Source organism: Drosophila obscura, unplaced genomic scaffold, assembly GCF_018151105.1.
Source record: "Drosophila obscura isolate BZ-5 IFL unplaced genomic scaffold, ASM1815110v1 contig_73, whole genome shotgun sequence".
Lineage (NCBI taxonomy): Eukaryota > Metazoa > Arthropoda > Insecta > Diptera > Drosophilidae > Drosophila > Drosophila obscura.
In genome coordinates, this window is record NW_024542865.1 from 1,242,080 (window position 1) to 1,313,366 (window position 71,287).

Here is a 71,287-nt window from a genome sequence, read left to right on the forward strand (position 1 = left end):
AGCAATGCAAAATGATACCAGGAAGCTTCCAGGAGATAGACTTAGCAGCAATCAATACTCCTCGATTCCCATGGAAACTCCTCTCCCATTATACAACCCATCCTATCCCCCAGGCACTTTTCTTGCTGGCTAATTGCATGGCTAATGTGCCGAAAGTCATGCCAATCGACCAACTGATCTTTGACCTCTGATGATCAGCCCCCGCCGCCACGCCCCAGACTCAATCTGGAATCTGGAATCTGGAATCTCGATCTCGAATTACCCAAAGGGCCCAAAGGGAAGGGCGTTGTCTCTGGCGTTGCTTAGGCTAATTGGGCAGAGAGCAACGAAGGCAGCAGAAATTCGATCTGAAGGCGAAAGAATTTCCTTTTAAGCGCAAGCATTTCTCAAAGATTCTCAGAGTAGAGAGAGAGAGAGAAAGAGGGAAAGAGCAGACCGGAGCGGAGCGGAGCGGAGGATCAGCGACAACAATTCATCTCAATATGCCAAAGTCGCTTTCAACGATTGCATTGTTTGGACATCATAGAGAAAAGGGTCGGCCGCAGTCGCCGCCCGGTAGATGAGATGAGAAGAGAAGAGCAGAGCAGAGCAGAGACTGAAGGGCAGACTGTGAGACGCCGGGCACCCAATTTCAGGAAGAAGTTGAAGCTGCAGCTTAAAAACAGAACAAGAGGCAGAGAGGAGAACGACAGAGCGACAGAGAGAGAGAGACAAGGAGAAAAAGATGAAAATGAAAATAAAAATAATGAAAAGAACAAAAGGGGAAGGGAAGGATTATCCCGGCAATGATCAACATGGCAAAAGAATGAAGACATCTCTGCTCCGCTCTCAAACAGTAGGCCAATTCACACACTGATTGAATGGTGGAACGGTAGACTAGAAGTAGATGGTAGCCGAGAGGGGGCGGGGTGGGAAAGAGAGGGAGGGTAGGGGGTGAAGGTAGGCTCAGAGTTGCAGCAACTTGTAGCAAATGGATCGTTCGCTCTCTCTCTCTCTCTCTCTCAAGAAAATTGAAAGGTTAAACAGAAGAGAGAACAAAGGGGGCAAACCAATGGGATGGTGCATGTGTGGAGGAGTCCGAATCCGAATCCGAGTCTGAGTCTGAGTCTGAGGAGGATGCTGATGAGGATCGAGGATCGAGGACTAACAGACAGACAGACCGAAAGACAGGTAATGTCGGTCCCTGATGAAAGAAAGTAAAAATCAATTTCAAGTCGAGCAAAACAATTACTTTCTCATATATATATATCTCGCTCCTACACTGAGAGAAATGTGTGGCTATGAAGGGGAAATATATTCAAGCTTTGCATCGTTTAATCCCAGACTTCATTCGTTTGCCGCGTTATGCAGCAGCACATCTCGGTCGGAGTAAGCTTTACACTGGATTATATGCTGATGAAGAATAGAAAGAAGTTCTCTCAGTGTAGCTTTCTGTGTAGGCTGCTGGCAAACACACACATTTGAAATTTGGAAGACAGACAGAGGCAGTGGCAGTGCCAGTGGCAGAGGCCTTCAGTCTGCAAACACACAAAACTACTCATACGAATGCGCAGTAGAGTGTCAATCAAAAAAGGTTGCACAACAACCAATGCCACGAAATGTTGAAGAGCGTTGTCGTTGTTGTCGTTGCAGATAAACTGCTGTAAATCTGGTAGAAACCGTTCGGTTCTCGGCCACTGCATTCCTGGAAACCAACAAATAATATTCTTTTCTCTGAGAGAACCCAACAGAACCGAACCGAAGCACATCTTTGCCTTCCAACGAATCTCCCCTCCCACAAGAAACAGAGATTTGATTTAACCTGGCCCAATGTGGAGGCCCACAGACTTAGCCCTGCGTCTCTCCATCTCTCTCTCTCTCTCTCTCTCTCTGTCCGATAGGGCAATCTGTTCACTCTCCATTGTTGGATTTTGTTGATGTTTTGTCAGCATTGGGCCATAAGCCCAGCGAGATACGGTGGAAAATGTTGATTGACAATGCTCATTATGCCCATGCAGCAGCAGCAGCAGCAGGGGCCAGGTGTATGCAAACCCCCATGGATGTATCAAAAATACTACACAAATATTACAACTCCAAGCTATGCTTCTGTAGCGCATCTTCCGCTTTGGCCCGCACTTTTCGGGAGCATCTTTGCTTGCTGTTGAATTTGTTGAAAGTTAATCCAAATCCAAATGTCGCGTTCGAAAAGTTTTCGTGTTCGGCCAGGCAGTCAATCGAAAATGTTCAATTGAATATTTATTTCTGGGGGGCATTTAGTTGGCCGCTGGTTTCGTGTTTTCATTTGTTTGTGAATGTTTGCCAACTGCTATGTGGACACGATCCGGAGCAGCCTGCTATCGCGCCGCGCCGCGCCGCCCCGCCCCCAGTGATGCCCTAACTTCTTTTATCTCACGTTTAAGCAACCTCTCTTTAATGCCACAAATTGTTTGTGCCAGTCGAGTGTGTGCCACAGAGCACATTGCATAAGGCAGGACGTTGCAGGACGTTGCAGGACACACCCGCAGCGCAATGTGAGGCATAACCTTTTCACGTAACACTTTAACGTAACGCAAAGCAGCAAGTAAAATCCGTTACGAGTTGCATATATTTCTTATTTTTCTTTTGTAAATCTTTTTACACTCTTTCGTAACGTAGCCCCAGCCGCCTGCCCACTGAAAAATTCACGAAAATTGCGCATACGCCGTGTGTGTCCACAGTGTTCCCTCTGTCTCCATCTCCATCTCTCTCTCTCTTTCGATATCCATCCATCTATGTGTGCCGCTCAATACGTTCAACTGTAAATAACAGGGGGAAAATTTCAATTCGAAATTCCAATTTCCAACAATAACACAAAATCCGTATCCACATACTCGTATCTACATACGGTACGGGAGTATCTTTTTTTTGTTGCACGCGTATCTTTGTATCTGTTCGCCGTTGTGTTTGGCTGTGGCATTGTGTAGGCATTTCCGGTGCGCGGCTCTAAAGGAAATTTTTATGACGTCAACACACAAAAAGCGATCCGCTCCACCGAAAAAAACAAAAATCAAAAATCTTAAAAAAAAGATGAAAAAAAATAGTAATAATAATAAAAAAAATAAAAACGATTGAAGTTGAAAGTTTAAAGTTTTCTTTTCTTCTTTTTTGGGATGCATGAAAACCAATAAAAAAAAAAGGGAAATATGAAATCGTATAAAAGTCCGTAACAATGTTGTTGCCCTGCCCCCTGCCCACTGCTGCGGGTATTCCAATTTCGTGCAGATGTTTGCTTTACCTTGGACTAAATACAGCTAAATACTTTAGCATCATCGGGGAAAAATGCATGCAAATAAATCAGATCAGTTTTCCATATAAATACAGTTGCTCCAGGCTGCTCTTTCTATCTTCCATCTTCTACGAGTATCTTCTGAGATCTGCTCGTCATAGAGCGTTGGACCTTTGCATGGGCTATCGACAGCTGTGGACCCCAAAGAGCATTTTATTTTATTTATTTTCTCGCTTTTTGTTGTCTGGAGTTTTTATTAGTTTTTAGTTATTTTATTATTTTTTTTTGGCAATGGGCCTACAAATTGGCTGGCTTGTCTTGGCCATACATATGTACATATATGTATATTCGTGGTATCCCATATATGCATAATTAATTTTGTTTTTATTTTTGTTCTTCCACCAGGCACGTCTCTGCCCCGCTGCTCATGAGTTTTTCTATGCAAACAACAAGAAGAAAAAATTAATAATAATACAAAAGAAGCTGGGAAACGATACCAGGGGTATCTGTCGTTGTTTCTGTCTCTGTCTCTGTTTCTGTTTCTGTTTCTCATTTTTCTGTACAAAACGGTTTCCTCTTCTTGCACCCTTTTCCGCTCCACCACACTGCCTCCCCAGTGCTGCCGTGTCTGCTTCTGCTTCTGCTGCTGCTGCTGCTGCTGCCTCTCTTCGTGTTCTTCTTTTTGCTTTGGTTTTTTGTTTAATAATGAGACGACATTTCGAACGCATAAAATCGTCATAATAATTTTTGATATATGAAGCAGCACAGGGCGATACAGGCGCGCTAATATCAAACGAATTCTTTTCAAGATAAAGAAGCAGCCAGCCAGCCAGCAGCCAGCCAGCCAGCAAACCAACACGAAAGGTGGCCCAAGCCGCAGATGAAGATACCCTTTCAGAATGTGGGCAGCCCGATATCCTACAAATGGGGGATTCTTCGAGAAGAATACGGATTCATATTGATTCGCTCTGCATTGCCAAGATCTACACGAAATATTAAATACCCTGCTCTGTGAGGGTAACACAAAAATAAAAACCGAAGCGAAACCGAAGAGTCAAAGAGTCGTTCGGCAACGACTCTACCTCCACCCGTCCCGCACTCCCCCTTTGGAAACTTGATTTTGTTTTTGTGGAGTTGTGTGTGGAGCGACAGTAGCAGCTCCATGTGTGACGCAGAGTGGTGGGGGGGATGGGCGAGAGTGTGCAGCCATTGGGTACTGGCTAAACAAGACAGCAGCAGCAGCAGCAGCAGCAAGAATTTTGAGAGTAGAACTGTGACAATTACTAAGATCTAAAATGTCTGCTTTGACTTGTTAATTTGTGTTTGCAACAGAACATAATTCATTGGTAGAACACAGTAGTTCATAGTTCATGCTTCATAGTTTTCTTATGGACTTTATTATTTGGAGTTTTCAGCTGCTGATTCGTTTAGCTGGTGCTTGAGAGGAGGGGCTGGCTGGCAGCATGATGCTAACGGCTGGGGCTGACCAATTCTTATAAGAAAAGCCCCCCGAAAAGAGGCAAGAGGCAAAAGACATAAATAAATAAGAGAGCCACAGCGAAGAAGAGTCTGAAAAATCGACAACAACAGCAGCAGCAGAGCAGCAGCAGCAGAGCAGCAGCAGCAGCAGTAGCGGTAGGTAGCCAAAGCTCAAGGTACATTTAAAACGGAGAGAGAGCAGGTAAGGCAACGACGAAAGCCAGAGAGAGAGAGAGCGATCAGCGAAGAGAGAGCGGCTTAGATTGGAGATAAGCACAATTGCTCTCTTTTTGATGGGTGTGGAATGCAATTCGAGTGCAGGCGGAAAGAGGGGGGGGGGGGGGATGTTTGGTCTTTGGCTGTTGGAATGCCTCACCTTGTGTTCGATATACCTTGCAGATGCTGCAGTGTGTGTGTGTGCAGAGTGAGAGAGGGAGAGAGAGAGGTGGAAAAAAGAAAGAAAAAGAAGCAGCATTAATCGTAACAATGTTATTAGTCGTACAACAGGGGATTAGGCTACCGATTCGTGCATCCCCGAAGAGGATGGGGACCACGATGACTCCCCCCACTACCCCCACTACCCCCACACAGCCCACCACTCTCCGACAGCATAGCACACTCTTTTGTTACCGCTTCTCTTTTTTGTTGTTGTTGTTGTTGTTGGGTTTGTGGGGAGGAATGATGGTTGGATGGCTGCTTGGTTGGTTGGGGGGCCGAAGCGATGCGATTCTGCTTCTGCTTCTGCCTTTGGCTTCTGCTTTCTGCGTTCCTCTGCTTCCCTTCATTTTTATTATTTCTCTCTCATTTTTTGTATTTCTTTCTTTTTCTTTATTTTGGGTGCGCGTTTTATGGACAATCTTATGGCGGTGATTAAATCATGGTGTTGCACAGCGAATGCGTCGTCTGTGGGATGCCTCTCTGCCACTGCCACTGCCTATGCCTTGTGGGCGGGGTCTTGGAGGGGGTGGAGAGAGAGAGAGAGATAATAATTGCATGGGACGGGAGGCAGGGGCAGCCCCATAGCCCCTCTATACATACATACATATATCATGTTTTTGCTTGTAAAAATTCGTGTTGTAAAAATTGATTCCAAGTATCCATTAAGTAGGGTATAAAATCACCGTTTTTGAACCCATAGATATAGATACCCATCCATACATATCTACATACCTTATCCATGTATCCATGAAGTTGATTACTTAATAACGAAAAAAGATTTCCTTGTACTCAGGGAACTTCCTTGCTTGTGCAGCTTCTCCCTGTTCCACCTCCTCCACACCTAGTTTGCCTACTCTTCCATCCGCCCTCACCTTCCCACCCGCTTCTGCTGCTCCTTCATTCACTTTTAGTGTCCGCTTCTAGAATGTTTCGTTTGTTGGCCGACTAATTGCATTAATTAAATGCCAAAGAAATCCGCCAGCAAGAGAATTCCGCCACAGAACGCGCAGAGTGCAGAGTGGAGGAAAATCCACAGAAGAGAAGAGAGACAGGGATGCCTTGGATTCTTCTGCAAGTTCTTGCACATTTTTTACGGTCATTTGCAACATTGTTGCACAACTTTCCAGAGGAGTGTCAAACCCTGTCAACACGTAACTCCCCCCAGAAACCCCAGAAACCCCGCCCAATAAATCGAAGCGAAGCAGCCCTCGGGCAATGATCAGGGAAGGTGTGGACAGGAAAATGGGAAGCTGATAGATCGATCGATCGATTGCGCAGAGAAATGAGAAATGAGAAATGAGCAAAGCGGAAAGGAAGGTAGACCTCAAAGTAATTGGCAAATAATTGCACATCGGAGAGAGGACCTCTTCCTGCCCCTAAATCCTGGCCCGAAGGCAGGCCCGAGCGTTGCTCCTTTTTTCCACGAGATATTTGCACATCGGGTTACACCAAAGGGAGGAGGAGTAGCAGTTCAAGTAGAAGAAGAAGAAGAAGAAGAAGGAGGTAGATGCTAGATGGTAGATGGCAGATAGGATCCTGCCAGATAGGACTATGCACTATGGCACTATGCTCCTTCTCCTTTGCTGCTCCTTGCCTTCTCTGGTGGCATTCAGAGTGTGCAAAGAGGCGCAATTAACGCGAAACAAAGAGTGGAAAAGGAGAGTGGAAAACAGAGTGAGAGCGGGCTAGGGCTAGGGGTAGGGGTAGGGGTAGGGCATGACGGAGGGTTGACCGAGTTTTTAATTGAATGCATCACAGCGGAAAAGGTGAAAATACTTTGTGTCTGTACCCCTCTCTCTCTGCTGCTCTGCCACCAACTAAAAGACAAGAAAATTGTGGCAGAGCCAACGAGTTCGTGCACTACATGTATGTAGGTGAATAAGGAATACCCTTCCCAGCAGAGAAGGCTCAAAAATTAAATTCAAATTAAATGAATTCAACGTATTATTATGTATTATTTAATCAGCCATCCAGACATCAGCTTTAAGGTAACACTTGCTCTGAATATAACTCAATCTTCAGCTCCGCCGAGGCTGGTTCTGCGTTCTGCTTCGACATCAACTTCTGGTGCACCACGATGGCAATTGGCATGGCAATGACGGCCAGACATATTAAGATTAATCGAGTGACATCCAACATTGTGGAAATGGAGGTATTTTACGTTCAAGTACAAATTCGAGCATATGTATTTAGACACAAGTTTCAGGCCAGAAAACAATGTGACTGATTGATCAAGGGGGCAGAGGGGAGCACAATGTGCAATGAAACATTTGAAGCATTCTTTAGAGGACTTCGCTGCTTACTAAATGCATTTAATGTTTAGGAATTCATCGAAACTAAACAGCGATAATCAAAAGCAACAAATATACTCACACAAATGGCAATTGTTTCATGCATAAAGGCATAAAAACAAAATTTAACGTAAAATGTTCTGTTCTGTTAGTTAATTTTTGATTTTCGAGGAACCTTTTTATAGAGAAGTTACAACTTTTGTATAGAAACAATGCCACATACTCTGGCTACCATTTTAAAAAATGAAATGCAATTTGGTGCACGCGTTGCGGAGAAATGAAATAAAATAGGCGTTCAAACACACACTTTTGGACCAAATCTAAGATTTTCTTTGATTAGTTTTTAGTTCTTGAGGAGCCTATTTATAGAAAAGTAAAAACTTTTGTAAAGATGCCACATACTCTGGCTACCAGCATGCAATTTGGTGCACGTGTAGCCCGCTTCTACAAATTTATAGCATAGAATATTTAACTTACTTGTAGTCAGAATGATCAACGGAATATACATACATACATACATACATAAATATGTAGGTATATGGAATAGTGGAATTTTAAAGATGAAGCTTCTAGTTTTATATTTATTTTTTATGGATATTATAGAGCTAAATATGAATATCTAAATACTTGCAGGTAATAATAATTTAAAAATACATTAAAAATAAAATAAATCAAATATATATTTTATATTGGATATTAAATCTGTGTGATGGGCCATAAGCCAAGGGGGTTCCTTGTTATTCAGTTAGCTGTTAACATGATCATTTGACGCCCAAGTTTACGTAATATTAAAATAAAAACTAAATTAAAAATACGTGCACATATAATTTTGAATTATGGTACATATTTTTACCTCTATACTACAATAGGAATAAGTGGCAATACTTTGCGTATAAAAAGGTAAACTGTAAACTCAACAAATTTGTGTTATTTTGTTTGGAATGAAGTGGGTGTCCGGCCGGACATTCAAGGGTTTCTTTTAATGCCCCCCTGTCCCTACCCCCCCTGTAGAACAGCGCAGTGCAGTGCACACTCGTATGTTGAAGTTTGACCAGAAAAGTGCTACACTTTAAACGAGAGAGAAACAGAAACCCTAGCCAGCTGCCTAGCCCATCCGCAGCCACATCCACATCCACCTCCACATCTCCATCTCCATCCCCCAGTCGCATCATCGTTGAGGGGGTGGGGCTCTTGTGGCCTGTTTGCCTCGCTTGCTTGCCAATTTCCACTTTTCCGGTTTTAAGCTCACACCAACACACACACACTGCTCCCCACTCCGCCCGTTTGGCTCTTCTTTGGCTCATTTTCCCCATTCGCCTATGCATTTTTCATTCATCCGTGTGTGGAGGTGTGTGCGTGTGTGTGCGTGCGAGTTTCTTTAAGGAAACTTTAACTGAGAGTTTATGGCAGCTGGAAGTCTTGAGACTCATCCCCCTGCTTGCAGCAGGGAGCAGTGGAGTCCTTGAATCAATGGTATTTACATATGTATATAAATACGTGCCTCCAGGAAGCAGCTCGGCTTAGCAGCGGAAAACGCTACTGAGAAAAATCAATCAATTTCCCCCAAATATTTTATTTGCAAGCATTTTGCCATTTGTGGATACACCCGCATGGATTCTGTTGATGATCGAATCGCTGATTGAATCGCAAGCCGTGAAAGTGAATGGCACATCAAATGGCGGAGCAGCTGATAAGATTGAGGGCGCTGAAGGAATTTATATACGACCATGATGGATGGATGGATGGACTACAACCTGTTGAGCAGCAGCAGCAGCCACCACCTCACTTCCCCACCCCCACCCAGCACTTGCTGATGAGCTGCAAATCAGCGGCAAATTTATGATCTCCACCCAACCGCATCGTAATCATAAAAAAATTGTTTGCGCATCTCAAATAAACTTGAGAGCGAAGCAAAAGACCAGAAAAAAAAAAAACTGGCCCATGAGAATCTGCAGCGAAGCGTGCAACAATTAAGATTTCCTTCTCCAAAAAGAAAGACAGAGAGAGGGAGGGAGAGGGAGGGAGAATGAATGATTTTCATTAATAAAAGTGGAAGACCCACAGAGGGAAAAACCCACAGAAATAAATCAGTTTTCGAGTAGATTGTCTCATATCTCTCGCTGCTTGATCGACAGTCTCCAACGTCAAACTCCAAACTCCATCTGCCATCTCTCAATCTGCATATAACCATCTCTTTCACATTCTGTACCCCTGCCTGCCCAGCCAACTCCAACTCCAAGACGAGATACTGAGATACAGACTGCGACGACGACGACGACGACGACCGTTCATCATATACCCTTCAGTCCATTTAACACGTTTCTGACACTAATCCTGCCTTGATGAAACTAATTTTTTTTCTTTCTTCATCTTTTTTTTTTTTTGGTGTTTGGTTTTTGTTTTTGTTGCCCCCGTACTCGTACGAGTATTTTCCAACCGTCGCGACGACCGCTGACCGCTGGCCACTGGCCACTGGCCGTGGGTTCTGGCTCAGAGCCGAGCAGCCAGCCAGTTGATTTATTTCAGCGTGCGCTGCTGGTGATCTCTCCGATGCTTAGACAAAGTATATAGCTATATAAACTATATACTAAACCCCCCCTTGGGTGCACTCAAAGAAAAGAAAAAAAACGGGGTGTGAATATGCAGATGCAGAAAATAAAATGTTTTGCCTGGGAAATATATGAAGGAATATTCAAGTAATAATAATATAATTTAATAAATGCAACATAGATTTATAAAGGATTTTAGGACATTATAAAGTGCTTGGAAATATTCCCAGAAGTAGCCTCCAATTTCTATAATTTTATTGCGATTTTCCTTGATTTTTCGATGAATATTTTTTACTTAGAAAAAAAGGCCTTAAAAGGCAGCTAACTTCTGTTTGGTTATCTTTTTGGTTATAATTTCTGACAGTGCAGAATATGACTGACTGACTGACTGACCAACTGACAGTCGATGTGTTTTCATTCCCGCAGCTTCTGCTTGAGCTCACACAGTCCACAGTCCCACAATCCTCCACTGAGAACTTGACTGCGACTCAGACTCGCAGATCAGAGAGATGAGACCTGAAGCTGTAGCCTGTGTAGCCTGTGTAGCCTGTTGGCTGTTGCCTCTTGCCTGTTGGCTGTAGCTGGAGACGGACTCAGAGACTCAGAGATGGCTTGCTGTGATATGTATGACTATATCTCTGGCATGATCTTGCCACAAATTAGTTTGGTTAGCTGCCGTTGCCGGTTTGCCTCCATTCGGATGCCGATGCCTGCTCTAAATGTGGCACCGATGGGCACCGCCTTTTGCCACAGCCACTGCCAATGCCCCCTGCCCCTACCCCTGTCCCTTGGCCGTGTGTCAATCACTGAAATGTTTGTGGACCCGAACTCAAAGTCGAAGCGTGGTTAAAGCGACTTCAAGTCCGGTTCGGCTTGTTGCAGTTCGGTTTGCTGTTGCTGTTTGGCTCTTTGGCTCTTTGGCTCTGTGGCTCTCTCTCTGGGACAGTGCAATGTCATGCTTCATTTCCTGACTTGTCAATTTGTCTGCTTGTGTACCCCAGAGACCCCTCGATGGTTCTTCGATGCTCGAAGATGATCGAAGAAATGGGTAGACAAAAAAAAAAATCATACAAAATTTATCGCTTAAATGCCAGCAAACGATCAAAACAGCAGGTGTATGTGTGTGTGTGTGTGTGTGTGTGTACGTTGCAGAAGGGGGTGCCAGAGTGTGGATGGGGGGTGGGGCATTGGGGGTTGCCTAGGATACACAGGAACAAACACAGGGAGCTCTGAGGCCGATTAAGGGTCTTACAACATCATTTGCACATCCCAAACAACAGCCGAAAAACAAATACACACACAGGCACACAGTCACCCACACACACACACACAGACAGAAAACAAACCCTCCCCCATTAAGCCAATGAGTGGGAAACTTTGATTCCGATTTTGATTCCGTTACGGATACGGATACGGCTACGGCTACACCATTCTTGATTCCAAATGCCGGATGCCAAGTGGATTGAGAATAACTTAATTGAAAACACCAACCCACCCGCCCCTGTGCTCTGCTCTGCTCTGCTGAGTGCATGACATCCCCTCCACCACCCCCCCAGAAGGCAAATCACCCAAAAACTCCTTTTCTCAAGCTCTCTCTCTCTCACTCTCTCTCACTCTCCTTCTCTCTCGCCTTCTGTGGAGGGGTAACGTGAACGTAAATCTCATTATCGATAACGTGATAATCGCCTGATAATCAGCCATGTTATCATCATCATCTACTGCCCGCTCTCTCTCTCTCTCTCTCTTGAGAGACTGAGACTGAGTGCCCGAAAAATTGTAGTTGGATCAGCAGCATCAGGGGAAACATTTTCCAGTGAAATCCTAGAGCCCATCATAAACTCATAATCACCTTGGGCAATAAAAAGGGTTCAGTGCCAGAATCAGTTCAGGCTTCAGTTCAGGCTTTAGCATTCAGCTTCGGAGGTTAGGTCAGGTTCTGTATTGCTGCAGGTCAGATTATTGCATGGCAATGGGCTGCTGGGTCCTGTCGGTTGAATCTCCCTTTGGTTATTGCTCAAAGGGTAACATTTACAGCCTCGCTCTTCGGCTTCAGACTCGATTGAGCTGCACTTAACTTAGCAGTGGGTTACATTTTAATTTATACTTTAGTTTACTTTAGTTGACTTTAGTTTAGTTGCAGCTTCAATCAGCTGCCTCTGCTGAGTGCCCTGAGTACTTGGCTTGGACGGTTCTTCAACTTTAACCTCGCTGCACACACTCTGTGCTCTGCAGCGTGTAACTTGTCGTGGGATTCATCTGCGGCTCAGCTTCCTGATCGCGATGCTCATCTATAGCTTCTCAGGTCAGACGCCCCTGTGGCCTTAGCCACAGACAGGGCATGGGTCGGGGCGGGCTACGGGCTACGGGCTTCGGGCCGGGTCAGGATGAGTGGTGCGTTTGGTCAAGATTAAATTCTGGCTCGCTGGCTCACCGGCTCTCTTGCCCGCTCGCCCGCTCGCATTTGTATTGTTTCCTCGCCGCTATGGGACAACAATGAAGGCGATTAAAGGCGTTTTATCCTGCTAACCGCAGCGCTGTCCGCGTCCGCGTTCACGTCCGTGGCCGTGGCCGTGTCCGTGTCCTTGTCCCAAGTACCAGGTCCTGGCAACGGCATGAGGTTAATCCTTTAGCCATGTCGCACGCGAGGGTGAGGGTGAGGGCGAGGGCGGCGGACACTCCTGCTGCTCTGGCTGGAGGCAGGTACTGGTACTCAAGTCGAGGCATTACCCAAAACTTGTGCAGCTTACGCGAAAGTCCTTTGCCTGCTCTAGTCCTCGTTCTTGGCCCTGGCCCAGGTCTTGGTCTCGGTCTTGGTCTTGGTCCTCCTGTGGTCGGTCGTCCTTTGCCGCCTGTGCGTCGTGTGCGCGGTGCGGTGCGGTGCGGCACGGCCACTTTGCGGTTTCGAGCGCTTAACCGCATCATAAAACCATCAAAAAGTATAAAAGTAAACCATTATCATCATCAAGCCACGCACAACGGTGGTCTCTCTCGGTGCCAGTGCCAGTGCGAGTGCCTCTCAACCATCCCGCTGGGATGGCTCTCCTCTCGGTTCCTCCCCTGCCCACCACCAGCTGCATTGATCCTTTTTGCGGGCCTAAACAGAGGCTCGGCTCGTTTTAATGAAAGAAAGAAATGAAACGAAACTAAACCCAAAACCCAAACCCAAACCCAAACCCGAAGCGATCCCTGTCGCCGCCTGATCTGCTCTCGATCTGAATTCCCTGCCATGGCATGGCACTTGCCATCCTCTCATCCAATCCAATCCAATCCAATCCAATACAAGCCAATCCATTTCGTCCAGCCAGCCACCTTTGCTGCCCCTTTTTGCTTTCAGTTATTCCAATAATTCTTCTGGCACGGCTTTTGGGCTTCTGTTTTTGGTTTTCGGGCTTCTGTTTGGTCTCAGCTCTCCATCTCCATCTCCATCTCCTTCTCCTTCCAGCTCTCCTCTCTTGATCTCTTGACATTTATATTGATTTAAACTGGTTTCATATTCGGGATTAGAATGCTTGATGCATTGTTCGTGATTAATATGCTCCACTCGAACTTTGTGGCCTTTCACACTGATATTTCTTCATTTCATTCAGTTCGCTGCAGGATAGACTAGTTTAAGGGGAAAACTATATCATTTTGGGGGTGCAGCAACCAACCAAAAATGTTTAAAAATCTATCAAATAATTGTACAAATTATGCAGCCAGCAATTCCTTCAGTTGTTATGGTGGGGAGGTCTGGATTAAAGTATCCATTGGGAAAGTGTTCATAAAATTCCTAGCAGCTGATTATGTGGCAGGGATTGTGGTTATAGTTGTTCCGTGGCGTGTGCAACATTTTCTTCTTCATCGGAAGCGCCCTCTATTTTTGTTTTGTTCCTTGAGTGGATTGGATGGATGTCGTAAAGAACATGTGCACGGATTATTTGCTTTGGCAATATCATTATGAATATACATATATACAGTTATATATGTATGTACATATATGCATTGTAGTATAAACCCTACCAATCTCTCTTTGAACCCTCCCGAACCTACCTCCTTCCCTCCCTCCATCCCCTGTCTTGCGTTACGCGTTGAGGACTTTGATGGAGCCGTTCGCCTGGTTGCCTGGTTACGACTGCTGGCAGCTTAATCAGGCTATTTATGCCACGCCCACAGCTCGCGGAGAGGGGGCTCGCACCACCCACACTCACATACACACAAACACCCACCCCCCTGGCATGCGCCACCTAAACCCCTCCCAAGCAGCCAGCCAGCAGCAGCAGCAGCAGCAATGTTGAAGACAAAAAAAAAGACAACGGCTCACAGGGGCTAATGAAATTTACTGGCCCACGGATAGAAGAGTCGAGTGAGAGTGGAGTGGGTAGTGGGTAGTGGGTAGGGGTAGTGGGGAGTCAGAGCCTTGTGCCCCATGCGGCAGCATGCCACGCGCCTACGACAGCGCGGCCTAATGAATGTGCCACTGCCAGTTGCAAGGCAATAAAAAATCAGCCAAACGAATTGTCGTTAATCAGCCAGCAGCACAGCACCTACAAAAAAAAACACAAAAACAACGAAAAAAAGAGAGAAAAGAGAACCACGAAGCACGAATCACATAAAATGAAATGAAATACAAGCAAAAGTTTCCTTTGGCTGAGAGAGAGAAAACCTGAACCTGAAACCCACACCGAACCAAACCAAACCAAACCAAACCGAACCGAACACCCACATACCCGTACACAGCAGCAGCAGCAGCACAGCAGAGTGTCGAGTGGTGGAGTTGGTGGATGCCACAAGCTGTCCCTGTCCCTGTCCCTGCCACTGCCACATCTCCACCGCCCACACACACGCCCCCGCAGCGACCCACACATCCACACGATCCACACACAAAGCAATCAAAACTGTCGCCTATGAAAAATGTTCGGGGCAAATGGCGGCAAACTTTTCCAACAACAACAAAAAAATACTGCAACAAAAAAACCACAAATCTATGTACATATGCATGTGTGTGTATGCATGTGTGCTATATATTTGTGTGTGTGTGTAAGTGCAACTTTGTTTGTTAATTTTCATTTTGCAATCATCTTTTTGGAGTATGTTTCTGGTATACCCTTTTGCTAGGGCATTGCGATATTTGTAAATTTTATTGGGTACATTTTTGCAAGGTTCTTGCTCTCCTCCAGAAATCTTTCTTCTATTTTTATGAGCCAAAACCTTTAAGAAAAACATATCACTATATTGCAGCTATGGTTCTACATTGGGGGGAACCAGGGACTGTGACTTGTACTCAAGCTTGTACATCTTGATCGCTCCTTCTGCCATTTGTAAAGTTTTACTTTGCCTCCAATAAATGTACATATTCCCAAAGTTGTGTAGATATAAAAGTGAGCACTCCATCGCTGCCATTTACTTACAAAAAAATTGAATTTAGCTGGAGTTTGCGGAGATTTTTAAGTATCGAAGTGTTTGAAATGTTTTTTCGTGCTTAAAACAATTTATTTCATTTTGCTTTCTATTGTTAATTAAAAATGTATGTATAAACATATCCACTGGCATTTGATTTCGTTTAAAATGAAATTTATTTTTCCATTTAGAGCACCTATACCTCCCTCCCCTCCCCTCCCCTCCCCTGCCCAGTCCTTCTGGCAAAACATTTTAAAGTTTCCAATAAAATTTCACATTTTATGTGTTTTGTTGTTGGCATTTTTGTTTTACAAGGAGGAAGCCCCGAACTGTATGCTAAGCTGGCGATAACTGTGCTGGCAGCCACCCCTCTGTGGGCCAATTGCCCTGCCCAGCCCCATGTTGCATCTACACATCAATTAGCCGCAACAATTTCATTTGCCAGCCTGCAAATGAAAATGAGAAAATTGCGAAAGCCAACAACAACAACAAATAAAAACAAACGCAAAGTTTTAACAAGAAAAATCCATAAAATATTTGTGCAACATTTTCACACAAACGCCCCCACTGCCCCTCTCTCCCTCCACTCCGTGGAGTAAAAAAAACTGTCGTCAGCTATTTTTAAATTTTCATACAAATTTGATAAGGTTTTTTCCGCTGAACGCTTTTTTTTTCCTGCGTCAGCTTCAAATAAAAATAAAAATAATAAAAAAAAAAAGCTGAGCAAAAAAAAAGCAACCGAAATGGTTTTTGTTGGTTTTTGGTTGGTCGCTGGACTATCATTCATGATTGAGCTGCAGCGCAGGATTCACATTAAAAAGGAGGATAGTTAATGGGGGGCGGTGGAGGAGGAAAGGGAAATAAAGGGTGTACTATTTGCTCTGTTTTGACTCTTCAACCAAGGCATCATTAAAATAGACTTATATCTCAAGTCCAATCCACTCTCTCTCTCTTAAGCATTATCCTCATTAGCATAACTATCGCACAAGCACCCAAGCCACCCTTACTCCCGTCTCCCATCTCCCGTGCTCCTTTCTTTTCAAGGATTTGCTACAAGCCAAACCCCTTCGGAGAGCATCATTATTGCATCATTATTGAAATATCAAATCGAATTAAATTGGAGTTTCAAATTCCTTGGCTGTTTGCTTGAGTGAATGATAATTGAACAATAGTGGGCCTGGGCCTGCACCGCCCATTACATTAAGAGGGTGTGGGTGGTGGGTGGTGGGGGCAGCCTGTCCGTCCGTTTTTTGTGGCTGCGGCTGGCGCTCTCTGCATGACAATTTTTGACCAACGTCCTTTGCCCAGCCAACTACCCACTCACCTACCACCTACCACCTACATATCTAGCCACCCCCTCCAACAGACCCCCCATTCTTCAGGCGACTCTTTCTTCTAGTCTTCTTGCTTGCCTGCCTGCCTGCTTGCTTTTGGTAACAAATTTTTTCGCTGTCTTATGCTTTTCCTCTCTATGGTGGCGCTGTTTTGGGTTTGCTGTCATTTTCATTAAAATTTCATTGCTGGCGCGCGCAAAACTACCAAAAGGAACAACAACTTTTTTTCTTCTTTTTGTTTCTTTCTGTTGCTGTTGTTGTTGTTGTTGTTTTTTTGTGTGGAAACAAAGTTGTTGAACCGACTGCCAGGCATGGGTCGCTGGGCGGGTGGTGGGTGATACGGGGGGAGCAAGCAAGAGGCGGCAGCGTTTATTTATTTGGGGTGTGGTTCCACTCTCAACCACACACACACAAACATAGACAGGGCAGCAGCAGCAGCGGCGGCATAGAAAACAGCAACAACACATAGGTAAATACAGCTGCTCGAATGGTGGGCCAGGCAGTCATCCCGCTTGCACTTGCCGCTCGCTTATGTCGGTGCCAGAGCGGGACAGCTAGCGGGTGTTCCGGTTACGGTTTACGGCTACGGGGCGACGACACAGCCAGCAAGCAGTGTAGCAGTGTATGGCCATCTCGCTTGCACGCTCGCTCGGATTGAGGCGCGCGCAGCGTCAGCCATTGCTAAAAGTATTGCGCTCTCGCTTTGGCCCACGTGGTGCTGCTGGTGGTGTTGGTTGGCTGCACGAACACACGAGAACACACGATCACACGAACACACACACACACGAACCTTCGTGTAGCTGTGTGCTCGTTTCGGCTTTTTTTTGTCGCTCGTTTCGCCTGTGTGAGGGGACGGACTGGTCGAACGACTTTTGCTATCGCCACCGTCGTCGCCGCCTGCTGCGTCGCTGCTCTGCTCTGCTCTGCTCTGCCCTGCTTTGGTACGCTGCTGCCACCGTTTGCCCGCTGGAAGGTGTCACGAAAATCAGTTTCAAAGATACATTCGTGCCGCTCGGGTTGTCAGTGCGTTCGTCGCTCGCTCACACACACCGTCTCTCTCTCGTTCAGCGTTCCGTTCCACTGAGGCACCGCACCGTTCACCATTCACCGTTCACCGTTAGTTTTCGCCGCGCTTTTGCCTCTCTCGCCGTGCGTAGCGGCAGCAGCAGCAAGCAGCAACAACAACAAAAGGTTCGCCGTCGCCAAAACAAACAAACAAACAAAAAAAGAGAAGCCACAAAATAACATTTCATTCTACCAAACGAAAGTGCGTGAAACACAACAAAAGATCCCAGATCCCAGATCCCAGATACAAGATACAAGATACTTCTTCAACAACAGCAACAGCAAACAACCCAAAAGATATATACAACTGCAACCGTTAGCCGATCGATCGATCGTTCAGTTCGTTTCAGCATATCGTGTGTGTATCGTGTGTCACCCCCCACCCCGTGTCCTGTGTGTAGGATATGTTTTTTTATGGTGTAACCAGTGCCTCCTCAAACCTCAAACAATAAACAACTGCAGCCATATAAACCCGAATATACCGCAAAGTATCTGGATCCTAAATTGGAATATACATACATACATACATATATAATACGATCCGATCCAAACGATCCAAACGATCCATACGATTCGCCTGCGATCGATCAGTGATCGTTTTGTTTGTGTTTTTTTTTCGGTGAGTGTTCTATATCTGTCTCCTCCATAACGGGAGGCAAATGTATACCCCATATAATCCATGAAACTGAACTCTCACGGAACGCGGAATGCGGCAAGAATGAAGCAAGGATTATATTACCTAGGATTAACATGATTCTATCGATATACAATATTCTACATACATATATGAATACATAGCCCTAAGTAGTCAGTCAGTCAGTCAGTCAGGGGCCTAAAGCCATGGGACATCTCCAAATCAGAATCAAATCTTTAAGCTATACATTTTTGTATCTAGCTGATATCTATAGTAGATATATTCAACTCTTTGATGATCCATAACTTTGATTCTGACAAAATGAACTCTTTATTCCACTGAAAGACATTTTTCACTATGACCATCTTTTATGTTCCATCACTAGCCATACTTTTGGCACAGTATCCTTGCAATTACGATCTTTTAAATCTCACTAAATGGTTGCACTAGTCTCCAGTGCTAGCCCTAGTGCTGCTTCAATGGGATCCCCAAGCAATTAGAACTAAAAAAAACCCATAGATGTCTCGCGTCTTGACCTTTCCACGCTTCTGCTGTTGAAGTTCTTCTCACAGGAAATTCCACCTATGACTAATATTGAAATCATAATGTGAGAAAATGCAAGACCAAAGCGGCATCCAAGTCTCTGAAATCTGAATCTGAATCTGAAATTCGTTATGATTTTCATAATTTTAATGGGCATATTAAGGCCGCCTCCCTTGGCCGTTAATTAGGCAAAACATTCGAATATAACGAATATATATATGCGTATGAGCATAAGTCTACTACAACAATCAGACCCTAAAAGAGGGGTCTAATATTAGATACAATAGAGGTAGCAAGCAGCAGCCGCAGAAGCAGCAGCATCGATGGACCGATGGACCGCGATGGGAGCGACGGGCGCGGACCCGTTCAGGTCACATTATTCACACATATTTTGTGCCCCCAGTATCTGCCCCTCTGTTGTTGTTGCTGCTGCTGCTGCTGCTGCTGAGTCTTTCTCTAATTTCAAAGCGGCGGCTATAAATTAAAATATCTGAATAAAACGTTGACTCCTCTTCCATCTGTTCTTCTGTATTATTAATTTGCATACAGATACACACATACATATGTATGTGTATGTACGCTGTCTGTCTGCTATGTAGAAGAAACACACACACAAAATTAATATGCAAGTTCATTTTTTGTGGGCTGTGGAAGTGGAGTTCTGAACAGAGGGTTCTCTATGGATCTCCGGATCTCTTCTGGACTCGCTGTTCGCACCCACGCAACTGCCGTGAGGCGGCGACTCCTAGGCTTATAGTAGATCACAATCCTCCCTCCCCCCAATCCCAATGCCAATTTCGATCAACTTCATTTCATTCACAACATCCGCCTGAGGAGAGAATTGAAAGAAGTCTTTGGAGCCGCAGAGAGATCGCGTCGCGACACCTCTGATAGCTTATCTATCCCTCATATCCCCACAGCCAGGCCAGCGACACGAACTGCGAACCGCAAACGGAACGGAACCGAACCGAACCGAACGGCTTCCATTGTGGGCACCCATAGCACGCCCCAGTCTTCACACAGTCGTCAGACTCCCACACACAACACTCACCTCACTGGCAACCTACCTGATCGGGTTTTACTCTTTTTTTTTTTTTGGATTTTTGTATTTGTTGTTGTTGTATTTTTGGTCGTCATCTTTTGTCAATCTTTTGCCTTGCCTCGCCTTGCCTTAAGTGAGGTTTTCGTTTCGTTGCGTTTCTTATAGACACGTATAGATACGTATGGATTGGAGTCTCGTTTCATTTCATTTCATTTGGTTTGGTTTTGGTTTGGTTTGGTTTTTTTTTCTTCTTGATTTTTGTACCCAATTATTTGTATTATTAATTTTTATCTCTCTTCACTCTTTGCTCATTACGTGTACGCGTACGCGTACGCGTAGTTGTTGCTTCTCAAATTTCGTTGACAAAGCCATTTAAATAGAAATCACTCAGACACTCAGACACACCACACACCACCGAGATGTGATGCCTGATGGCTGATGCCTGATGCCTGATGCCTGGTTCCATTTCCATTTCCAGTTTCATTTCATATCAAGATCACATTGACAATGCGTCAAATAATAAGGTTTTTCTGTGTTGTTGTGACCAGTCTACACAGTCGACCACCGATCACCGATCGCCGAGAGCTCTTTACTCTATTAGTCTATTATTTGATTTATTTCTGTTGCTGTTTGGGGCTCTCTGTTTTTTTTTTCTTTTTCTTTCTTTCTGTTTCTATTTCTGTGTGTTTCAATGATGCAATCATTTGTACAACACTCTGAAGGCGAAACACTCTGTGCTGGCTGGTCTGGCCTGGCAATTCATTCAATTTTTTCCATTTGAATTTATTGTATCTGTGAATGGAATTGGGCGGAACGGAGAAAGACAAGTGGTGTAATACCCGCCAAACATTTCTTGAATTAGAAACAATTTTATGGTACATTTATTCGGAGCCCAGGCTCCAGCTCAAGTCAGCGATCACTCTGCAGATAGGAGCCATGAATGGAGCAAAAGAAAGTGAATTTCGGTTGTGGATTAACGATGATAAAATATCAAAGATACGAGCATATCCAAGATACAAGTATATCCCAGAATTAGAAGTAGTTTAATGAATATTCCACTCGAATCACACAGCCCATAGCAAATTCTTAATTGGTCGAGGAAATTATTAATTTCTCTAATTTATTTTGCAATTAAAAATATCCATGCACTGGCAAATAAAAAAAAAATAAGTGTAGAAAAAGCCTTTTGGGGCACATTCAATTCACTGGATCTTTTGCATCTTTTGGGGTTCCATGTGGCAACTTCCATGCAAATTTATTCCCCTCTTTTTGCATGCGGTCGGACTGTCTCTCTCTCTCTCTTTCGTTTAATTGCCATGCAAATAGGCAATGGAAAATCGGTTGGTTTCCCAATCCCAATCGCAATCGCAATCACTTTGATTGAGCAATCTCCTGCTAGCATCTATTAATCACTGGCAAACGCTGCTCAAGTGTCAATTTGATTAAGTAAATAATAAATAATTTGCCATGAGATAAGCACAAATTCCCCATAAAAAAAACTAATTAAAAAATCTACCAACCGTATGCCGTACGGATGGAAATAAACTTGTCGCCCAGCAGCAGCAGCAGCAGCAGCAGCAGCAGATACGAAATACCGAGATACATGTGCAAGTATCTACGAGTAGTGTCAGTTGATTTCTAGGCCATATATATGTTTTTAATGCGTCTTAAACTTGTCAAATCTTCACACTTTTTCAATTATTTGGCACGTTGCTTAATTAAACTTCAGGCAACGTCAACGTCAAAGTCAGTAGCTGGAATCCACATCAACATCAACATCACCATCACCATCACCATCACATCGTCGTGATCCTCGCAGTAGCAACAGCAGCAGCAGCAGCAGCAGCAAGGTTGCAATTTTCACCGCAACAACAACATACAAAATAAATATAATTTTATGCGAAAATTGCAAATTTAAATGTCAAAATGCATTTGCGTAGAAATGGTCTCCCCATACCCATCCCCATTCCCATCCTCCTCCACTCCATTCCATTCCATTCCGAGAGAGCTCCATTCCCATTACCTGTTTTTCGGGACGTGACTGCTTTTGCTTTGCTGCTGCTGTTGCTGTTGCTGCCTCATTCTTTGTTGCATTTATTAAGTTGCATTATTTTCAGACAGAGACAGAGACAGAGCCACAAAAAGGCAGACAGACAGACAGACAGACGTAGAGACATACAGACAGACAGGCTTATTATGCTAGACCAGAGTCCGTATCGTATCTCAACTATGAAGTTGGTCCCCGAATGGTAGTCTGCAGTCTGCAGTCTGGCAGTTCCTTCTACCATTTACGTGTACGAGTATATTCCATATTCCAGTAGCTGTGGCTCAATGTAAATGAGCCTGAGAAATGCATTTTTCATCCGTTTCATGCCCCGCTCTCTCCCCCCCCCTTGTCGGCCATAACGCGAATATCAGGCTTACACTCAACAGCAAAGAACGCCATAGAAGAGTTGAGTGAGAAGTGTTTGAAACGCCCAAAAACTGACCAAATATAATGGCCATGAATAATTTATAGAGAAATTAAAAATTAGAAAATATAAATGGAATTTCTTCAATCCAGGGACATCTTTAAGTCCTCGATTTGAGTAACTGGTTACGGTTGTGATTCTGTTCGTTTCCAAAGCAGTTTACACATAGTTCTTCCGAGTTTCATTTATTTATTTTCTGACTAAGATTCGCTTGATATTCAGTAGCCTGTTTAGTGTCTCAATGTTGATAGAAGCAGCCGAAAACCTTGCTAAAGAAATCTGCTCTTTCAATCCATTTAGCTAGGAACTAAGCCTCAAGGCAAAGCTTTGAGCTTTCTTCGTGGATGGAAGGATGGATGGGAAAAACCAAACCTTTGCTGTTGAGTGTAAAATATGTGCAATGTGCCCGGGCATATTAAGTTGTTATAGAGCTTGTTAAGGCAACTAATAGCTCCGACTACAACAACCACAGAGCCCGTGAGCCACTGAGCCACGGTGCTGCTCAGTGGCTGTATGTAGCTACCGCAACAGTCAGAGCCACAGTCAGAGCCACAGTCAGAGCCACAGTCATAGCCACAGTCGGAGCCACACAGCGCATAAGAGCCACAGCCGAACCGACTGACAGGTTAGCACTCCTGACAGCTGCACACACAGTGGCCGGCCCCAAAGTTGATCTCTCGTGACTGACTAACAGAGTTATAAGCGTACCCACTCCGTACCATATAACAGATACTATACTACATATATTAGTCAGGCGACACACGGGGAGAGGGGGAAATAAATACAGCCAAATGTTATGCAAAGTGTGCGGGGGGAGAGACGGTATGGTACCATTAATCATCCGAAATTCGTATGGTTCGAATGGAGATGAAATCTTCCCATGGCCCAAATGAACAGTAGCCAAGTGGCTAGCGATTTCTTTTCTCTCTTCTCTTCTGTCTTCTGGCTAAGACTTTCCCAGGGCCAGCCAGCATCAGCATCAGCATCAGAAACAAAAACACTACCGTTCTTCAGAGAGTGTTTCGATGTGCGGGTCGGAACCAACGATCCATCGATCCATCGATCCAGTGATCTCTTACGCTTACGGTAGCTGCCATCTTCAATTTGGAGCTGGATTTCTTGGCTCTTTATTTCTGTGTGTGTGTGGTGTGTGATGTGTGGTGTGTGATGTGTTTGATGTTTTGTTTTGTTTCCCTCGCGGCTGTTTACCTTCAAAACTCTGGTGCACAAATATTATTTTGACCGTAATTACGTGAGTATCGCGGCAGGAAAACATACATAGTACTGATGTACGATCAAATCGAAGAAGAGTCGTGCCCGGAAACTGAAACCGAAAGTGATCCGATCCACGGTCCACGGTCCACAGTAGAAGAATCATCATCATCGTCCGAAATTGCCGAAAATGCCGAATATATTATGAAAGTGTTCGGGAGGGGGGTGGGAGTCTTCTTGTACGTGATATATATCCAGTTCAAATGATTTTGTCCCGCCTCGTTTCGGCGGCGGCGGCGGCGGCGGTCCCCCTAGGAGACCAACCCATCACAATGGATCAGCCAGCGGGGCCTTCCTTCTTCTTTCTTCTTTACTTTTTGCTCTTTTTGCCATTTACCATGATTTTTCATAATCAGCGAGGGAGCGAGACACAAAGCCACACACAAAGAGCGAGCGAGAGGCCATCGCCAGCGGCAAATTACTAGAAAATCACGTAGAGCTCCGTAGAGCTCCGTAGAGCCCCGTAGAGCCCCGATCTCCCATCTCCCGTTTTTGAGTCGCAGTTTCCAATCCACACAACAACAAAAACAAAATGTGACACATTTCTGGGGCTCCGACAATTTTCGGTTTTGACAGATGCTGAGAGTTCGACGAGAGTTCTTTTCTTTTTCTTTGCTTTGGTTTGGTTTGGTTTGGTTTCGTTTTAGTTTTGTTTCTGGTAGTTTTTGTTAATGATTTCTATGGGAACTTAAAGTTCCCAAAATAAGAAACAGAAAATCTTCGAAAATATAAGACAATTAAAAATACATATGTTTGAGCCACATTTGGAAGGGGGGTGCAATGGATCACAGAATAGAATTGATTCGAGTTTAGAATACGAGTATAGTTAGGATCTAGTTAATGTAATGCAGCAGGTATAATTAGCACGATTAAATACATAAATTAAATGGAAAAGTATGTGTTTGCTTAGTCAGCAATTAAACAATTAATTTTTGATTTGATTGCGTGCCATTTAATCGATCATTTATCGATAACAGGCCCTGCTTAAGGCTATGCTAACGGTAACTGCTCGCTGATGCAGCCAGCAGCATCTCTCGCTCTCTCTCTCTCTCTCTCTCTCCCTCTCTGTGTGGCTCTCTGCCTGAATTGAAGACAGATGCGTTATTAATTTGCGTGTGCGCGTGAGCATGTAATTTGGGCAACAGGACTGTCTGTCCGTCCGTCCGTCCTTTCGGGGGGTATCGGGTGCTATATCAGGGTCGAGGTTTTGGTTTTGGTTTTGGTTTTGGTTTCTCTGCTTTTTTTTGTCTCTCTGGAGTGGAGTGGTTTTTGCGGGCTGCACATTTCATCCTTCATGCGAGATTCAGTCAGCCATGAAAGCGACATGACAAAACAAAACAAATTTTACACAGCACCACAATGCGATGTGTGGTGCATCCAAGGGATACAACACATACATATGTATATACATATATACGCATCGATCTGCCCCCCTGTCTCTGTCTCTGTCCCACTTTCGCCCGTTTCGTACTCCGTTTAGGGAAGTGACAAATAGTTTTGGGTGATTTTTGGGTTTTCAATTTCCCAAAACAAAAGGCAAAACGTTCCACAGAGAAAGAGAGAGGAGGTGAGTTGAGGTGAGGTGTTCGTGCTAATTCCGCAATTGCTTTTGCCCCTCTTAACCCCCGGACCTATTGGTGTGTTCTCCCTTTCTCCTTCTCCTTCTCCTTCTCTCGGATAGTGCTAATTTTTTTCGCACGAAAAGAGAGAGAGAGAGTGAGCGAGAGAAGAAAGCCCAGACAAAAGAGTTTTAATCCAGGCTCTGGGCTCCTGGGCTCCTGGGCTGCTGCTGGGCTCTCTCTTTCTCTCTGCCGCTCTTAAGCCATGCCTTGTCCATGGCCCATTGCCCATTGTCCTGTCCTGTCATGTGTGTGTGTTTGTGTGTGTGGCGGATCAGCAGATCCCAGTTACAGTCTATTGAGCCGTAGTACCAGTTTTAGTAAGTGTCTGAAATAATCCTGCGGCTAAGCGCAGATCAAAGATCTTAAACCGCAAGGATAAGCCGACGAAGGAACTTCGTCTTGAAGTTCGGCTCGTCGGTCGTTTTTGCGGGCGTTCTCGTTGGGTAATCTTCGAAAACGCGGAGATTAGAAGTTTTTACATAATAGGGCGGCAAACCTCAGGGATTAGGCCACCACGACACAGACAGATACAGAGATACAGAGCGACAGAGGAGAGACAGAGATAGAGTTCACTTTGGTTTTGGTTTCTCTTTATAAGTCTCCGCTCTGCTCTCAACCGATCTTAGAGTGTAATTGGAACTCGTGGCAAGAGCTTAACCCATAAGCAAACAACCAAACAACCAAACACTTATCGGGCAGAGTCGAATATTGTCCAAGATATTTTCCCAGTTTCCCCCCAAAAGATAATTCATAAATACTGTGAGTAAATATAATATCGATCCCATATCTGTGGGGTGCAAGTAATGAGCGGTTTTTGGCTAGAGCTATCATTCAGCAGAGTATATCTACGATTCTCACTTCATTCTTTTGTTTTTTGCAGATACATTCAAGCAACCATTGGCCGGCGACTGAGGATCGAGGATTGAGGATCCCCATCGCACTTTGGCAGGATTCCGGTAATAGGAAGGAGCACGAGGAGTTTCATACACCGTGAGCGTCTCTTAGATCGGTCTCAAGATTGATTTCGGGGAGATAGCGGCAGCACGTGGCGAGCGGACACACAACAGCTTCAACGTGGCGCTGCACTCAACAGAAGCCCTGATGGCGGCGGGTTTCCTCAAATCTGGTGATTTGGGCCCCCATCCGCACAGCTATGGCGGCCCGCATCCGCATCATTCGGTGCCGCACGGACCACTGCCGCCGGGCATGCCGATGCCATCTTTGGGTCCCTTCGGCCTCCCACATGGTCTCGAGGCCGTTGGGTTCTCCCAAGGTATGTGGGGTAAATATCGAACTCTACAATTTTGGTATAACAAACAAAAAACAAAAAATCCTCTTGCTAAAATTTAAATGTGCTGAAAGTTCTCTGCAGTTCTCTGCAGTACCCAAAAGATACATCTCTATATTGTATCTTTGGGCAGACGCTGCCGCTGCCACTGCCACTGCCGCTGCCACTGCCAATGCCTTTCAATGTCAGTTCGCATCGATATTGCATCATTATCAGGTTAAATTGTCAAAATGAATAATGAGGCAGAGTCTGCAACTCCGTCGCAGTCTCCGTCTCCGTCTCCATCTCCATCTCCATCTCCAGAGGCTTTCTGCTTTTCGACTGTTTTTATCTGTTTGAAGTTCCAGTTTTTCGTTTCGCTTCGCTTCGTTTCGTTCGGTTTCTCATTCGGTGACGCTGCAAATGACACAACACAAAAACAAACCTGACAAAAATCACAAAAAATTGGCTACAAAACGCCAACAAAAGACTCAACTCTGCTGTCTGTCCCCAAACCCCAGACCCAAAACATACCAAAAAATACAAATACAACAAAAAGCCCCAAAGAAAAATGGAAAAAAATTACCAAAAATATTTCATACTTCGTAATCAATTTTTTTTCTTCTTTTTTGTTTTTTTGTATTGCGGGGCGAGTATTTTCTTTATGGTTTTTCCTTTTATGTGTTTTTGTTGTTTCATAAGCAGAGTAATTGACAGAATTTTAACTTGTTATATAACATTTTGATTGGAGCTAAAGATATTGTATGATGGAAGAGAAGAGTTGGCCCACAAAGCGGAAAAAAGAGATTGCAGAAAGCAGAAAGGGAGAGGCCTCCGATGAAAGCAAGCAAGGGAAACAAATGAAAGCAAAGAACGTATTCCAGATGCAAATTATACTAGTATATGGAATAATACAAATAATAAGATATTTTCAAAGAAATTGATTCATAAGTTTCTACTTAAAAATTCCGTTGAAAAATTGCGTTGAAAAATATCTGAAATATCATGAATTCCATGGACTAAAAGCCCACAAACTATTGGCAACTATCAAAGTTATTAAAATGAAAGAAAATATCTAGGAATGATTTCTGATCATTACAGTAGATCTACAGTCGAATTGAAGCGGGTTTGAATTAGTTTAGGCCACAAAAAGTATTCCAAAATGCTTGATAGTCTAGCCCTGAGCAAAACGAAACTATGAGACCTTCCAGGAAACATCATAAATTGGCCAAAAATAAACAACACTCCATAAAAGGCATCAAAAAACAAATAAAAAATACAAATAAAAAACTGAGCAAACAGCCAGAAATGTTTATAGGTGGAGTTAATTAAACGACACGACAAGATCACAGATCTTTCTCTCTCGCTCTCCGCCAAGGTAAAAATTATGAAAATAAATGTATAAAAATCTGCTAAAAAAAATAAACAACAAATTGCAATTAATTGTAAACCAAAAAAAAGAAAAATGAAATTTAAAAAAAAGGGGCTACGGCAACCATTTTGAAAGCGAAAACAGCAACAACAAACAGCAAACAGCAAAAGAAACGAAATGTGGCAGCTGCAAAATGGAATAAAGTGAAGGCAGGCGCAGGCAGGAATTGAAGTTGAAGTTTTTTATTCAATTTATAAATTCATGACCAAAATGACTAACTCATTAATTTTTGATAGGGATACAAAGTGCGAGAGAGAGAGAGGGAGAGGGAGAGGGCGAGAGTGTGTGGCACGAGGGAGAGGCACAATAGCAGGGGTGTATTTCCAGTGGCTAGAGGAGGCTGATAAGGCGGCAGGAGGCAGGAGACGGAGACCCAAGCCAAAGTCGAGTCGAAGTTGCAGAGTGAAAGAGAGAGAAAGCGAGAGCGAGTCAGAGAGGCTGACAAAGCAAACAATGCTGCGGCTTAGCACACACACACACACACACACACACCAATACATACACGTATATGTTCATGTGGCACACACACACACACACACACTCTGATATATAGCAGAATTTTTGGGGCGGCTGCTGTTGCTGCTGCTGTTGCTGCTGCACGAGGGTTGGTTCTTTCATTTCTTTTTCTCCGCTTTCGCTTCGCCTCGCTCCTTTCCCCCGTGTTCCATCATGTTCCGTTCCGCTTAGGGGTTGGCTCTGCTCTGCTCTGCTCTCGCTGTGTGGCTGTGTGTCGCACATTTTCGGGGGTTGCTACTACCCAAAAAAACCAACCAAAAGAAGAAAAAAACAACAACAACTAAAACCAGTCCGCAAAAATAACGGTTAACCACCGCACAAAATATTACTGGGAAAAGTTTTGGTACGTGCCACGCTGCGTATACTCGATGTGGCAACTAGAAAAAACAGACTTTCAGCACATTTGGTTTTTAGACATTATCTTTGCCAGTGAACCTGACTAATACATGCCATACTTTTTTGCTTATCTTGCCCCCTTTATTCAGGTGTGAACACAAGAAAACAGCGTCGGGAGCGCACAACATTCACACGCGCCCAACTGGACGTCTTGGAGGCGCTGTTCGGCAAGACCCGATATCCGGATATATTCATGCGCGAAGAGGTGGCTCTCAAAATAAATCTGCCCGAGTCACGTGTACAGGTAAGAGTCTGGGATTGCCATAAACTCCCTATGAAAGAGACATATATTTAATGCACAAATTCGGATACCTACAAATATTATCAGGGGTACTTTAGTGAGCCTCGATTTATTTCTTATGCTTCTTTTGCTCCGTAAATGTTCAGTAATACAGGCAATTGCATTGCCCTATCCTTATCCCCTCAATGAACACATTTTCATGGCGCGTATCCCTTGTGCTCCTCCGACCCCAAAGACAAACAAACAACCTGCCAACTGGTTTTGGTTTTATCTTACACTCAGTTAACCCGCACATGTGTGAGCTTTGGCAAACAGATGGGCGGGCGAGTGCGAAAAACACTTGTATAGTTGGTGCCGGAAATTCGGTTTAATTAGGCAAAGAAATGCCCCGCCCTGCCGCGCCCTGCTCTGGCTGGAAAAGTGCCCGGAAAAGTCCAAAAAGAAATCCATAAAATAAACAAATTACAAACAGCAGCTAAACCGGGGGAAACAGATTGCCAGTGAATCTGTTTCTATGATGATACTGGTCTGGGTCTGGGTCTGGGATTGGATTGGATTCGGTTGGGCTGTTGGATTGTCGGGGGGGTTTCTTCGGTTCACATATGGAGCGAACAGATTTGATGACTTTCAATGCAAATAGAGGCCGGCGGATATTTCGGCATTCGGTATATTTGTTCCCTCCACCCCCCGCCCAGCACGCTGAAAATGAGATATATTCCGCGTTTATTTGCCAAGGGAATTTGGGGTATGACAAGTCACCCCTCCAAGGCAGGATACACACAGGATACACAACAAAAAGATGCGACAGCAGAACGGAGCAGTGCGAAGCGTATCGGAGGTTTGCACAACGCATTAGTCGAGCATAATTTGCGCTAATTTTTACCGTCAACCAACTGCTGCCCTGCCCTGCCCTGGCCTGCCCTGCCCTGTCTGCTGCCTCTTGATGATGATGCTGATGATGCTGATGACACAGGAGTTGTACAACTCAATTTGTTTAGGGATCTCTTTCTACCATTCAGTATGTGTGTGTGTGTGTGTGTGTGTTTGTTTAGGTGCCGTCGTGCCCATGTCCAATGATCGGGCCTAAACAAACAGAGGATCGGGGCCAGCTAGCGCCGTTGGCCACGAACAACTGCCAAATGGCCCAAGCGACAAAACGATCAAACAGAGACATCATCTACGGCTTCCGGCTGCTGCTGCTGCTGCTGACAAAAAAAAACTGTCATCTCTCTCCACGTAATGTCCTGGATAAACAAGCCAACGATCGATGCAAGCGACACAATATCGAATATTGCAATCGGAAGCAGAGTGGAAGGCATTGATCTATCGATTTGTTTGCTTTGCTTTCGTTTCGTTTGCTTTGCTTTGCTTTTGTGCACAATGTAATTTAAGGACGTGACATTGCATTGGCAGAGGAAGGAGAAGCAGAAGGAGGAGGAGAAGCAGAAGGAGGAGGAGAAGGAGAAGGAGAAGGAGGGCTTGGGGCAGGAAATAAGTGAGAGAAGAAGCAGCTTTAGTCAGCAGAAGAACTCACGCTAGAAGCTGCAGATAATGTCACAGAATAGAGCCAGCGATCGCGTCATGCAGCATTGCCCCTCGGTTGGTGTGTACTTATTCCGCTCAAAGGCAGGACTAGAGAGAGAAATGGAGGAATGGAAAAGCTCTGTCTGCGGTAGAATCCCAAGTAGTAAAAAGCCGAAGACGATATGCTTGGGGCAGCAAGAAGAAAATGCAGCAACAGCAAAACAGAAGACGTAGAACAAGCAGGGCAACTGACGGACGGATTGTGTGTGGCATGCATGTGCTTTGGTGTGTGTGTGTGTTTGTGGCAGCAACAGACAGAACAACAGAGGAAGCCCCTGCAGTGGTCGTTTCGGGTCGAAGTGAAAATCGACACGTACCGTGCCCTGCTGCTGCAGCAAGGACAACTTGCATATGTCCAATGTCCAATGTTCTTGTTGGTGTTTTTCCCTGTCCCCCCATCCATCCATCCATCCATCCATCCACTGGTCACCGATGCCCCGACGTTTTTTACACAATTGATTCCCGTAATGCACACCACACACGTCTGTTCCGTCTGTTCCGCCTGTCCGAATGGGGGATTCCATGGGTAAGGAATGTACAATTTGTATAGATTTTCCATATGTGTTGTCTGCACTGTTGCTTGCTGGACTTTTTCCTGTTTTCTCGGGGCTTGCGTTGGATGTACATATGTATGTACATACACATTACAGTGGCACAAAAGTACAGTGTGAATATAGTTCAAATATAGAGAAAACTTTAGCAGAAAAGCAAGAACGCGACATGCAGGCAGCACTCATCGGTTGCTGAGAGAGATTTATCGTGTGTGGCGTCCAATGGAATAATACTTTTGTGTGCCACTGTGTGCCACTGTGCATGGCGTCTGCCACACTGCCACTGACGCAACATGCCAATGCATTCACGTATCAGATTACAGCACGAAACTAGGAAAAACCGTACAAAGCCACGAATGGAAATGCCAAAAAGCGCCACACAAACAGACGGAAAGGAAATGGAAATGGAAATGTAAATGTAAAAGGAGAGAGCACAGCGCACAGCGCACAGCGCAGTGAGAAAAGCGAACACGATTCGTTTGCATGTTCGCTACAAGGCGTCTGGCTTGGGTGTTTGTGGGGCTTGTGGGGCTTGGCAGGAAGCCAAGCAACTCAATTAGCAAAAAACTAGACTGTTTCTGTAAGTTGAAGAAGTGGAGCAGAGCAGGGCAGAGCAGCGTAGAGCAGCGCAGATACTCGTATACCCATGCAGAATATCTGTATAGCCCATAGCCAAAGAATCCAAAGGGATATTCTCAACAAAAGATAGAGCAGAATCTTCTTAAAGATCAAAGATGCATGGAGAGAAAAACCCCACAAATATTGGCAGCTGAAATTGAGAGCTCTCAATGTTGTTTGTGGGGCTTCTTCGATAGTAGAAAGAAGTCATAAAAATCTCTAAGCCATAACTATAGTAGATACATACATACATATGTATGTACATACGAATATATTGTATGGGGTGTGGTGTGTGGGGGTCGCCTCATTAGTTTTTGTTATGAAAGGGTCACCTTCAAAGGATTTTCCAGAGGCAAACAAAAAACAAAACTCATAAATAATCATTACCAAAAGAAGGAAGAGAGAGAGAGAGAGCAGAGCAGAGCAGAGAGAGGCAAGGAAGGAAAATGTCTGAATCAGAAAAAAAAATCAAAAACAGAATCAAACGAATTCCCGCAACGAAATCAGTGCCCAAGAATCATCGTCAGGAGTCATAATCAGGGAGTCGGTCGTTGGTCGTGGTCGAGGGGGGCTTAAGGTCTGGTAAATATTAATTGAATGATAGGCATCTTTATGGCCCAGTAGCTGCTGCTGCTGCTGTTGCTGCTGCCCTGCCCCTGGGGGTGGCATGTGGCATGCTCCTAAGTGAGAGGGCGTTGATTGCAACCAATACAAATAACGTAATAATTTTACGGGCAGCTTATCTGCACCAGAACAGAGCAAACATTTACGCCCAAAAATGTTTTCATTCGCCCCGAAAAACGAGGAGTGTCAGCGAGTGAGAGAGGGGTAGGAACAGGAACGGGAACGGGAATGGGAACGGGAACGTGGATGGCTGCCATTGCTGCTGCTGCTGGCAATCATAAATCACATGCAAACCAGAGAAGAGCAAGGGGACGGGAACGGGGACGGGCAATAGGAATGGTAGCCCGGATGGCATGGGTTGCGATGGAATGGAATGGGATGGGGGGCAGGGGCACCCTTATGTCGGCCCTCCTTTGCCTCTCTCCCTCCCATTGTCACCTCGCCACGGTATTTTGAGCCTCGTTTTTCAGCTGTTCGATTTCCCCGTCGGGGGTTGCAATCGAGTGAATCGCTAGAAAGAGACTAAAAGAAAGACAGAGAGAGAGAGAGAGAGGGAGAGAGGGACAGGGAGAGGGAGTTAAACTTTGTCAACTCTTTTTCACATTTTCCCTTTCTCCCTGTTTTTAGTTTTCCAAAAGAACGACAAAAAAAAAAAAACTCTCTGCTTCGTTTCCACTTTTTGTTGTATTTCGTGTAAAAGGATTTGTCTCGTTCGCTGCTGCCTCGCCGCTCATGATACGCAATGCACTAGGATATAAATTCATATGGCATAGAGGGAGCGGTGGAGAGGGGGAAGGCAGAGTGTCGCTGGAAGAGAGGGGGAACAGTATCATGGTTGGGGTGGGGGTTCGGTTTTAGGTAGGACAAACTTTTTGTATAGAAACGGTCCAACGGCAACGTCGTGCACGCAGCTCACACAGATGTTTTATAAAATTAATTTTCCCATTGCGGATTAACAATTTCCACTCTTTTCCTTAACCCCTCACACCCTGCTCTGCTCCTGTAAGGGCACACATATGAATGAAGTGCGATAGAGAGAGAGCCAGAGAGAGAGAGAGAGAGAGCCAGATAGAGATTTATGCAAACCGTGCGCATAATTTTCCATTTTCCCATTAAACATTTTTCCCCCATTTGTTTAATGCAATATCCAGTTGCACGTTCAGCATTTTAAAATATACAGAAGTTCCTAGGAAAAGTCATCACAGAATCAAACAGTAATTTAGAGCCAAAGGATCAAGCTTTCAATTGCATTCAAAATTAGATTACTTATTCCAGGACATATGCAGAGCAGCAAAATTCTACTTACACTTGCCCCCTTCCATGGGGGAAACACTTTTCCACACTTGTTTGGAGGAATTCAAGGAATTTGCTTGCTCGGGAATATAATTACAGTGCAGTGCAGAGTGTAAAATATATAAGCACATAAACTGGAAAATACTGCCGCTTAATATTTGCATTTAATACAAGTAATTGCATAAAATTCATACAGTCAAAATAATATAATTTCAGTAGCTTCAAGTGGTATAAATTCGTCAAACTGTTTTCAATAAATAAGCATCAATAGTTCAGTGGCAAAACAAATAAAGATCGGGCCATAGTTTCATGAATAATCTGCAAATTATAAATAAATAAAAAGAAGATAACTCGAATATATTTACATATTTTTGTCTCTTATAAATCGAATTCATCTCGTTGCCGCCGTAAATCCGTGCTCATCCTCCTCCATTCAATCGAATGAATCAATTTTGAAAGCTATTCAACCAAACTCCCCTCAAACGCCACTTCCTTTCCCTTTCCCTTCCCCTTCCACTGGCCCTTTACCCACCCCCCCACCGATTACAAATCAGGTAAAACCGCAAACGAGCCAACAATTTAAACAGAAAAAAAATAAAAAAAAGTTCTTTGAAGTTCTCTCTCCAAACATTTCGCTGCTTTTTTTGAATGATTTGATTTTGTTCTTGTTTGAAGTTCATTAGAAGGACAAATCGAATCGGATTCGTTGCGTTTCGTTTCTGTGTCGATTAATCATTGGAAATCATGGGAAAATGTTGTATAAATTTTTCTGCTAAAATTTGCAAAAAATTCCCAAGCTTAGTTTTATCAATATTATTATGGAACTTCCATGCCATCCGCATCCGCTCGCCTCTCTGCTCGCAGTTCATTAAACGATATCAAACGATTATTCGGTGGGGAATCTCAGCGAGGAGGAGCGCAATGGGACCAAGCGAAGCGCAAAGGAGCAGAGGCAGAGGCTGAAGCAGAAGCTGGAGGATGTCCCGTTTCAAAGTCAATTCACAAAAGGAGATTTTACAAATTCAAAATTGAATTGAAAATTGAAATTGAATTTTCAACAGGGGACCGGGACCGGGACCGGGACCTGGACTGGGTCCCTTCCTCGCTCTCTCTCCGTCTCTCCCTCTTGTCCTTTGCTGACAAATAATGAAATTTGATACGCCTTGTTTAATGCTCTTTTTTTTGGTGTTGCGTGTGTGTGTGTGCCTCAAGTGGGGGTGTGTGGCACGGCACACACAGCAATGAAACGCTCGAGTGGCCACAGCCGCCGCGTGGCAAGTGTTAACTTTGGCCCGAGGCGGGGGTCGGTCCCCCTCCTGCCAACTGCCAGAGACCGTGAGAGAGAGAGGAGGGGAGGAGGAGTGACAGTGGGAGTTCGGTAATAAATTCTGCTGTTTACCAAAGCACAAGCCATTAGCAAGCAACACCAACCCCAAATAATGTGACAGCTAGCAGGCGCCGGTCGAACTTTTAGATACTCTTACCCGAAAAAGGTGACCTCAAACGATGTGATTCAATTTAGCATATCCTTCGGAGCTACAAGCGACCTTTCTTGATGCCAACAAATAAAGTAATTCGAAGATGCCCAAATGCAATTCTTAAGCCTAAAGAAAGTTCCCTTGCTGCCCTTGGCATCTGCGATCTGATGGCTGATGGCTGATGGCTGCCAAAGTGCAGCTGTAGCCCTGAATATCCTCGCTCTGTTAAGGGTATGCGCCAACAAAAATCACTGAAATAACATTTTCCAATGCTGCAAAGGGGGCGGACATCATCGACTTCAAACTTCGGTTGCGTTTGCCTTGGTTTTTGGTTTTGGTTTGAGTTGGAGATTGAAGCTTGGAGTTGGAGTTGGAGTTGAACGGTTAGATGGCTCGTGCATCTCTTTCGCTCTCTTTTGTGGGGATGGATCTCATCTGTAGCTGTAGATGTAGCTGTAGCTGTAGCCCAGGGGCGGGGACTGTTGGCTGGCTGGCTGGCTGGCTGGCTGGCTGGCTGTGTGCACTTAGCGGATTGTTTGCAGCCCCTTAAGCATAACAAACAAGGCTAAGTGAATTCCTCTCGCTCGAGTATCCCGCTTTATGGGCTGTTTATTGTTCTCTCTTTTTCCTGCAGATGGAGAGTGAGTGAGTGAGTGAGAGAGAGAGAGAGAGAGGGGTTGTGGGAGTGACAATATAATCGAGTCAATTTTTTGGGATTGCTGCCGCCGCCGGCGGCTGTTGATGTAACTTTTCCTCTCTTTCATCCGGCGGGGGCAGCGCGTGACTTTTTGCACTTGTTGTGGGTTGTGTGGGCTGTGTGGGCTGTGTGCCAGCCACCCCCCTCCCCCTCCTTTTATATATAATTTATTCATTGCCCGTCCGGAAAACTAATTGATGTGGGAAAATTGCAGCCGCTTGCCACTTGTCCACAACACAAACACAAACACAGAGAAGGCAAACACTTGAGGCACGGTCACGGGGCACTTGTGGCAGGGATACGCACGCTCCATGGGCAAAAACTATGCAAAATTCAATTAAAAATCTTTACAGATTTTCCACATATTTTAAGGCGCTAATTTTCATAGGGAAAACTGCCCCCAAACACGCGCAAGAAAGCCCAAAACTAAATCCACTTTTTTTGCCACTCTTTTGCAGGTTTGGTTCAAGAATCGCCGCGCCAAGTGCCGCCAGCAGTTGCAGCAGCAGCAGCAGTCGAACAGTTTGAGCAGCTCCAAGAACGCCAGCGGCGGCGGCGGGGCAGGCAGCGGCAGCTGCAGCGGCTCCAGCAACAGCCGCAGTGGCGGCGGCAGCGGCAGTGGTGGCAACAACAACAGCGGCGGCGGCGGCAAGTCCGGCGGTCAGAAGCAGAGCCAAAGCCAAAGCGGCGGCGGCGGTGGCAGCAGCAGCTCTGCAGCGGCAGCGGCCAGTGCAGCGGCAGCCGTGGCGGCGGCTCAGTCGATCAAGACGCATCACAGTTCCTTCCTGAGTGCCGCTGCTGCGGCAGCTGCTGGAGGATCGGGCGGTGGCAACAACAATGGCAACAACAACAGCAGCGGCAACAACAACAACAACAGCAACAATAACGGCGGCGGATCGACGCCGAACAGCAGCAGCAGCAGCACCGGCGGCAGCAACTCCCACAGCCACAGCCACAGCCACGCCCATCTATCCGCAGCAGCAGCAGCGGCCGCCCTGAACGTGACGGCGGCGCACCAGAACTCCTCGCCCTTGCTCCCCACCCCGGCCACCTCCGTCAGCCCCGTGAGCATCGTCTGCAAGAAGGAGCACGGCCTGACGGGCGGCTACGGTGGCGGCGGCGGCGGCGGCGGAGGAGGCGGCGTTGGCTCCTCTGGCGGTGGCGGTGGCCTCAATCTCGGCGTGGGAGTGGGCGGCGGCGGCGGTGTTGGTGTCGGCGGCGTCGGTGTGGGTGTGGGTGTGGGCGTGTCCGGGGATGTGCTCCGCTCGCCATACGATCAGCTGAAGGATGCCGGCGGCGACATTGGCGCCGGGGTGCATCACCATCACAGCATCTATGGCTCGGCGGCGGGCAGCAATCCCCGACTGCTGCAGCCGGGCGGCAACATTACGCCGATGGACAGCAGCAGCAGCATCACCACCCCCTCACCGCCGATCACCCCCATGTCGCCGCAGTCGGCGGCAGCGGCCGCACATGCCGCGCAATCGGCCCAGTCCGCCCACCACTCGGCCCACTCGGCCTACATGTCCAACCACGACTCGTACAACTTCTGGCACAACCAGTACCAGCAGTACCCGAACAACTACGCCCAGGCGCCCAGCTACTACTCCCAGATGGAGTACTTCAGCAACCAGAACCAGGTCAACTACAACATGGGTCACTCGGGCTACACGGCCTCCAACTTCGGCCTCTCGCCGTCGCCCTCGTTCACCGGCACTGTGTCCGCCCAGGCCTTCTCGCAGAACAGCCTCGACTACATGTCGCCCCAGGATAAGTACGCGAATATGGTGTAGAATCTACTCTTCCAGTACTGCGGCAGCAGCAGCACGACAAGCAACACGGGGAGTGCTGCAAGTGGCAGTGGCACGGGGAGTGGATGTGGCAGTGGCAGTGGCAGTGGAAGTGCTGCAAGTGGCAGTAGCAGCGGACGCTCGCCACAATTGCAAATGGAGCAGCAGCAGCAGCAGCAGCAACATCAACAGCAGCCACATAATTTGCAGCTGCAGCTGCAGGAGGATCAGGAGTCACATTTGGGGGGTCACTCCTTTGTCTAAAGGATCCTTCCACATACATATCTACACACACACACACACACACACTCAAACACTCCCCTCCTCACCACCTCCCTCTCTCTCACTATCTATCTTAAATATATATTTCAAATAATATTTTTTTTTTTGTAGTTAATAAAAGTGTTTTTTTTTTCTAAATATAAATACGAGCATAATTATATATATAAATAAAATCACATAGATCCATGTATAGAAAGACAGCGGATGCAGGAGTGTTATCCCGATACATCCGATACATATAGAGGGTACACATATACATACATACATACATACATATATATATATCTAGCCTAAGCCGCCAGGATCAACGAAGAAAATGAGTGATACAAAGTAAAAACAAAACATAACAAACAAAACAAACAAAACAAAACACAAAACGAAAAGAAAAGAAAGACAAACAAACACATTTGTTAATAATCGAAGAGTTTGCCCGCGGGATCTCAGACGATTCGGGGATGGGGGAGATGCAATACGTGTGTGTAGTTGGAGGACCCGGATGCCCCATTCCTCCACCCCCCCTATACAGTAGCAGAAGCAGAAAGAGCAGAGGCCGAGCAGCAAGATTCCACAAGAAATCAAATCACCAAACCAAGTGCCAGAACACACTATAAATTCTGGCGGTGTGTGTTGAGGGAAGGGAGGGAAAGTGAAAGTAAGAAATGGAAATGGAAATGGAAATACATAGATCAGCTCTCATATCATAATATTTAACCCTTAATTCCAAGTTTCAAGTTCTTTAAATAACGAAAAACAAAAAAGGAAAAACAAAAACAAAAACGAAAACGAAATATAAGAAGTTTCAAGTTCAAATCATCATTTTGTCGTCTTTACATAATAAAAACAAATAATGAAAAAAAAAAAAAAAAAAACAAAACAAAAGATAGTTCTACATATATGTACAATATACGGTTATATATGGATACATGTATAGTATATACGGGGGAATAACCGAACCTAAAGCAGCTATAAAGAAAACACGAAAAACGAATTAACATTTCAGACTTCAAAAGCATATAAGACACACGACACAACACGAGACGAGACGAGACACATGAGACATTTAGTATTTAGTACATAAGTGAGATCTGAATGCGATGAATGCGATCAGTGGATCAATGGATCAATGGATCAATGGATCAATGAAATGGATCGAGAACAGAAACCATTTATTGATTTAAATATAGGAAATTTTATTGCAAATAAAAACACTCACACACACACAAGCCACAATCCAAAAGCGAATTCAAATGACAAGAGTAAATATTTATAAAATTATTTAAAGAAACATAACTCTAAAAAACCCTAAAACAAATATTTAAAAAAAAAATGTACAAAAAAACCTAAAACTCTTGAAAATTATATATATATATATACTATTGAGTGTATGATATATATATTTACAAATATATATATATATATACTGTATGTGTGTGTACATGTTCTCCATAAAATATGATATATATATATTAAAGAAAAAAATGAAAAACTTTTGTAATATTTAAACAAGCAAAAACACACACAACACACACAGCACACACAACACACACACACACTCACACAACACAAAAGTTAGTTCAATGTGGAGGTTTTTTCATACATTTTTTTGTTTAGTTTTAATTTCAATTGAATTGTAATTTAAGCTTAAAGATTTGTTTAAAAAACACACACACAAAACACACACACCTAAGCCTACACACACACACACATGCATATGCAAAAGGAAAAATCGAAGAAAGTTTAGCATTTAATTCACTTACAAATTAAGGACATTTTTTTTCCGCGGGTTAAATATTTTAAGCTAACGAAAAACAAAACATGAAAACAAACAAAACCGAAAATAAAAACTAATAATAAAAACTGAATCAAAAAACAAGTAAAGGTGGAAAAGAAATGTAAACACGAAAATTAGTTGATAATATTTAAGAGCGGATCTATATACAACCGATCCCGATATATATATATATATATATATATATATATATATATATACACATATATATATTATACATAATTATATGCTAAAGTTTAAGCAAACTGGTTAATTCTTTTTTTTTTTTAATTATAAAAACCGAAAGAAAAACTAAAATAATTGTAAAAAGTTCACAAAAATATGATCAGATGAATAATATATATATAAAGAAAAAAAAAAGGCGGTGATTATTCTTTTTATTTATTTGAAAGCTTCTACAGGTTTCGAGTGTCTACAGAATTCTACGAGTATTCTATAAGTTCTGCAGCAAAATCTTCTGCAGCAAAGGATATCATTATAGTGGATTGAATAATCAGTAAAGTTCTCTCTTAACAAAAGCAGTACAAAGGATAAATTAAAAGCAAAACAAAACACAAATTCAGAGATGTGAAAGTTGTGCTCTAAGAACTGACACAACTACTGAAGTTGTGGCAAGAAATACACACTTAAAAAATATATAATTAATTCTCAGGTGTAGCGTTCTGTGGGAGGAATCCTTGATGTATCATCTCTAGAGGAAAGTACGCCTCTAAAGTGAAGTATTTTAAGGCCGAGCATTGCCCATTCTCTAGAGCAAAAACTTTGAAGAAATAACATTAAAAAGTGTAGAATATTTCGGAGATTTAGTGAATGGAATTTGCCATAATCCTCGCCCCAAAAACTCATGGTGTGTTTGTGTGTTTGTTTGTATTTGCTACCCGGATACACACCTGATTGGATGGATGGGTATAAATTACTCAAGTTTGGTGTGGTGTGTGGTGTGTGGTTTGTCGGGCTTCGGCTTAAAAGATCCTTGGAATTTGGCTCAGTAAATAACCTGATCGTCAGCAGCTACCAAAATATACCCCAAATAAAAAAAAAACCTTCTGTGGTAGCATCGTTGCCGTCGTCTCTTTTCTCTACTACACCTTGTTTGTGTATTTATTGGCATTCGTTGGGGCACGCGTCCGCGTCTGCCTCTGTGGCTTTGCGGCTTTGTCGAGTGAGTCGCGTCGCGTCGAGTTGAGTTGAGTCTCTCTGATCCCAAAAGCCCTTCGACTTGGACCGTCTGTGCCTTGGAAACAATTGTTTAGGCGACTCTGACTCCCCGACAACGAAACGAATCGAATCGAGGCAGGGCAGGGCAGGGCAGGGCAGTGTCGAGTCAGCCATCAGCATCATAAGCCATTAATTCAGTTCATAAAAACATGCCACGCCCCAGCACAAAAGTGGCTTCTTATTCCACTCAAATACAAATACAAACACAATAGATGAAGGATATACTATGCATGCATGTATAGCCTTAACTTTAGAGGAGGTTAATCCCGACTACCGACCACCGGCTACAGCCCTTTCAATTATTATTATTATTTTCCATTAATTATGTTAATGAAAATGCTGGGAAATTCATTTGCCATTTGCCATTTGCGGCTAATTGTCGCACCAGGTGGCACGTGCCGCTCGTGCCATCAAATCAGATTGAGCATCTCGGAGCATCCTCTCTCTATCTGGCAGATACATCGATTCCTATTCCGATTCCGATTCTGAAGCGTATTCATATTCCTTTTCCCAAAGTTCTCGAATGCGCTGCCCTCCATTGTTATCTAGACAGAGAGAGAGAGGGAGAGAGAGAGAGAGAGAGAGAGAGGGAGAGAGACACGCGACTCGCAGTTCCAGTTGCCCAGTTCCCTGCCAATCCATCTCCACCATCATCATCATCATCATCGTCAATCGTCGTAGTCGTAGTCGTCGCCATCAATGGGCGCGTGTTGCTTATAGAATTACCAACTAATTCGGTATTTATGAGGCTTCGTCGAGTGCAGTTTGCGGGTCTAGGAATCGCCTGGGTTCGCTTTGGCTCTTGGGTTCGTTCTGTTCTGTTCTGTTCATTTCTGTCTTGGGGGGGGCCTGTCGCCGTTGCCCGAAGAAGCCAGCAAATTGAGATGCTCCCCCTGCGAAAATTGTTTTTAATCTTTGCGTTGCGCCTTTTAGCATCGCGTAACCCCACACCACACCCCTGCCCATGCCCCACACATACACCCACACACACCCACACACACCCACACACACACACACAGAGGAAAGAAATGAGATGGTCCTCAAGGACCAGTCAAAGTTACCCAATTTCAGATCCACAAAACACACACACGACCTGTGTCTCATTATTTTTCGAAGGCCGCTCCCTTTTTTTTTGGGGGTTGGTAGGACATTGAAAGGACAGACAGGCAGACAGGCAGACAGTCAGACAGGCCTCCCTGCCGCCTGCCTCCCTGCCGCCAGCCTCCTGCCGCTTGCCGTTTGCTGCCGCCTGATTTGGCCGCATTTCCACGATAAGGTTCCATGTAGATATTCCGCCACAGATAGAGCACAGAGATTTGTCCGCAAAGAAAATGCCAATTAATTTTCGGGTTTTGCCAGGGTATAACCTGCTCATCGGTATTATTAACCAGTTCTGACAATCATTTGGAAAGGGCTCTAAAGAGACTCGGCCGAGGCAGATGTGTGCTATGTTCGGAATATTTAGGAGTAACTTCTGGAAGATATAATATCAAAAGTATTAAATATTTGCATTGGCCCATTGATTGTTGAAACTGAGACTTCCTGCATGAATTTGGATATGAAAATATCACAGTAATTTAATGAATATTTCTTAGAGATTCCTTCCTTATTTATGCGAGTAAAAGTAATAGAAACTGAAACATAGTTTGGCATAGGCTTGGTGCAAATATTCCCTATGAAATTTTCGTTAGATCTTTGGTAGCCAATCAGTTCTTGCTTTTGCCTGCGAAAGTCAAGTAAATAAACAGCGCATTGTCAGTCAGCATGGTTAGGGTATTGGAACTTCGTTTTATACATATGTATATGTAGTACGCACGAAAATGCATTCCCCTCAAAGAGACAGGGACTGGCGGATGGATGTTGTTGCTCGGCGGTTGGCTGGCGTTCGTCGATTTGACTGGCGGCACGTGACCTGCTCCTGCTCCTGCTGCTCCTGCGATGCCAATCATCATTCGATGATGTGGTCCTGCTCCTTGACAATGTTTTCATCTTTCACGCTGAGCGCGCAGCGAGCTGCCTTTTTGGCATTTTATTTATCAACTTAATTTCTTATAGAGCCACCCCTTCGTTCCGGGGCACAGGCCGAGGCCGAGGCCGGTGGCGGTGGCTCCTGCACTTTGCCGATAATGTGCGGCGTGTGTGTTTATTGTGATTTGTGGCACGCACTGGCCCCGGGATGCCATACCCCAAACCCCCTTCAGCATCCTGTGTGTCAGGTTGAATGTCTTTGAAGTGGTCCGTCCGTTTGCTGAGAAAAAAAAACTTATGCTAAATAGGCAAAAAATAAAATTAGCTGTGGAAAGCTACGGACAAAAAAATTCGTTGATTTGGTGGCTGGGCAGTAGAGGTAGAGGGAGAGGAAAACTCTTGCAAAAAAAAAAAATAAGAAAAAGCCGTGAAGAGAAAAGGCTCTTAATTAATGGACGCCAGCCGCTCATTATTGTCCGGCGATCATGCTAATTTTTGCTGTTAACGGATCGTATCTGGGATCCACAATCGCCCATCCGAAGCCTGACAAATTGTTGGGTGCCAGTGCCAGCGCCAGCGCCAGCGCCAGGCGAAGACTCTGCTGCGGTGATGATCAATCAAAGAGTACGAAAGTTTGCTGAAAAGATTCACAGATGCAGAGGGCGGGAGAGGGAGGGAGAGGGAGAGAGATTGAGCGAGCTTAATGAGTGAATCCAAAGCTTTTGACTTCGAAACAAACAAAAGAGAGAAAAAGAGTCACCGCGACTATACATACACAAGCACAGAGCAGAGCACACACACACACACACACACAGACACATATGCAGCCATACGCCTGCTGCAGTTCGATTGCAACGGCAGAGGGAGAGAGAGGGAGAGGGAGAGGGAGCGGGAGTGTGGTTTGTTTGCACAGGTGAGCGCCTTATCAGCTTATCTGCACTGGCTGTCGACGGGTGTGTTACTTCTACTAATTTTCCTCACAGTTCCAGCAATTTGCGCCATATCAAGGAATGCCACTAAAAACAAAAGCGAAAGCGAAAGCGAAATCAATGGGCTTCAAGCACTAGAGGCCTCAGAGGCCAACACTGCCAGTCAATCTGTGTAGGTATGTAGGTACATATATTAGAATACTAACATATGTACATATAATCCCCTGGCATGCCCATCTCCAAACATTCTTTCACCTTGAACAATGCACAGCTGGCTCCTGGCTACTAGCTCCTGGCTCCTTCTTGCAAGCCAAACAAAGGGAACTGCAAGTTCGAGTGCATTACAAGAAGGCAAGTTCGAGGCGGCTTGCTCGAACCAATTAAAGCACACACTTAAAGCCCGGAGATCGCATCTTACTTTACCTGTGAGGCACACGAAACCACCAAAAATCAAACAGTCGCCACACCACGCCTCCCCGCTGCCCTGGAGTCGCATTCCCATCGTCAGCAACGTCTCTGGGAGATCGAGGATGGTAAATGGAAAGACGGTAGGCAGTAGGCAGTAGGCAGATGCGAGATGAGACTAACAAAAGGCTAAGCTTAATTTGATTAATTAGTATAAAAAATGTTTTCGAAAAAATTCCCCACTAAAGCCCAAAGCGAGACCCACAAAAATAAGTATACGATACCAGCCAACGCCAACAGCTGTATATGCATACAAAATACATACGTACATGCGTACATATGTATGTATGTATATTTATGGTATACTGGTCGTATCTTTGTTCCTTTTGTTTTGCTGCGGAATGTGCTACTTGTATTGAAAAATGTTCCCCCAACAAAAGATGAGACTCCGAAAATCGACAAAATATTATACGGATGCGGTATTTACGATAATAATACGCATATATGTATGTATAGTACATATATGGATGGATGGGATATACATATGTATGTACGCATTGCTTTAGCAAATATAAAGCGTGTGATTCCAGTTGAATTATTTATGCGGTTTTTTCTGCTATTTTTACAGCGACGCAACGCATTGATTATTGCTTTTTAAATGCAAAATATTTAAATGAATGCCAATAAATAATGCAGTTTGTGTCGCTCTGCCATGCGTTGCTCCGTTGTGCTCCTCTCTGCCTCTTCTTTGTCAGGGCTGACGATCTGATCCGACACATTGTCATTGCATAAATATCAGATTTTTACAGCCCAAAACCAAAGCCCAAAGCCCAAAACCAAAGCCAAAGCAACAACAAAGCAGTTTGGTTCGTTAAGGGAAGTCCAAATAAATAAATATCCCATATCCCATATCCATACCGATACCGATACCGATATACCCGTACACAGTACGATGTGTGTGTATTTTTTCAAAGGTACAACAACAGCCGTTTCCTTTTTCCCCAGGGCTCCTACGGCAGTTGAGGGTCTGAAACTCAAGGAAACCCCACCTGAGATATTTCATACATGAAGAACTAATCCATAAGGATTAGCCTTAAGGTTTATAACTCACTTAAATTAATCAAATTGAATACATTTGAAACACCGCTCATGCCGTTATTATTTGTTAGCCATTTTCTGCATTTATTGCAATGAAAATCCTCTTGCCACTGGACGTTTATTTACAGTGTGGCTGGGTCCGTTACAATTAAAGAGAAAAGGTCATGTTTGTTGATCTTGCCCATCCCATCCTATCGATTAATCCCTCTACTAATGTACTAATATTCTCACTGTTAAATATATAGCACATATTTCTTGGCATTTAAAGCGTTTAATGTCATCGAACTTATTGATGCGATCTCGCCAATAAGAATACATAAAAACATATGTACATACATATGTATGTATATGGCATAATAATGATAAAGCCCAAACTTACAATATTTCCATATATTTTGCACTGTTTCCATTTTAAAACAATTTCAATCTGTTGGCTATCCCAAAAGTGTTCCCAAAGGTGTTCCATCCGCCTCCCCCTCCCCCAACTAAAGTGTTCCCATTTATAGCTGCCCAAATGGCTTCCAAATGCCATCCACATGGATTCCAATTGCGACCTACGAGACGAGACCATCCATCGGTCGTATATTGCCATCTCGTTTCGCGGAGGGGGCGTCAACCAAGGGCACGACGACGACGACGACGACGACGACGACTGCTCTGCTCCTCTGCCGGCGGCGCTCTGCCACCGCGCTACGGAAATTGTCGCCATTGCAGTTTTGGTGTGCGAGTGAGACGAGTATATGGCTTCCACATAGAGAGCTGCTATATGGCGAGTGCGTGTGCGTGTGTGTGTGTGTGTGTGTGTGTGTATTTGTTTGCGTTTTGCCGTTGCTTACATTAATGTTTCGCTCTCCTGCGCTCGCTCTCTCCTGCTCGCTCTGCCTCTCAGTGCCGTGCCTCTCTCGGCTACAAAGTCAGAATTCTCCTCTTTGGCTGATATGCCCGTTATGTGGGGCTCGAGGGTGGGGTTTTGCGTAGGGGTTGGGGCCGATACGCTTTGGGGGCTGATTCTTTACACTTTTTTTTTTTTGGGTTGTCTCCCAAATTTTTCCCTTCTTTCGCTTATTTCCAAGTATTTTTCTTTCGGTTTCGTTATTTTGTTGTTCCTTTCTTCATTTTCGGGGCGAACAAATTTTTTGCTCTCCAACAAAAAAAAATCAAGCCCCCCTTATATGGTTGATATATAAGCTACCCCACACACACACACACACACACACACACACACAATGTCCTTTCCACCTCCTACACTGTATACTGGCGCTCTTCTGGTAGCCCAAAATATTGTACTTTATGTACAGCCCCCAGCAGCAGAAGCAGGAGCAGCAAGCACCACGTTGTGGTTCTGTAGGGGTAGCAGGCCAAAAAGAGATAACGAACTAACTAACTAACTAACGGTGAAATCAAAATCAAGCAGGCACCGATTAGGGGCACCAGGAGAGGGTTGGCCACAGGCGAAAGAGGCATTGTACATATCTAGATGTAGGCAAAGGAATAGGCATCCCAAGGGAGTGCAAAAGTGGGAATGGGAGTGGAAGTGGAAGTGGAAGCGGGGGCCTCCTTCACTTCAGAAAAAGTAAAGCAAGACGAGCGTACAGCGGGCAGGATCCACATCCAGATTTGTATCCAGAACACAGTTTGTACTCTCTAAATTTCTCCTCTCCCACTCCTCCTCTGATGATGCTTTCATTTGGCAAAAAATCCAAAAAAAAATTCCCCATTTTCCAATGGGGTTTCAAACATTTGCCTTGTGCAGGACCTACGACGACCTACCATCCCCGCCCCACTTGTTCTGCACGTCCCTTTGTTTCGGATTAATCGAGAGACTATGGCAATTAGAGCAAAATTTGATGGGGTGCTGGCGCTGGTGCTGGCGCTGCCCAGCTTCTGCGCATTTTCCCCTAGTGGAAAGCTTTGGGGCAAAAATTCAACGCTTCTGTGGATTAAAGAGCTAGCTGCTGTAACCGTAAATGGAGGGTACTCCACCCGGATACAGAGGATATCTGCGGACTCTTCCCCCGCCAAGCTACATATGTACATATGAACTAAAATATTTCGCATTCCTTTCCCAGAATAACTTACATAAAAACCGAAGACAACTTTTTGTCTGAACTTAACAAAGAATCGACTAAGCGAAAATCAAGCAAAAAACAAAAACAAATCAAAAAGACAAGCAAAAAACTTAAACAAACTGAAAACAAGAGAAGTCTAAAATCAAATCAAAATGAAAAATGAGCAGATTTTCTTTGGTATTATTATTATTAGTATTATTATTATTGTTATTATCATTTGGTATTATTCTTCTGCTTACAGTCTGTTGTTTATTGTTTTAATTTGTGCTGTGTGTTGTGTTTCTGCTGGCTTTTTGGGTAATTTGTTGATTAAAACAACAGCAAAAATTCAGGGGAAGGTCTCACCTGTCCTCTGTCTCCATCTGTCTGTCTGTTTGTCTGTCTGTCTGTCTGTCTGTCTGTTTGCCTCTTTGTCCCTCTGTTTCTGGTGCTGCCGTTTCAGGCATTAAGCATTTTGAGTTTTCAATTCATTTGACTTTTCATTGCAAATGCCAGGGTATTATCCACACGCTTTTAAATTAATTAAATGCAGGCAACAGCAGAGAGAGAGAGAGCGAGAGCCAACAGCAAAGGCAAAGCAGAGGCATCAGAGGCAGCACAGGCCAGTGGCAGTGACAGTGGCAAGCGGCAGTGGCAAGCGGCAGTGGCAAGCGGCAGCTTAAAGGCAAATGAGGTAGCAAGGGAGGTGGATGGCTGGCTGGCTGGTTGGCTGGCTGGCTGGTTGGTTGGTAGGGATGGCAGCGCTACTTAGAGGCACAGAGAGCTGAGCTATGCACAGGGGTGAGGCATCATTATTACCAGCCAGCAAGTGCAAGGCCGAAGCTCGTGATACCCTCACAGATATCCATGCAAAAGATGCACCTTTTATGGTAACGATCTGGCCGATCCAGAAGGACAAAATGCCTGAAAAAAACTTTTCTAAATGAAAACAAACGCGAAGGGAAATTCGGACAACGAGCTGAGCAGATCAGACGGGCTCTGGGGCAGAGGGTTGCTCGAATATCGAACCCCCCCCCCCCCCTATGCCGCATTAGCAGCAGAGGACAATGGCCAAACCCCTAGCCTTGCCACTACTACTTGCCACTGCCACTGGCCCGCGGATAAGTGATATGCTAATTGGCATATGCTCAATTTAACGCTGTGGCAACACCCATGGCAACCATGCAACCAGCGAACCAATGCAGAACCAAAAAAATCCGGCACGGCTTCTGCCGCAGGAGCTGCAGGATATGCTGGCTCTGATTTCCAATCATTGCAGTGCCGACTTGAAGAGTACTACAGCAGTATCCTTTAAAATCCTTGCTTGCTGGCAGCATCTTTGATTGGAATCAGCAATTGCAGCAGCTTGTTGCAACTGTTGCAGCAGCAGCAGCAGCAGCACTAGAATGACAAAGTAGCAATAACAATGTGGCGGTGGGAAGCAGGGCAAGCTTCTTACTAAAGGATCCATAACGACAGCTTCCATACACAAGACGAACTAAGAACAGAACCAAGTGAAAGGGAGGGCAGGAGAACAACAACAGCCACGACAATCCCTCCTCAATCAGCAGCAATCATGGGGAGCTTTCATCAGAAGCAACAGCAGCAGCAGCTCCAGTAGGGGCAGCTCCAGTAGGGGCAAACAAAAAGAAAGGGAAAGAAACTCATACCTGGAGCAGCGGCAACATTAGTTACATCAACAGCCACTAAGCGGATGCGGGTGGGGGAGGGGGAGGGGCAGCAACAATAGCCACAGGCCTTAAAAATAAGAAGCAGAAAAAACAGCAGCAAGTCCCCCAGGAGAACACAAAAAGAAGCCTGCAGCAGACGGCGCACAGATAGCAGCATCAGTCAGGGGCAGCTATCATTATATCCACACTGCAGGAGATCTAAACAAACCATTTGAAGCAAAATATGAGGAGTAGAAGCCATAATAGTAAGTGCAACTAAAAGCTGACTAAAAACAGCGACAGGAACTAAGGCAGCAAATAGCTAGTAGGGGGCTGCAGGAACTACAAACAGAAAGAGGATAGATGCGCTGGCTAGACTTGCAGCTGAAGGAACCACAGCAGCGGCATATCCAGAGGTTGCATAGACCACAGTTGCAAGTTGCAAGTTGCAAATTGCAACACTTAAAGCTGCCTCATCGACAATGTGGCAACACCAAAGGAGCTAAACGCAACTGGCAAGAGGCTACAGAAAAAAAAAACATTTCGATAATCCCAAAAACGGTACAGTAGCAACAACTTGAACAACTTGCAACACCAGCAGCAGCAGCAGCAGCCAGCTGCCACATCAGGTACAAAGAAAATAAAACTCAAATCAGAAACAATTACCATAGCAGAGGCAGAGCCAGAGGCAGGGGCATGGACAGGGACAGGGACAGGGAACTTATCCACTGATTAGATCGGGGTAACTAATTTTGAAGAAGTACTCAGCTCCATTCTCCATTCTCCATTTGATACGCAACATTTGCTGGCGGCGGTGAATCGTTGTGGCAGCAAGTACGAGGACGAGGATGCGGATGCGGAGGGGGCAGGGCATGTCATGGGTTATGCTGCGTTGCTAGGTGTTGGCAGTAACCCGGGAGCAGCAGGAGCGGCAGCGGCAGCAGCCCATCATTTAGCCATAATCAAAGCAATCACCCGCAACAGATGAACGGGGGAGGGTGGGCAGTGGGCTGTGAGCTGAGTGGGTGGTGGTGGGAGGGCAGAGTTAAGTCAAAATGTTAATGTTCCTGTTCCTGTTCCATGATTCGAGTTAAATGCATATGTCAACATTTTGTGGCATTTTCTCGGATTTTACAGCCTGCGGAGGCTGGGCAGGGGCAGGGATGAGCCAGGGGGGGTGGCGTAAGGGGATAGATAGATAGAAAGTGAATGCCGCAGGGCGGCTGGGGAGGAGTGGGCTGAGTTAATTAATGTAGTTTTTCATCAAGTTACGCATCAATGACATAATAAGGAACCAAAAACAGTTATCGATTAATTATCATCAAAAATATGACTTTCGATAAACAAAACCAACTTTAATTCGACTTAAAATAAACACTATTAATTATCCATTTGCCCCGATGGATAATTGTGAAATTAGACCTTCTTCTATGAGGCTTTTAATCATCAAACGAATGAAATGATTGCCCACAATCGACCGCCATTTTGTGATGCTTTCGACAGGCAGTCAAGGGGCAGTCCAGGGGCAGCCAGTCTGTGGGATATATTGAATTACCAGATATTGCCTAATTGAAATGTTTACTCTATTTTGGCCTCAAATAGTTTTTGACACTCTCTCGGCTTCCATTTCCATTTCCATTGGAATTCCGTTGCCGTAGATTGCTTATCGCGCCCAAGTGAGAAATGTCAATGCAAGGATTGTACCCCTGTGCCCCAGACAATAGCCGTCCCAAGGAGCAGGCCAGACCAGACCAGACCGATCCGATCCGATCCGATCATTATTAAATATACATATACGAGTATATTTGTGTGTGTGTGGTGTGTGTGTGTGTGTGTGCCCAACAATGGGACCAAACATGTGATCCCAATATCGATCGTGTCGCCATCGGCAGCACACAAAATATCAACACAATGCCAAAGCAGCAGAAGGAGAAGGAGGATGATCAGGGGCCAGTCGGCAGACAGTCGCAGAGGCAATGGCGAACGACAGAGGCACAGGCAGAGGCACAGGCAGAGGCACAGGCAGAGGCAGATGAGTAGATGGGCTTCGTTCTGAGTGCATTTTTTTTCTGCTTCTGCTTTTGCTGTGTGTGTGTTGTGTGTTTGAAAGCCGATCGCTTGATTGACAGGCACCTCTCCGCTCCGCTTTAGACTGCGACTGAGCAGCGCAAGGCAATCAGGGAATCAGGCGGATCAGAAATTCGAACTATCGACTATCATCGACAGCCCAGCCCAGTCCAGCCCAGCCACAGCCTCAGCCTCCAGACAAACAAAGGGAGAAACTTTTGCCACGGATGTTGATTGGCTTCGATAACACACACAACACACAGGGCGCAGCCAAGAGGAGAGTGAGCGAGAGCGAGAGAAAGGTAAGGGGCAATGTGTCATACGATCCTTGAACTGTTACCGGACCATACGACTACGAGCAGACGGGGCTAATGCCTGGCTAATGATCGAACATACATACATATACGTATATATGTATATATGTATATTCCAAATTCGAAAAGGGAAAACTGTACACAGACATTTTGGATTCATGCTGCACATAGTTTTCGTAATTATTATCCAAGGAAAAAGTATTTACTGAATGGGAGAATACTGGGAGACATACTGCTTCTGCATATGCCACATAAAACATTATTTTTGGTTGCATTTTTCAACTGTTTAGATTGTTTTTGGTTTTTTTCCTCTCTTACACACAATTTAAATATCACATTTAAATTAAATCTTTTTTTAATCACTGGAAATTCAATAATTTAATTCACTTAATTCACTTAAACAATAAAGAAAATTCCGCCTGAAGGCCTCGTTGCCTGGCTAATCAGACTAGGATTAATCTTAGGCTACAATTTTGTAAATAAAAAATAAATAAATAAATAAATAAAAAAAAAAAAACTAGAAATAAAACTTAGCCATTTAAATGTTAAAAGTTTTGTGCAAAATGCTCAATTAAATATTTCCATTTGTATTGTTAAACTTTGGCGCTGTGGGGCTGTGGGGCTGTGGGGCTGTGTTTTTACCCCTTCCAAGCTTTGGGGCGCTTTCTCTTCTCTCCCTCCGGAAAGGGCAAGTGTGCCACCATTTTGTTCTTGTTCCTGCCGTGATCTGTTGTGCCGTCTCTCTCCCTCTCTCTCTCTCTCTGTCTCTGTCTCTTACAAAAGGTTTTTAGCCAGCAACTAAGTAAGTCTCCAATTAGCGGGTAGGCCCCAGTGGCAGGGGCGGAACCTACCTACCTACGTCATGGGGGGTGGGGGGAGGGGGAAGCACTTGCTTTTGGGGCTTTAACACTCGACATCTGGCCAAGAGCCTGGGCCACGGGTATCTGGTGACAGCAGCAGCAACAGCAGCGGCCAATGGTCCAATGGTCCAATGGGTCTCTCTGGGACGAAGATGGCCAACAACAAAGGGGTGGGACAGGTGGACAGGGCCAGTGGTGGGTTGGGTTGGGTTGGGTTGGGGAGTGGGGGGGGGTTATGTTATAATGTTGCTGTAACTATGGCTGTGGGGCGTGGGGCGTGGGGCGGGACAGCGGGAGGGTTGGAAACGTCAACATAAGCAGGCAAGGTATTATTTTTAAGCTCTTCCTTCATTGTCTGCCCTCCCAGACAACGACAGCGACAGCGACAGCGACAACGAAGACCAAGACAAAGACAAGAGGGTAAGAAACGAAAGAGGGGGAGGGGCGGGGGCTCTTGGCCAAGATGCCGGACAGGGGAAGGGGCAGGGGAAGAAGATGTTAGCGCTGACGTTTGGATCGAACTAAATAAATGTATTTACTTGTATTTTGTGTTCAGCATAGAGGAGGTGGTTGGGGGGGTGCTGAGTGATGTACACAGAGGCGCGAGCGGGGGGAGTGGTCTGTGTGGGGCTGAAGGAGTCACAACTGTAATTTAAAACCCTCCTCGCGGACCCCCCCAGCAGCAGCAGCAGCCAAAGTGGATGTTGAATTAAAACACACAAATGCCACAAAAGACAGGGACAGCGATAGACAGATACTATACATATAGATATAGATATAGATATAGATATAGATATAGGAGACCCAGTAAAAAGAGATGGACATATAGATATGACAGGGGCAGAGGGAGAGCGAGAGCGAGAGGGAGAGCGGGAGATAGGATAGAAAGAAGAACAAACGAAATGCCAAGAAATATGTCAATGAATTCCAAATGCCCTGACAACCGAAAGGGGCCCCCACCCCAGCTGCCAAGGGGGTAGGGGGCACGGAGACCCCTAAGAGGGCTGGGATGGGGAATGCGAAAGAGAGGTGGCTGTGGGACTTAGTGTGGTCCAAGTCCAGGCCAATGGAACGAACCACTGGCCACAGGGAACGCGCTGAACGCAGCAGAACGCTGAACGGCGAACGGCGAACAGCGAACGTGGGACGCCGTCACATTGATGGACAGGGAACCAGCCCGGCCCGGGGGACACGGGAGACACGGGAGAGCGGCGGAGCTAGCTGGTGGAGGGACGTCGCAAGCCGGGGAGTCGTGTGACGCAGCTTGGATGCGGAGCCGGAGACGGAGGGCAGCAGCTTAAGCTGGACCTGGGTCCGAGCTCTGATTCCAGCGCTGACGACGCTGACTGTGGGCCCCCGTTCGAGGGATGCCCTAGCCCAAAGTCCGCACGACTAAGCAACACGTACAGCTGCCACCCAGCACTAAAGACCATTTGAAGCATTCCTAGATACACATATCTACGACTGCGTGCAGTTTCATGGAGTGTTGAGCGAAGACACATTAGATCACGAAGCCATCAACTTAAATTAAAATTAAAATCGATGCACCAATCCTGGATCATTGTAGCTATAAGGCAGTGAATGCCATGAATTGATCTGCCATCTGGAGTTACTCCAAACTGCATTCGTATCTTTCTCTGCAGAGCAACCAGAGTGCGGCTTGTAGGGGCGCCCCCTTGGAAGATTTCTTTCTTGTTGCTTGCCCCCGAGTTTTGATGAGGAAAAATGTGTGCTCTAATTGACAGTTTTTAGATTTTAATCTTTGGCCCCCACAGCCGCAGCAGCGGAATGGACTGGAATGAAGAGAGAGAGAGAGAAAGAGAATTTGACTCCTCGCTAATGCATTTTCAGCGTTTTTGGACGCCCATGCGATGTGCGATGTGCGATGTGCGATGGCGATGGGAGCAGCTTATGGCCACCAACAATGACATGTGTGCTGCTGGGCCGCGCTTAGGGGTGTGGGCTGTGGGGGGGCATACGAGTGTGAGTGTGAGTGTGAGTCTGTCTCTGAGTGTATTCATATATTCATTCATGCATCGCATATGCTCTTTGTCAATTAAGCAATCAGCAGGAAGTTTGCTGCGCACTTTGCCTTATCATCTCTTTCACTCTCTCTCTCTCCCTCTCTCCCTCTTTCTGCAACCTTCATTAGGTATAGAATCGAAGTTTTTGATACCCCTGGCAGAGCGAATAACAGGCAGAGGAGCGCTGCTGCATGACGCGTGGCATTTGTTAGGAGTTCAAAATTCGTAAAAACTGAACTGAAATTATTATCTATGAGTTTTCGTTGAATATCTAAGGCAAAACTAGTTCTTCTGGAGGATGTAGTACTCCGATCTTTGGATATATATGCATATTTATATACAAAGTTGCATTCAGAAAGCTTCCCCATGTCGTAGATCTGTTTTTATTTTTTATTTTTAAGGAAGAGAATGGGCTGGAATATTTAAGCGCTTTTTGAGCTTCCTTTATGTCATGGCAAACATTCGTTGCATCTCATAATACCCTCATAATACTGGCAACGAGGGGTAAGAAAATCACATCATCAAAAGCCTTTGACCGTCTCTGCTGCTGCTGCTGCTGCTACTCCTTCTTCTGTCCACCGTCTCCTGTGCCCCTGCCTCTGCCGCGGCCTCTGTCTCTTTCAATGCCTTTGACACTTGACGTTTGTCGTTTGTCGGCGGGCGATTTTCATTTTCGCAGTGCAGCCAGCAGAATGGGGAGCGAAATGAAAAGAATGTTGAGCCGCATATTAAATACCACCGCCTGAGCTCAAGTGTCAACAGAGCGGTACGACTCCGACTCCCAATTCCGACGACTATGGGACTCCGTCATCGCCTCGCCTCGCCACTGCTCCTGCTCCTGCCGCTGTGCCCGTACCCATACCCATACCCTTTACCCTTCACCGTTCGTCATTCCTGATCAGGCAATAAACGGATAGGGCAATGGGTAGACCGTAAACCGTAAACTTGGAACTGGGACCGCCCGCCGCGTAATTGAATATTTGGAGTGTAAAAACCGCACCCGGTCTGGGCAGGGCTGGGCACAAAAAGGCAAAAGGGAATCTCACTGTGGGCAGGGCCTGAAGCATGTCAGAAGTTGGCAACGGAAGATTGTGAAAGGTACAGCTTGAGGCAGGTGTCCAGCAATCTCTAGAGTTATCGATAAGCAAACGATAAAATAACGCCTAAGATCGATACTCTGACTGAGCGATAATCTGTGCAATTATCTATCAATTTGTAATCGAAAGCTTCATCTATCAGCGATCCTTCAAGCTGCAATCGAAGTGTAACTGCAATCCCATTGTGGGGTGTGGCACGGAAAGGGTATTACCAGGAGAGGGCTGATATGAGAGGGATATGGAATGAATCGACTTTTTGCACCCATGTGGGTGAGTGGGTGGGTGGCTGGGTGGCTGGGAGTCAAGTCAGTTGATTATTAAAAAACACAAGTACAATAAAAACATAATAATAATAAGCAGCATAATGACGGCAGCTCAATAACCAAACGACTCGCACAAAAGGAGGCGACAAAATAATGCAAAAAACCAAAAACCAAAAAAGGGAAAAAAGGGAGAAGAGTGCAAGAGTGGAAAAAAAGAGGCAAAAGAAAAGTTACTCCTCGTTGAAGGAGCAGCAGCAAAAAGGACATAATGGGAAACGAGTGCAAGTGGAGAGTCAAGCAGCCAGCAGCAGCCAGCAGGATGGGCAGGAGGGGTTAGAGGTAGAGGTAGAGGTAGAGGTAGCAGCGGGCCAGGAGAACTCAGTCGGTCTTTGGCTCTGCCTTCGCCGTCAAGTAGGGTTGCCAACAACTCATGAATTGCTCATTTAGATTCCAGAGATGCCACTCGAACGGCCACTCGAGCAGCAAGCAACGAGCTTTGTTCGTTAGCTACGTGCCAAAAGAACGGAAAGGCGCCCTCCGATCTCTGTGGGGGGTAGGTTTGGACCCGCTGTCTACCCTGTCTGCCCGATATGCCACATGTCAAGCTAACATTCTCGATGCATAAATCACAGGCAGAGGAGCGCTGCCGCATAACGCGCGGCACATGAAAACGTATGCCATATACAAAGATGAAGAACAGCAAACAATTTAATTGTTTCGCTATACAATATCTCTACATATCTGCTATCTGCTATCTGCTGATGGATAAATTGCTCTACGTTATTCGTTAAATGTATATACCCGAACCCCATTCGTCTCTCATGAGGGTACTCGGAAACAAGGACAATTGTGCGCCATGTCGAGTGGTCGCCGAGTTGCCCGCGTTGGAAAACAATGACAAACAATTGACAAAGACCGTGCTACACATTCATATTCATATATACTATATTCTCCATATGAGAGAGAATAAGATATACAACATAAGTGGGCGTGGCAGCGAATGGGAGCAAGTGGCACCTGTGTTCTGTGCTCCTCCAGAAATACTCGTATTTATCTTTGTCATTTGCCAGCGACTTTCTATCCCTCTGTTCTTTTTTGTTTCGACTCGGTTTTGGGTTGCCCAAGAGTTTGCCCAAGAGCTTATGCCCCAGCCCGTTCCTCCTCAGCATCGCATCGCATCGCATGGCACTACATCCAGGCCACCCCGGCCCGACCCGACCCGAACCGGCATTGGCATTTGTCGCATTTATCAGAGGAGATAGCGCCTCGATCCCATCACGACCAGACATGCCCAGACATGCCCAGCAGATCAATGGGCCGGAGGATTAGGCCAGGCTTAATGCGATAAGCGATTAAGCCGCCGATCATCGTCGCGGATGAGCGAAAAGGATTAGGCGGAAGTCCTGGCGGATCGACCCTCGAATCTGTCAGGTGGCTCAAAGCCTGGATTATGATTAATACATGGGTACGAGTACGTGCGCTCGATTTACATATGCACAAAGCAGCATTTGGGTTCTTCAATAAAGATAAAGATAGCCTCCAGATCTAGCCCACAGAGAGTCGGCATCAGTCGTGGCTTTCTGCAGACCAAATCCAATTCCTGCAACTTTCCAAGGGAAGTTCCCAGTGCTCCCAGCTCCCAGCTCCCACATTTTCTTTCATTAGCAGATCCGAACATTCGACAGTGGGGACAGTGGGGACAGTGCATTGGCCCCCTGGCGGAGGCTGGGGCTAATTGCTCAGCCATTGTCCAAACAATGACGCAGTCGAAAAGAGGAAAAACCAAACCTCAGCTCAGCTCAGCGGAGCACTCGATTTAATTAGCGCACTAATGACCGCAGATCGGGCTACAACAAAAAAGAATTTGATCGGTGATCGGTGATCGAGAGCCGCTGCTAATTTGATGGGAGGGGAGGGACATGAAAAGCAAGTCATGGCATTAATTGCATAGAAGAGAACGAAACCCAAAAGAGAAGAAGCCAAAATGTCGCCATCATCATTGGCCATTGGCCATTGGCCATTGGCTAATCGAGAATAATTGCCTGATGATGCCGCGTATTTGTGTTCGTGTGTCAAAGGGATGACAGGAAATACCAACAAATTTTTCAAAGGTATTAAAAAAAGTTTAAAAAAAAATGCAGACGCTACATGGACTCAGAGTGTGGAAACGTTTGATACCCTGGCAGATTGATAGTTCTGTTTTTTTGGTATAGGTTTATGGTCATGACGCGGAACTTGACTGACCGATTTATGTACATACGGTATTTATATTTTGGATATCCTTCTCTCTAAATCATTGCTTTGTCGTTACAAACAGCTGGTTAAAAGCATAATTCCCTTTGCGAGGCAACCAAAAATGAAAAAAAAAAAACACAAGAGAAATAAATCCCTAGCTATCTCTCTCTCTCTCTCCCACACTAGCTATCTATGTCTCTCTCTCTCTCTCTCTCTGTGCTGCTGCTGTGTGCCGCGTCTCTCTTTTGTGTGGATGTAAACACGGGGCTGTGCGGAACAATAACTGTTGACAGCTCGTAAATTAATAATTTTGCACAGCAAACAGCGAGCTAATGAGTGACAGAGAACGAGAGAGAAAAATGAGCAACAACAAACAGGAGAGCGGAGCAGGGGCTGGGGCAGGGGCAGGGGTGCAAATTAGCCGCGTTTCCGCCTCGATCACATCGATCCTGCCAAACACACACACACACACACACAAATAGAAAAACCTCTGACGAGGGCGTCCCTCTGACACTTTGACTTCCTGTGGCCTTTTTCCCATTCCCATTCCCCTTCCCCTGGTGCTCCTGGTGCTCCTGCCACGCCTTTGTGCTCGGCGTTCTTCTGTCCCGCTTTTGTATATTAATTGCACTGCCCCTTCCCCCCTCCCGCACCACGACGATGTTTGGGTCCAAACAAATTCAAATAGAAATCAAAACAAAATTTCGATATGCCCGTCACTGTGTCTGCTGTATTTGCCTCAGGCTTTTCTTTGCTTGTTCCTTCAACACACAATATGTGTATGTGGATCAAGGAGTCTCCTTTTTGAAAGGTGCCGCCAACAAAGGCAGCAAAAAGGGGAAGCAAGGCAGCAAGGCAATCGGAACGGGAACTCTGCTTCCTCAATATTCCATTCTCCATTGTTAGATTTTCTGCACTACAACACACTGCACTACACTGCCGCCGAATGGCTGCTTGCAATTGTGCAAATTGTTTTTTTCACTCCACCAATTGATCTATAATGAAGTATCTGCGCTCGGCTATTACCCGTAATGGGGCATGCAAATTGCCGGAACATCCGCTGTTGATCCTTGGCTGGGAACGGGCAATCGGTGTGAACTTTGAACTGTGGCAATTGCGGATGGAGTTCCACTGCCACGCACTTCTTTGCAGGATCTTTGATTTGGAAATAGCTTTCCCAAATATTTTCCCAGACGTTGCCCCCGAAACTGTGCTACACAAATGAGGGACAAATACAAAACAAACGAAAAGCTCGCGACAAATTACATGGAATGAATGCCCCCCATGGTGGGTGGGGCATGTGGCTCGCTCTCGTATCGCAGTATGTACTCCTATAGATCGATTCCAGGGAATGATCCGGCAACTTTCCTCAATTTATGTGAATGACTTGTGGAAGCGAATGACTGGATCGTAAGGGGTGGGGAGGGGGGAGTGCCAATGGCAATCAAAACACACAGAAAAACAGATCGGAAGCCAGAGAGAAACGACAAACAATGTGCCGGATCATGGTGGAAATGTCAGGGACTGGAGTCAAGCTAATTTGTTGAATTTGTTGCCATGAAGCTTACAAACGAAGAGGAGAAACGGTGGAGTAGGGGTAGAGGTAGGGGTAGGGGTATAAAGAGAAACCTACGCCAAAGAACGGTCAGAATGAAGCGTAAAGCGAAGTAAAGGGAGGAAGGGTGTGTGCAGGGAAAACGGAATTGAATTTGACAGCTATTTATGGTCGGGGGGTCGGGGGCGATCGACAGGTTCGAAATGTGACAAAGAAACGGAATGGAATGGTATCAAAAGAAGCAATATCCAAAATCTGTTGCAGCGTGGGTCGAGCGAGTCAGCGTGGAGTAGAGAAGTGGGAGAGTGAAAAGTGTGGGAAATGCAAGTCCGGAAAAGACACCGGCAACAGCAGTGCGGTAGTGCGGCAGTGCGGCAACGGAGCGGCACACAAAAGTGCCATTGTAACCGAAGGACGTTCGTTGCCCAAGGCAAGTGTGCGTCAACCCGAAAACCCGAACCGATCTCTTCTCCGCTGAGCTGGCTGTTCCCTACCAACAACTACCTGTCATTCCTCCATTCTCCATTCTCCATCCTCCCTTTCCTGTCTGTCTGTCTGTCTGTGTTTCACTTTGTCGACTGTTACAATTTTAATGCGTGTCCGATGCCGATGCCGATGCCGATGCTCCCTTCAAATAGCATAATAAAGCAGCAGCAGCAAAAGCAAGCAGCAGAAAAAGCAAGCAGCACCAAGCAGCAGAATCAAGCAGTATATGCATGCATGCGTGCATCTTTTATCATTGAAAGAAAATAGCATAAAAATGGGCAACTAATGAATTTTCAGGCAGCGCGATATTCCTGCGGGAATCCCACAAGCCCCCCACTTCACTTCTGTTCCACTCAGATATCTGTCCATGTTCCATTCCAGTCTAAAAGACAGACAGACACCCATGGAAGCCACAAATATACTACTACGCACCACACCACACCACGCCGCGCCGCGCCACACCACACGGCAGGAGCGGCGAGGCACGTTAATCGCCAAAGCCCGAACAAACCATTCACCCACCCAACCACCCACCTATCCATCCATCCAGCACTCAACAAAAGGAAACTCAAACCGCAACACTCGACCAGAGCCCTCCCCTCTACACCATGCCATGCCATGCCACCCGAAAAGCTATTCAACCAAATGTTGTATAAATGTAATTCAATACTTTTTTCAATCTTGTTTCTGTTCTGCTCTTTACCGCTCGCCGCCCACTCCCACTACCCCACCCACCCATCCAACTGTTAAAGCGAAAGAAGAAAAGCGAAATGAAACAAATGGGAATGGGAGGAATGGGGGGAATGTTGCTAGAATAGGTAGCGCAGCACAGCACGAGTAGTACAACAAATTGGAAACACATTTTACCCTCCAATTACTTAAATACAATACACCACACTGCGATTGCTTTGGACCCTGTCCCTGTCCCTGCCTGACACTGGGCTGTAGAATATGTCCTCAAATCAATGGAAGGAAGTTTACTAATAGGAATTAAACTAAGGGTGGTATTATTTAGAGCCTGCTAAAGAGTCCCAAATACAAATATATTTTAGCGAGAAGATTCTTTGGTGTTGATGCAACTTTTGGATCTTTTTTTATACCCGTACTCAAAAAAGAGTTAAGGGGTATATTAGATTTGGGTAAAAGTGGATGTGTGTAACGCAGAGAAGGAAACGTTTCCGACCCCATAAAGTATATATATTCTGATCAGCATCAATAGCCGAGTCGATAGAGCCATGTCTGTCTGTCCGTCTGTCCGCTGTCTGTCTGTCCGTCTTGTTGAGCGCCTATCTCAGAGACTATAAGAGCTAGGGCAACCAAATTTGGTTTCCACACTCATGTGATATCACACTGCTACAAGTGTATTCAAAATGCCCCGCCCCCTCCGACCCCACAAAGGACGAAAATCTGTGGCAGGCACATTTTAAAGATACGATAAAACTAAAAACGCAGTATCGTAGAGAATCTACCAGACTGCCGAATCTGAATCAGATCGGATCATAATTATAGCCAGAATGAAGAAATTAATTTTCAGTTGCTTCCCCTGTCCCCCTCCGACGACAACGAAACTCATTTTCCCTCGCCACACTCTGCCGCGTTCAGTGCGCGAGCGGAGGAGATGTAGAATCTAAATGGAGCATGTATGTACATTGTACAATCTACATGTTAGATGTAGAATATACATTGTAGATGTAGATGTAGATATCAGATGTAGCAAAAAAATGTAAAATGTAAATTTTTTTTTCTAAAATTCTAAAAAATCATAAATCAAAAATGATATACTGACTGAGTACGGGTATGAGTCCGTCCCCAGAAGCGACTCACACGTTCCTTCTCGTTTCTGTTCGTTTTTCTTCACAGCCCAAGGACCACTGTGCAAATGAGCTACAAATGTTGTACGAGCATGTTCCAAGTATGTAAAAGTTAAGAGAACCAAGGGAAAAAATGAAGGGAAATATCAGCATACGAGCCGAGCCGAGACGAGCCTCTGGACTGACTGTCAGTATATCCTTCAGTCAGCTTGAACGTTCCTTCCGTCTGACAGTCTTGTCATGCCACGCTCCACCTTCACGCCAACAGGTCTCTAATTTCAGGTTCGCTGTCTGCGCCTTCCCGTGTGTGCCTCGTGCATTGCCCTCTGTGTGTGTTTTAGCTGGCAATTTTTTTGTGTCTGTTGCCTTTTGCGTGTCATCAAAAAAGGATGTGTTGTGCCCTCGCAACCCTGAATGGGGGATGGGGGATGGGGGGGAGGGTTCTGTGTACGCTAATAGATTTTCTATTACCCACAGCTTCCAAATTCTCCTCCTCCTCTCGTTTACATGCATCACCGAATTTCCATTTTACGCCCCGTTTTGTACTCGTACCCATCGTAGTCGTAGTCGTAGCCGCATCGTCGTAGTTTTCCTGCAACTCCCAGCGGAATCAATGCAAAATTATTATTATCATTATTAAAGGAGTCGATGACGGACAGCCGGGGGGTGTGTGTGGGCAAATCCCTGTGCCGGGGCCAGGCCTAAATGCGTGTAATATGGCACATGTCCGACCCACTTCATTCATGCCACAATCCAGCCGCCCAACCCCCCGCCATCATCAAACAAAAGCCGCAAGCGGCGACCGCAGCAGGAGTTGGCCTGGCCTTCGCCTCCTTTGTGGCTGCCACACACATGTCAATATTAGATTCCAAGATTTGCAGTGAAAGTTAAATGGGTTACAGTAGTGTGCCGTGCCACAGACAAAGAATACCATCAAGTCGAACAGTGGTCACACAGAGAAGAGACGAACCAAAAGGTCCCTTTGGGTGCTATCTGGAGACCCTTGGACACCACTGTACAGGAGACACTTGTGCAGCAGTTGCAATTCCGCATTTATACTCGTGTGCGTGTGTGTGTGTGTGTGTGCGTGTGTGTGTTTGTGTTCGTTTTCATACAAAAGTAGTTACATCCCACCAACATCAGTCCCAGCCCCAGCCCCAGCCCTAGCCGCAAGCGCCACGCATCCGACGCCCACCCACCCACCGCTTATCCCCGCGTTGGATAGTGCGTGTTGGTTGGTATTGCTATTGAAATAAATTGTAATTCAATGGAATGTAATTCGCAGTCAGTCAGGAGCAGGGGAGTGGCAGCAGCAGCAGCAGGAGCCGCAGGCGGGTCTCTCTCGGATCAGGTCACCATGTCAACCAGCCAAAGCCAAAAGGGGTTTTAGGGCAGGAGACCAACATAAAAGATGAGTGATGTTGTGAGGGGTGTGGGTGAGTGTGGGGGTTTGCATGTGGCCGCAGGCGTCTCGTCACTCATCGTCTCCCTTTCACCACTTATCTGGGATTAGCAAAAACGCCACATTAAACTAAGTAAACAAATATTTGGCAGCTGCTGCTCAAAAGGTACAAAATAGTAATTACTAAAGTGTGTCCGCATGCGAATGCAATTAAATTGATGCATTTACAAATTTCAATTGTAACGATCGCGTAAAATGCTCACCCTAATTGTACGCTAGCCAACACTGATCCTCGATTAATATTTGCATAAAGATTCATTGTTGCGTCATTCCATACGCGTTCCCGTATGATACATTTGATTTGTATGGGAAAAATTTCAGCAACATGGGGAAATGAAGTAGCAGCACTGTTGTGCAACTTTGGCACGGAATGAGCAACAATCTGCATACCTTGGGAAAATGGATATTATGGACTTGAGATATTGTTTGAATTTCCAGGCTCCAATTAATGCAAAAACTACTCAGTCTCTGTTCTAAAGATTTTAACAAAGTTTTGCAGCTCACGACTACCAATAATAGGTATCAGAACCGGGATAAATGTATTTATAACACACAAACATGTGCATTAATATGTAAAAAACATGTCAATCTAGGATAAAATCATAAATAATGTTTCAATGGAGCTTGGAACAAAACATTTAACACCAATTAAAAGAAATAAGGTATACAAAAGTACATACGCATAGAAGATACTTGGTTGACCAACAACACTGACGTAACATTTAGTCAACATTCAAATTTTATGCTTTGGCCGTTTTGAACCTTAATATGTAAACAATCCAATGAAAAAGAGTTCTAAAAACTAACCAATCCTGAACAAAATGTATGTATATATCGGATAAAATTATTTGTTTACGGCTGAGAGGGCCAACTATCTAGTAATATTAAACTGAATATCAAAATTGACGAATTTCATATCACAAAATATCACGGTATGGCAGCCCGCAGCAACTACGAATTGCACGAGTCTGGCAACGCCACAAAACGACGACAAATTCGTTTTATGCTGTTTTTTTTTTGGAACCTTAATATGTAAATAATCTAATAAAAAGGACTTCTGAAAACTTGCCAATCTCTTGAAAAATGTATGTATCTATCGGATAAAATTATTTGTTTAGGGCTGAGAGTCCCTGCTAGCTGGTAATATTAAACGGAATATCAATATCGAGGAATATCAACGTCGAATGTATTGAAAACACAATCGAAACTATCGTGATAGTATCGGGCTGAAATAATTATTAAACAACCATTGAAACCTTTTAAGAACTTGTCCATTGTAAAAATTAGATGTCACCCGTCAGTTTGTTTACAAATTTGTCTTCGTATTTTAGAGCAGCCAATCCAAACATATCAAAAGCGCAACAACTGTAGCTCGATACTATCATGATAGTCGCAAAACCATCGATAGTAGCGGCTAGCAGAAAAACATCGATACTATCGATAGTGCCTTCGATGGTTTGACACCTCTAGCTTGTATGTTTCCCGCGGTTTCCATCAAAAAATAAACTAAGGAAAAGCGGCAAAATTTTACAAGAAGAACATAAGGAAACGCTTGAATATGCCCGCCGGCACTATCCACACACCAAGCAGTAAAACTAATACCAAAGATGCGGTTCAGAAACCAGCGGAGCGCACTTGCACCACTGGCAGCGGTGGCAAGAAGCTGGTCCAGACACGTCTCCCCTTCAAGCTGATCACCCCGGTTGCATCAACGACAGCAGCAGCCACCTCCACGTCTTCCAGTACCAGGGCCCAGCCCGATGGCGATGCCCTGACATCGGAGGAGCCTCCGGCACAGGAGCCACGCAAGCGCAGGCTCTCGTACAGCGAAGAAAAGAGCAGCAGCGATGACACCCCGCAACTCGATCAGCAGCGGCGCTCCAACAGCAAAGAGAACCTGGCCGTGGGCGCGGCTGTGGCTGTGGGAGCTGTCAAGAAGCCGAAGATCTTGGAAGTGCTGGCCATGGCCGAGGAAATCATCGAGCTGGACGACGATGACGACGCAGACGAGGACATTGATGAGAAGGAGCAGAAGGAGGAGAAAAAAACTTCAGCGCCAGCGCCAGCTGGTGCCAAAGCAAAGATTCAGATCAAGCCGAAGGCCAAGCCGAGGCCCAGGGAGAAGGCCACTACATCGCCCATACAAATCAAGCTGCCGCTGCTGAGCAAACGCGGCTCCAAGCGGCGCAAGTCCGCCAAGATTCCGGAGGAGGCATCCGCCAAAGAGGTTGCCCCCCAAGTGGTGCCAGTCAGCGAGAGCGACTCGTGTGATGATGTGGAACGCATTGCCGAGAAGGTGCATTCCCCAAAGCGGCTGAAAGTGATGCTGCCCAAAAGCAAGAAGACTGATCCAGATCCAGATCCAGCGGCAGAGAAGTGCAAGAAAGAGGAGGCGACACAGGCAAAGACAGTGGTAAACGGCAAGAGGGAGCTTGAAACGGTGGAGCAAAGCAAGGAGGAGGTGCTGAATGCTGTGGAGAAGATCACGGCGGAGGTTGTACAAACTGTGGAAGAGATTACGGAGCAGGAGAAGATCAAGGAGCAGAAGAGCAAAGGGGAGAAGGCAGAAACGAAGGTCAAAGATGCCCAAACATTGGCAAGCTCCAAGAAGGGGGATCAGCAAAAGGCCGAAAAGAACAACAAGTCACCGAAAGCCAAGAAACAGGACCCCAAATCGGACTCCCCCCTGGAGAAGGACGTCCGAAAAGAGGATCTCGATGCGACAGGAAAGAGAAAAACGTTGGATCAACCAACAAAAAAGGCGCTGGACCAGCGGCCAGAGTCGGAGAACAGCCAGAACGAGGAGAAGCAGACGACAGTTGAGCAAACAGAGGATAAAACAGCCAGCCAGGACGATTCGCCCGACGATGATGATGTGGCGATTCTCTCCAGCAGCGACAGCGACCACGAGAAGTCCGATCAGTCCAGCACCGATCACGAGATGGAGGTGGATACTGACACACCCGACAGGGGCACAGTGGGAGTCAAGGAGAAGGCTAACAGACGAAGGAGCGTGCATGACGTCGCTGGTGGCGATGGTGACGGCGACCTGAAGGCCACGGGCCAGGCGCTGACGCCCAAGCAGCAGCGACTGTTCGAGCAGCGGCGCAAGGCGCGCGAGGAGAAGGAGCACAAGCTGCAGGAGGAGCGCCGCCTCAAGCAGCAGGAGAAGGAGCAGCGCGAACAGCAGCGCAAGGTGGAGCGCGACCAGAAGGAGGAGCTGCGGCGCAAGGAGCGCGACGAGAAGGAGGAGCTGAGGCGCAAAGAGCGCGAGGAGAAGGAGCGCAAGCGCCAGGCCGAGGTCGACACGAAGAACGAGGAGAAGCGCAAGCGCAACGAGGCCAAGGAGGAGGTGCAGCGCAAGCGGGACGAGGAGAAGCGCCGCAAGGAGCTCGAGAAGGAGGAGGCCGAGCAGAAGAAGAAGCGCGCTGCCGAATCCTTCACCAAGTTCTTTGTCCCGAAGCAGCCCAAGGGCTCCGGCTCCGGCTCGGGCCCAGGGTTGGACGTCTCCGCCACACTGGAGCAGGAGCAGAGCAGCTGCGACAGCACCAAGATGAGCTGCCAGTCGCTGGCCTTCCGTCCCTTCCAGGTCAAGGACGACATGCTGCTGGCCCCCGTCGTGCGGGCTTGCCTTGGCGGCAAGCAGCGCTCCCAGCTGGATGGCCTCTTCCGCGAGCGCAACGAGGATGCATCGGATGACGAGGAGGAACCCGAGGAAATTGGCCGCCGCAAGCGACCCAACCGCGCGCAGCTCTACCTGTCGGAGCTGGGGAAAGGCACACGCCAGCCCCTCAAGATGCAGCGCGACGTGCGGCTGCAGCGGCGCACCAAGGAGGAGGAGAGCGAGGAGGAGGTGCAGGTGATAGGTAGGCGGCTCATAATCTTGCAGCGTTTCTCTGTAGCTGGATATATCTAATCTATCGCTCCATTTGAGCAGATGATCTGACCAATGCCGGCACGCCCATTGAGCAGGAGGAGCAGGCCAAGCAGATGCCCAGGATGAGGGCCAAGTATTTGCAGTTTGCCGACAATCGTCGGCCTCCGTACTATGGCACCTGGCGCAAGAGGAGCCAGTCCATCTCCGCCCGTCGCCCCCTGGCCCAGGATAAGGTGAGTGGCAACTTTCTTCACGAGATTGAATGTCGATTGAACCTGTCCCCGTTCTGGTTGCAGGTGCACTTTGACTACGAAGTTGACTCGGACTGCGAGTGGGAGGAGGAGGAGCCGGGCGAGTCGCTGAGCGCCAGCGAGGACGAGAAGGAGCGCGAGTCTGAGGAGGAGTCCGAGGAGGAGTACAACGAGTGGTATGTGCCCCATGGCCATCTCAGTGACGAGGAGCTGCAGAACGATGGCGAAATGGATGACGGACACACGCGCGAGGCCCAGAAGGCCAAGCTGCAGGTGCTCCAGCAGGAGTTTGCCCAGGAGATGAAGAAGCAGACGAGAAAGATCAAGCCACGGCTCCTCGGGCCCGTCTGGCTGGACGAGAACGGCAACAAGTCGCCGCTGTGTCCGGCCATCTTTGCCCAGACAATCGACTCGTATGGCAGCTGGCAACTGGAGCCGGTCAGCATGGTGCCGCCGCCAGAGACGGTGCGGGAGGAGGCGGCTGCCACCGCCCCATCCAGCCCCCTGCAGCTGGACGAGCGGCTGCTGCAGCAGCTGGTGCGGCTCACGCATGGCAATCGCAACGCGAAGGCCTTCCTGATCTCCGAATATCTGGAGTACCTGAAGACGCAGACCGGCCAGGAGTCGCAGCTGCTGCTGCCGTCGAAGGCCCTGATCCGCGAGAAGTTCGATGAACTGGCCACCTGGTCGACTATGGAGCTCTCCACGCCAGACGCTGCAGCGGGCAGCAGCAGCGCGAAGAAATCGAAGAAGCCCAAGAAGCGCCTCTGCTGGATGGTGGGCCCCGAGATGCTCGAGAAATTCCAGCTGGCCGAGCTGTCGGTGCAGAATCAATGGGAGTACACGCTCACCCCCAAGATCACAGAGCCGGAGACGCCGCCACAGCACGAGCTTAGCCCGCCCGCCGAGCCCGAGCAACCACCCAAGGAGGGCAAGGAGTCGCCGGTGGCCCCAGTGGATGCGTCGAGCATGCCCAGCACTCCGACGCAGCAGGTGGCCCCCAAGAAGCGGATCACCCTGATATCCGGGCCCCGGGAACTGTCCAGCCCCGGCGCCGCGAAGAACGGCCTCATTAGCCAGTTCCTGCGCCGCCAGAGCGATGCGAGTCCCAGCAACAAGACGGCTCCGAAGAGGCCACCAACCAAAGCTAACGACAGTGCGGCGGCAGCGGCAGCGGCGGAGGTGGTGCTGCTATCCGACTAGCAGTCCTCCCACACGACAACTGGCCAATGGGACACATCCTCGTAGCATTATTAACTCGTTTTTTTGTATAAGTTATCATCTAATATAATCATATAATATCCACCGATGTACGTTTTGCTTGTATGGACAACCTCCTACCTACCCCTTACTCGTCTGTAGATCTGTTCTGTAGAATGCTTGATCTAAGCGTATGAATACCCGATCTGTAATTACGCCCATACGAACTAGATCAATTCCAATTCCACGATGAACGATGAACGATGCTGTCGAATCATTTTAACATTAACACAAATATAAATATAACAGATAAAATAAGCGAATGCTTATTACATTTACTCCTCGCATATTCTCTAGCATTCAAATAAATATGTACTTTACTTAACTTCATTATGTGTTCGCGTTCGACTCCCAACGTCCCTAATGTTAAGTAAACTCGTAAAGTTCTCATACTCGTATGTGCAACTCGTCTCTATGGTAGACGATCTATCACCTGTCACACACACTTTTCCTGTGTGTTCTGTCTCTCTCTCTCTGTCATCAGTCCTTGGAGCAACCGATCTATATACCTATGTCGTCCTAGGTCTAAGACCTGCTTATGCGTATGCATCAATCCTCTAGCCGCCTCTATCACTTCTATCACATATATTCCCCATATAAATGGCAATGGAAAACAATTTGGAATTTTATTTTTAAAACTTTTCTGTTTATTCTTTTTGACATTTTCATGTTTTTGTTTTTTGTGTGTTTGTTTTGTTTTTTTTATTTGCTTTTTGTATTAATTTAATTATTAAATATACAATTAGTTAAGATGCCCGACAAAAAAATTGATTGTGGCTGAAATATATATATGTATATGTATCTATAAGTGAGTGAGAGTGTGTGTACCTGTTCTGTCTTTCCCAGTCTGTGGCTGTGTGTGTGTGTGTGTGTGTGTGCGGTATGTGCTTGTTTTTTGTTGTTGTTGTTGTTGTTTGTCTTTAAAAACTTTGGACTGTAATTAACAATCCATCTAAATTGATTTACGATTTTGTTCATAAATTATTGCTAGTGTGTTTAATCGTTGTTTAATTGTTTCATTTGTTTCCTTTCCATTTTGTCTTTTCCCTAAATAATACCAATACCAATACCAACCCCATATATCCCCTCTTCCCATGTAAGCCGCAGCCAAAAGTTCGCTAAGCTAACTAAAAGACTCGACTTCGGGGAGCATTGTGAGGAAATCGCAACATCTACACAAATAAGAGCTATGTTAGTTATTTTGGAAATAACTGGAGGGAGGCGGATGCAAGCCAGCGTGTGTACTGGGGGAGTAGTTGTGGAGGGCAGTGGGTGGGTGGGGGAGAGGAGAGGAGTTTCTCACAATGCTTCTAATGATATAAAAGATCACACACATGCATGCATACATACATATAGACAAATCCAATGTACATGTATGTATATTCAGAAACATACACACACACATGTATCGTTATCGTTATGGTTATCGTTATATTATATATAATAAGGCAAATATGACGAGGGTCGAGAGTTTGAATCATGTTAATGTGAGGAAAACACTTATCCAAGTTAGGTTCTTCTTTTCTTTTCTTATTTGTATGTCTGTATACTGTACTGTACTGTATACAGTGCGTTTCAGCGATGCAAGGCAACAGTTCAGGCAACAAAGTTGCTTAACGATTAATTCCGACTCGGGTTATAGCCCCCAAAAAAATTAGATTTATAGATTTAGTTTTGGATCTCAGATTGATGGCTTAACTGAAAATCAGACAATGTAATCAGCTTAGAAGTGCTGTCATTGAAACCTAGATGTAATCGCTGTAATTACAATTACTGATGGGAGATGGGAGATGCTGTCGGGATGGTAATCGAAGGCAGTTTATGGAACTTATATCCTCTAGCCAAGAACTTAATGTTTGCAAGTGTTTTAGTGAATTACAAATGAATTATTAATGCATCGCATTTCGATGCTCGTGTTTGGAGATTGAAGAAAATTGAAAATGTTTTGCTACTTCGTGGAGATCCCATTCAAATACCAGAAACACTACAAGCAACAGTTGCTTCAGGACAAATAAAACGTAAGTTTTCAGCTTAAATTACAACAACAAAAAAAAAAGTATTAAAAAAAAAGCATTTAGGCATTTAGCATTTAGCATCTAAGGGCTTGAAACGCACTGTATATGAGTGTAGTGTGTGTGTGTGTGTATATTGTCACAGAAACCAGTCGATTTGGGGATGGAGCACACAGACACAAACACCGCCGCTGCTGCCGCTGCTGCTGCCATCGTTCAAAGTGCAACGAAAATTTCAAGTTAAGTACTCAATAATTATGTTCAAATATTTGTCAGTAAAGGAAGGAGTGTCTGTGTGTGTGTTTGTCTATGTGTGTCAGTGTTTGTGTCGTGTGTCTGTCTGCATGATAAGCGTTTTCTTCTTGTCAAAGTTACTCTTCATTCAAATTGTTTTCTTTCTTTTTTCTGTTTTTGGTCGTCTTATCCTTTTAGGTCTCCTCATCTGTATCTCCATTGCCG

At 45.7% G+C, this 71,287-nt stretch overlaps 4 protein-coding genes across 6 annotated transcripts in view; 3 read left to right on the plus strand and 1 right to left on the minus strand.

The window, feature by feature from the left end:
- Positions 1 to 17,687: 17,687 nt before the first annotated feature.
- LOC111065134 (homeotic protein ocelliless) lies at positions 17,688 to 37,922 on the plus strand. 2 transcript variants are annotated; one of them, XM_022353135.2, is made up of 4 exons: positions 17,688 to 18,395; positions 26,241 to 26,633; positions 29,061 to 29,215; positions 36,516 to 37,922. In XM_022353135.2, exons 2-4 carry the CDS (start codon positions 26,462 to 26,464, stop codon positions 37,848 to 37,850), a joined length of 1,662 nt encoding a protein of 553 aa, XP_022208827.2. In that variant the 5' UTR covers positions 17,688 to 18,395; positions 26,241 to 26,461; the 3' UTR covers positions 37,851 to 37,922. The 2 variants fall into 2 exon arrangements, with proteins under 2 accessions (XP_022208827.2, XP_022208826.2); XM_022353134.2 differs by having other exon boundaries at positions 17,691 to 18,395; positions 26,241 to 26,642.
- Positions 37,923 to 64,882: 26,960 nt separating this feature from the next.
- Positions 64,883 to 66,299, plus strand: LOC121404996 (neurofilament heavy polypeptide-like). The gene is made up of 2 exons (XM_041595484.1): positions 64,883 to 66,209; positions 66,272 to 66,299. Exons 1-2 carry the CDS (start codon positions 64,987 to 64,989, stop codon positions 66,297 to 66,299), a joined length of 1,251 nt encoding a protein of 416 aa, XP_041451418.1. The 5' UTR covers positions 64,883 to 64,986.
- LOC111065113 (chromatin assembly factor 1 subunit A) lies at positions 66,267 to 69,428 on the plus strand. Its single transcript, XM_022353109.2, has 3 exons — positions 66,267 to 67,294; positions 67,366 to 67,538; positions 67,602 to 69,428. Exons 1-3 carry the CDS (start codon positions 66,370 to 66,372, stop codon positions 68,757 to 68,759), a joined length of 2,256 nt encoding a protein of 751 aa, XP_022208801.2. The 5' UTR covers positions 66,267 to 66,369; the 3' UTR covers positions 68,760 to 69,428.
- Positions 69,429 to 71,192: 1,764 nt separating this feature from the next.
- The window catches only part of LOC111064947 (DENN domain-containing protein Crag), a 9,045-nt gene continuing 8,950 nt past the window's right edge, over positions 71,193 to 71,287 (minus strand). For both annotated transcript variants that reach the window (XM_022352821.2, XM_022352820.2), the window contains one exon: positions 71,193 to 71,287. This exon is cut by the window's right edge and continues 465 nt beyond it. The gene's annotated coding sequence lies outside the window, so the exon portion shown is untranslated.

Excerpts from the sequence above, each read along its gene's own strand:
- LOC111065113 (XM_022353109.2), top strand. The coding sequence starts at position 66,370 with ATGGAGGTGGATACTGACACACCCGACAGGGGCACAGTGGGAGTCAAG. Across the intron at positions 67,295-67,365 it reads GGAGGAGGTGCAGGTGATAG|ATGATCTGACCAATGCCGGC; the intron begins GTAGGCGGCTCA and ends CCATTTGAGCAG. Across the intron at positions 67,539-67,601 it reads GCCCCCTGGCCCAGGATAAG|GTGCACTTTGACTACGAAGT; the intron begins GTGAGTGGCAAC and ends TTCTGGTTGCAG.
- LOC111065134 (XM_022353134.2), top strand. The coding sequence starts at position 26,462 with ATGGCGGCGGGTTTCCTCAAATCTGGTGATTTGGGCCCCCATCCGCAC. Across the intron at positions 26,643-29,060 it reads GTTCTCCCAAGGTATGTGGG|GTGTGAACACAAGAAAACAG; the intron begins GTAAATATCGAA and ends CCCTTTATTCAG. Across the intron at positions 29,216-36,515 it reads TGCCCGAGTCACGTGTACAG|GTTTGGTTCAAGAATCGCCG; the intron begins GTAAGAGTCTGG and ends ACTCTTTTGCAG.
- LOC121404996 (XM_041595484.1), top strand. The coding sequence starts at position 64,987 with ATGCCCGCCGGCACTATCCACACACCAAGCAGTAAAACTAATACCAAA. Across the intron at positions 66,210-66,271 it reads GCGCTGGACCAGCGGCCAGA|CCAGCCAGGACGATTCGCCC; the intron begins GTCGGAGAACAG and ends AGGATAAAACAG.